General features: G+C 39.0%; 3 protein-coding genes and 2 long non-coding RNA genes across 7 annotated transcripts in view; 2 read left to right on the top strand and 3 right to left on the bottom strand.

Moving 5' to 3' along the window:
- Window positions 1-25846: 25846 nt before the first annotated feature.
- On the top strand, window positions 25847-58389 carry Rsph3 (Radial spoke head protein 3). 2 transcript variants are annotated; one of them, XM_028170658.2, is made up of 9 exons: window positions 25847-25984; window positions 40347-40437; window positions 43430-43585; window positions 43952-44080; window positions 44953-45156; window positions 45587-45749; window positions 46373-46459; window positions 46948-47088; window positions 56825-58389. In XM_028170658.2, exons 1-9 carry the CDS (start codon window positions 25863-25865, stop codon window positions 56836-56838), a joined length of 1107 nt encoding a protein of 368 aa, XP_028026459.2. In that variant the 5' UTR covers window positions 25847-25862; the 3' UTR covers window positions 56839-58389. The 2 variants fall into 2 exon arrangements, with proteins under 2 accessions (XP_028026459.2, XP_028026458.2); XM_028170657.2 differs by lacking the exon at window positions 25847-25984 and adding an exon at window positions 37420-38446.
- Window positions 30642-37458, bottom strand: LOC149500404 (uncharacterized). The gene is made up of 2 exons (XR_016324981.1): window positions 37317-37458; window positions 30642-30755 (listed from the first exon to the last, which is right to left on the bottom strand). It is a non-coding gene; the product is annotated as an uncharacterized LOC149500404 (long non-coding RNA).
- LOC149500403 (uncharacterized) lies at window positions 45002-52437 on the bottom strand. The gene is made up of 3 exons (XR_016324980.1): window positions 52297-52437; window positions 45567-45727; window positions 45002-45141 (listed from the first exon to the last, which is right to left on the bottom strand). It is a non-coding gene; the product is annotated as an uncharacterized LOC149500403 (long non-coding RNA).
- A 487-nt stretch (window positions 58390-58876) lies between the features above and the next one.
- On the top strand, window positions 58877-61637 carry Prdm13 (PR/SET domain 13). The gene is made up of 3 exons (XM_028170525.2): window positions 58877-59391; window positions 60496-60754; window positions 61060-61637. The coding sequence occupies exons 1-3, from the start codon at window positions 59287-59289 to the stop codon at window positions 61575-61577; spliced, it is 882 nt and encodes a 293-aa protein (XP_028026326.2). The 5' UTR covers window positions 58877-59286; the 3' UTR covers window positions 61578-61637.
- Window positions 61638-69164: 7527 nt separating this feature from the next.
- The window catches only part of RpS4 (ribosomal protein S4), a 5272-nt gene continuing 2347 nt past the window's right edge, over window positions 69165-72089 (bottom strand). Inside the window, exons 4-6 of one of the 2 annotated variants that reach the window (XM_028170644.2) lie at window positions 71140-71311; window positions 70801-70930; window positions 69165-69324 (exon numbers count right to left, since the gene is read on the bottom strand). In XM_028170644.2, the coding sequence (XP_028026445.1) occupies window positions 69195-69324; window positions 70801-70930; window positions 71140-71311 (432 nt within the window). In that variant the 3' untranslated portion in view covers window positions 69165-69194. Of the gene's footprint in view, window positions 69325-70571; window positions 70931-71139; window positions 71312-72089 lie in introns of those variants that run through there. The other variant, XM_089736685.1, reaches the window with a different exon arrangement.

The following is a 72089-nucleotide window of genomic DNA, read 5'->3' as shown; positions in this document are numbered from 1 at the left end:
CAGACCCTGGTATAACAATGCCAGCAGGGATGCTGCACACCTCAAGCGGTCCGCATACGTGGCATGGGATAATGCCAGGAGACGTCGGGATCCTAACATCTCAGGGGAAAGGCGGAAATATAACGCCGCTTCCAGGTCCTACAAGAAGATAATTGCCAAGGCGAAGTCGGAGCACGTTGCTAGAGTTGGCGAGCGATTGAAGAGCTATCCCTCCGGGAGCCGTGCTTTTTGGTCGCTCGCCAAAGCTGCAGAAGGAAACTTTTGCAGGTCTAGTCTCCCACCACTGCGCAAGTCCGATGACAGTCTGGCCCACAGCGCGAAAGAGAAGGCTGACCTTCTGGTCAAACTCTTCGCCTCGAACTCGACTGTGGACGACGGGGGTGCCACACCACCGAACATCCCCCGGTGTGATAGCTCCCTGCCGGATATCTGCTTCACACAGTGTGCAGTCAGGCGGGAGCTCCGACTCCTGGACGTCCATAAGTCGAGTGGGCCAGACGGCATCCCCGCAGTGGTTTTGAAAACGTGCGCCCCTGAGCTGACACCTGCGCTAACGCGTTTGTATCGCCTCTCTTATTGCACTAACAGGGTTCCGTCTTCATGGAAGACCGCCCATGTCCACCCTATCCCCAAGAAGGGTGACCGGTCGGACCCATCGAGCTACAGGCCTATCGCGATAACTTCCTTGCTTTCCAAGGTGATGGAGCGAATTATAAATACACAACTCCTGAAGTATCTTGAAGAGCGCCAGCTGATCAGTGACCGACAGTACGGTTTCCGTCACGGTCGCTCAGCTGGCGATCTTCTTGTATACCTTACTCACAGGTGGGCTGAAGCCTTGGAGAGCAAGGGCGAGGCTCTTGCCGTGAGCCTTGATATCGCGAAGGCCTTCGACAGGGTCTGGCATAGGGCACTTTTGTCGAAGTTACCATCTTACGGAATCCCCGAGGGTCTCTGCAAGTGGATCGCTAGCTTTTTGGATGGGCGGAACATCACGGTCGTTGTGGACGGTGATTGTTCTGATACCATGACCATTAACGCTGGCGTTCCACAAGGTTCGGTGCTCTCCCCCACGCTTTTCATCCTGTATATCAATGACATGCTGTCTATTGATGGCATGCATTGCTATGCAGATGATAGCACGGGGGATGCGCGATATATCGGCCATCAGAGTCTCTCTCGGAGCGTGGTGCAAGAGAGACGATCAAAACTTGTGTCTGAAGTGGAGAACTCTCTGGGGCAAGTCTCCGAATGGGGTGAATTGAACTTGGTTCAATTCAACCCTATAAAGACACAAGTTTGCGCGTTCACTGCGAAGAAGGACCCCTTTGTCATGGCGCCGCAATTCCAAGGAGTATCCCTGCAACCTTCCGAGAGTATCGGGGTACTTGGGGTCGACATTTCGAGCGATGTCCAGTTTCGGAGTCATTTGGAAGGCAAAGCCAAGTTGGCGTCCAAAATGCTGGGAGTCCTCAACAGAGCGAAGCGGTACTTCACGCCTGGACAAAGACTTTTGCTTTATAAAGCACAAGTCCGGCCTCGCATGGAGTACTGCTCCCATCTCTGGGCCGGGGCTCCCAAATACCAGCTTCTTCCATTTGACTCCATACAGAGGAGGGCCGTTCGGATTGTCGATAATCCCATTCTCTCGGATCGTTTGGAGCCTCTGGGTTTGCGGAGGGACTTCGGTTCCCTCTGTATTTTATACCGTATGTTCCATGGGGAGTGCTCTGAGGAATTGTTCGAGATTATACCAGCATCTCGTTTTTACCATCGCACCGCCCGCCACCGGAGTAGAGTTCATCCATACTACCTGGAGCCACTGCGGTCATCCACAGTGCGTTTCCAGAGATCTTTTTTGCCACGTACCATCCGGCTATGGAATGAGCTCCCCTCCACGGTGTTTCCCGAGCGCTATGACATGTCCTTCTTCAAACGAGGCTTGTGGAGAGTATTAAGCGGTAGGCAGCGGCTTGGCTCTGCCCCTGGCATTGCTGAAGTCCATGGGCGACGGTAACCACTCACCATCAGGTGGGCCGTATGCCCGTCTGCCTACAAAGGCAATAAAAAAAAAAAAAAAAAAAACTAAATATGTCATAATGATAAAATACAATATTACGAAAAAATAATTTGTTTTCAAGTAAAACACAGGTTATGTGTACTGTAGTAAACAACACTGTATACACTACGGAGTATACACTATAGGTATCCGAGCTCAGTGTAGCGAGAGAGATGGCTTAACGCCGGATCGAGTGGGAGAGAATCGCACAGTCAATTGCGCATGGCGACGCGTCGCCACACCGTACACACCGCTGCATATAGGCTGTATATATATATCATCATACAGCGTGGCGACGTGTCACCACGGCATGCGTTGCCACGCCAGAAATCGGTTTTACGTGCGGCTATAGATGTTTCACATCAAAAATCATTCAAATCGGTCCAGCCGTTTGGGAGGAGTTCAGTGACAAACACACGCACAAATGAAATATATATATATATAAAGATTTAGAAAGCTGCAGTGTACCCATAGTCATACTTTCAAGCTCTCGCTAAAGGTATTCGCGTTACCTACTAGGCTACGAGCGAATTAATACTCATATGTAAACGTATTATTCCATTTTGAATGGATTTCAATTAATTTAGTGTCGGATACAGTAAATCAACGTAGTTTACTCGCTTCAATCTCTGATTACATTAACAAACGTAGATCTATAAAGAGCTGATGAAAATAATAATAATGTTTATTCAATCAGTCAGTCATGTCAGTTGGTATTCAGAGTATTTGCAGTTTCATCAGTTTTTGTATTGTCGTAAAAGTGCTCATCTAATGTTGCTAGAGCCCTTATGTTACATAAATACCCTGTGATACTGGTGACTAAGTAGCCTGAAGGGTTTTTTATGTGGATGCGGGCCACGTGAGGAAACACCACACTTGTATAAGTAATGTCCGTACGCGTCCTACAACACACAATACACAACCTACAGTTGAAACTTCAATCTCATAATATCTTAAGCTTCGAAGTAGTCTTCATATTGTGATGCCTAAGCTCAGGCAATAACCTAACAACCATAGGTTATTTTACTCCATTAACCGTAAAAAGAAATGCTATTAAGGGAATCCTCCTCTAACCATGGGGGGCAGGGCTTGTCTTAGATATTAGGGTTAATTGAATCATGTATGTCTATATAAAAAAAATTCATCAAAATTATTTATTAAAGATTGCTTCGCTTTTACGAGCGGTTATCTTGTTTACGGTAATGAATAATATATCTAGTGAAGATTTCTTTTGGCGTATTAACCTAAGCATTAATAATTATATGAAAATTGCTTGTAACAACTCTATTTATGTTTAAATATTGTTACATTGGCAGAGTTGGAACATCTGTCACGCTCGGTTCCGTAGGTTACTGCCTAACTATAAATCAGAAGGTCACCAATTAAGATAACGCTATACTACATCTTCCTGGATGTACCATCTCTATAGATATATGAAAAATAATACTCTACTGTGTCTTGCATGCGAATGATACATAACTAGTTGCAATTATTTTGTTGACGTACAATTATTTGCTATCGAGCGTCATTCTTTGTAATTATGAAACACAAAGAATTAATCCACGAAAACCGTAGTGTATTTGAAATATAGGAAATTATAATATTTTAAAAAATTCAAATCAAAATTGCGTGTAGAATCTTATTTCGTAGAACCTTAGTGATTTATTTGTAAATGACAGCATTTTTAAGAGCAGCTTTTTATTCGGAAGGTTTTGTTATCAGGAAACTGTAAAAACTTATTTGTGACGAGATTAATTAATTCATGTGCCAGAAAACTTTCTTGAAAATTTGACGGTGGGGATTGACATCAAAAAAAGGATGCACGACCCCACTTCTTCCCGTAGAAGCATGAAAGGCGACTAGGGGAATCACCAAAAAATGAATACCAAAATTATCTGAGTATTGACCAGAGTAGATACCAGAGGGCTGCGATTGGCAACCTAAATGTTTCTGAGGTATACTGTAAGCACGCCCGGATAGGTAACAAAGTTATGCCTAACAGTCCTGAATACCAGTTTTAAAAGTGGGAAAATTGTTAAACACCACTTTTAAAACTGGGACATTCCTCAAACTGGTTGAAGCATTGACGTTATGGTGTCTACGGACTCCTGTAACCACTTAACACCAGGTGGGCGGTGACTTCTTTGACCCATAAACAAGAAGGATTGTTAAAAAACAAAACAATTAAAAAAGACTATTCTAATCATACGTACCACACGTATTTACGGTAGGCAACGGCTTGGCTGTGCCCCTGGCATTGACGGTAACCATGTTGAGTATCAGGTGGACCGTATGCTCGTCTAGAAGGGTCATAAAAAAGTATCTATTCAGTAAAAATTGGTCCCTATCCTTTCATCACCTTATACAAGTGGAATCAGCATCTTACTCCTCGCTTCCCAAAGCGGTTACCAGTCGAAATCAATACTTTGATATGTAGGTGATCGCGCTCTATATGTATTTGTTATAATCTCCTATATGCATATATTTGTTTCCCGTGCCCATAACACAGACGAAAAAATAAATGTAGTCATTTAACAACACATTATATTGAAATCAAATTCACCTGGTGGTATATTATATACTTAGTCTGGCCATAAATACTGTTACAATTAAAAATAAACAAAATATTACATTTGAATTTGGTTATTTCTTAACTAATAATTTAAAAGAGAATAGGGTGGTAAAATCGAAACAACTACTGAAGCGGTACGCAAAGGGAGGTCATAGAAAAATTTTGTTTACGGATGAGAAATTTTTTACAATTGAGCAACATTTTAACAAACAAAATGACTGTATTTATGCAAAAAGCTCTAAGGAAGCTTCCCAATTAGTCGACAGAGTGCAACGTGGGCACTATCCGACTTCAGTGATGGTTTGGTGGGGTATTAGCTATGAAGTAGTGGCTGAGCCATACTTTTGTGAAAAAGGTATCAAAACATCGGCACAAGTGCATCAAGATACCATTCTTCGGAAGGTAGTGAAGCCCCTTAACAACACCATGTTCAATAATCAAGAATGGTCCTTCCAGCAAGACTCGGCGCCAGGTCATAAAGCTCGGTCTACGCAGTCTTGGTTGGAAACGAACGTTTCGGACTTCATCAGAGCTGAAGACTGGCCGTCGTCTAGTCCCGATCTTAATCCGCTGGATTATGATTTATGGTCAGTTTTAGAGAGTACTTCTTGCCTAAACGCCATGATAATTTGGAGTCCCTAAAACAATCCGTACGATTGGCAGTGAAAAATTTTCCCATGGAAAGAGTGCGTGCTTCTATTGATAACTGGCCTCAACGTTTAAAGGACTGTATTGCAGCCAATGGAGACCACTTCGAATAAGCTTTTTGTATTTTAAATTGTTTTATATTTATGTATTAAACTAACACACTGTAAAAGTAATAAATGTTATTAGCAATAGATTTTTTATTTATTTTTAATTGTAACAGTATTTATGGCAAGACTAGGTATATATATATATATATTGGTGGTAGGACCTCTTGTGAGTCCGCACGGGTAGGTACCACCACCCTGCCTGTTTCTGCCGTGAAGCAGTAATGCGTTTCGGTTTGAAGGGTGAGGCAGCCGTTGTAACTATACTGAGACCTTAGAACTTATATCTCAAGCTGTGTGGCGCATTTACGTTGTAGATGTCTATGGGTTCCAGTAATCACTTAACACCAGGTGGGCTGTGAGCTCGTCCACACATCTAGGCAATAAAAAAATACCTGTATCTATTCTTACTTCAGAATATTGTTCGCGTTTAATTTAAATAAATTTTCAAACAAAAACAAACACTATGAAGTATTCTTATCAAAACGCCATAATAAATATTGGCATTCGACAATAGGCGGCTTCTGTACAAAAACCTTGGGACATTGTTGGTAGTGGCGGCATTATTGTGATCCGCGGGCCCATAAGTTACACGCGTATGAAACCAGACGCTAAGGGATTTTTTTTAGGCTAAGTTAACGCTCTCATGAACGGGCCAAGGTTCCGTATTCATTAGGAATGCCGAAACCGTCGAGCGGTTACGGGGTGTCGTGGGTTAATTTCATTAATTTTGTTATTTAACGATTTGAGATTTCTTGCTTGTTAAAATGCTTAATTTTTTTTTAATTGCCCTTAAGTGGTTACCGTCGCCCATGGACTTCAGCAATGCCAGGGGCAGAGCCAAGACGCTGCCTACCGTAAGTTTAAGTTTTAATGGCGCTATTTGAGAGCCGTCCTAATGGGTAACAAGGTTACTTTTAGGCTGAAACAGATCATTTTTATTTCATTTTTCCATAATTGAAGTAATTTATAATAATAATATAATAGTAATATAAGATATACATCTTAATACCTGTTTTAACATTACATTTTATGCTGTACCTCATATTTAAATTAATTAAGCAAAACATCCATCTATGTTGATCTATGTCCATGCTCGGGAAAAGTAATAAGTCAAAGTGGTTGACATATTATAAGTGTATTATCTATGGTAGTTGGTGAGTGGTGGAATGCACAGATAATGTAAAATTTTTTATACACGTCAAACATCATTTTGCACGTTAAGTTTTAACCAGAAAATTTAACAACGTGCGGCCGTAGGTATGGGGAATGTAATTCCATAGAGAGTGTAGCTTTTAATTACGTACCAACTTTTGTAGGCTAAAAATCTCCAACAAAATTTCCAATGTCAAATGAATCCCAGATCTAATTTGTAACATTTGAGTCCCAAGCATGCTCGAAACACGAAACTAGCCTTTAATGATATTAGTATTGAAACTATTCCAGGCGTTTTTCCACACTTTGAAACACTCACGATCTCGTCGCTTGAACTCGTCATTAAAAACATTGAGGTTACAATTTCAGGTGTTTGTAATAATCCACAGTTTTCGTAGCGTTCCTTGCGACAACATCATACTTTTTTTGCTTATAAAATCTAATCTATTCATGTTTAAAATTTGTCTTTTTATTTAAAATTGGAATAGGGGTTTAATTCCTAAACTTTTTGCACAAGGGATCCCAGACAAAAGGAAGGACCGGGGGAACAATGGCGCGGTCAATACGGTAGCCGGAATTTGCATATCGGGGATCGACTCCCGCGCACCGCCCGCCCTCTCCACGAGACCTCAGGGCTGTCACTGCAAAATATTAACACGGTTTATTTGGATATAATTTAGCTGGAACCATTTTAAAATTAACTCTTAAGTCTCGTACTTAAATATAAACCGATACATATAACATCTACAAAGGAGACTGAAACGATTACATACATTTTTGGGCCCGAATGTAACGTGATGAAACTAATATGAATTAATAGATTCAGATTTATCAGTACCTTGCTGAAAATTATAAAAGTTTTCTCAATCTGAGAGCCGAGTTAATAAAGATTTAGTAAAAGTTAGGTTATGTTACAATCTCTTTAAAAGAGCTGAATAATAACTTATTTAAGCATAAGTAAATGTTTATTATATCCATTAGATAATCTTTTAAATGTCATATTATGAATGAATATCAATGATATATATCAGGTATGAAATATGGAATTGCTATCCCACAATTCACACAGCGATCCATAATTTCAACAGTAGGTATCCAATGCAACAATTTCAAGTCAAACGTGTGAGCGATCTTCGGTGTCCAGTGTAGAAGCAATTGTCGTACAAGGCTGGCAGAGTTGGAATCCGTAATAATAAAGCAGTGATAGTTAAAAATATAAAAACAGCCCAAAAGATACACACTCAAAATGCGTCGAAGATACAAAATGAGTAGAGCAGAAAAAACCAACAAGCGCCAAAAATAATTCGATAATCTATGAACAAACGTCATGTCAGCTTACTGTCAAAGCTGTCATCAAAAATACAATCGATTTTAATCGATTTGAAATCGATAATCATATTACTTTGCTAAGTAATAATAGACTTTTTCTTCATTTATGTATATAATCGCAATTAAATCCGGCGCATACCGCACTTGTATACAACAAGTATAAATCGCTCATTTAATTACTTTGCATTAATTACCTAGTGCAATGTTTTTCTTTTTATAATCCTGTAATCGATTAATTAAATCGATCACACCGTTATACCGACAAAAACTAACTTTCTCATTTTTCTCCGGTCCCAGAAAGAGGATCGAGGTGATTTTTTATATTCTTATATAAAAAAATATGACAAATTTTTTAGACTACATTCCAAGTTATTACATTTTTGGCCCACGATTTTCCGTCTCCTTTCGTACTAGCATTAGTTATTATTATCATACGGCCGTCTGATTGTGATGGTCAAAGTTGGACGTCGTTTGTTGATACCAACAAATTAAGGCTAAAATCAATCAATTAGTCAACCCTAAAGATTCTTTTCAAGCCTTGTAGAAGGAATAGCCCTAACGCCGACGGGGATTCGTTCCAAAATCTTTCACTCTTAACATTATGGTCTGGAAAACGACAACTGGAATTTCAAAAATCTTACGAAACTTTTAGTGATGAAAAAAAACTCAAATTATATCTTGACTATAACATGTAGGTCCCTGTTTAAATCTGAAAAGCTCTGTTGTTTTTTTTATAATTATCTACGTAAAGTCCATCACTTGTCTTGAGACTTGAATAGGTCTATTCAGGTCTTTTGTGGAACTTATTTTAATACTAGATATTATTCCTTCATCGTAGGAGATATTCGTGAATATGAGTTAGGTAAATATTTCATTTCGCAGAGTTAGTAAGCTAAAGTGGCAGTGGGCTGGTCACATATGTCGCAGAACCGATAACCGTTGGGGTAGACGTGTTCTGGAGTTGAGACCGCGAACCGGCAAACGTAGTGTAGAACGCCTTTCTGCTAGATGGAGCGACGACTTGCGCAAGGCAGCTGGCAGTAACTGGATGCGTAGAACCGAAGATCGGGTTCAGTGGCGAGCTTTGGGGGAGGCCTATGTCCAGCAGTGGATGATGAAATATTTCATTAGAAAACTTGATGCGTGCCTGCAGGATTTGAACACCAACACGATACGAGTAGGTACACGAGGCTACGCCGCGACGACAACACATGAAACTTGTACTATTGACATGACACTTGAAATTTTCACTCCACTTCTCCACTCTACGCAACACTTGAAAGCTACTAAACCCGTAAGCCACCTCAAATTTACACACAAAACAAATAAATGCTTGTGGCAGCCCTATGTCCGCGGCACGAGATCCAACTGTTGTTTATCGCTGCGCAAACGATATTCTCACTAGCTTTTGTTCTTTAACAAGAAATGTAAATGCAAAAATTAGCCATTTTTCCGTTTATAAAACACCATCTGGTTGGACTAGAAAAGTAAAGAATAATTTTGTTTAAATTAAATAGTTTAGCAATAAATAAAAAGCCGTAACGTTAAAATTGAATACAGAGATTCTTGAAAAGTCACTCGCCTTGTGTTTGTGGCTAAGTATATTCCATAATCAGCGATGTATTGTGATTCTGTGCCGGTTTTATATGCTTATTGCATTATGAACATTATGGCTTCATAATTGATAACATAGATTAATGTAATTGAGACAAAATGCGTGCAACTTAACCTAAACATCACTACGCTGAGTTTCTCGTCGGATCTTCTCATTGGGTCGCGATTCCAATCCGGCAGCAGATTCATTCGCGAAGCAGCTGCTCTTGAGTTGTTAGGTCTCCTTCGGAGGCACTCGGGTAGCTGTTAGCAAATCCCACCCACCTGGCTGAGCCCTTGCTCGCCCACCTGTCCTGGTGAAACTGGAAAGGCACCCGGGCCACCAGTAATCGTTGTTTCCCAAAAAAAATACACTGCACAATGTTGTTTGATATTAAATTTCTAACCCTTATATATGCATATTTTATGCATATTTTAGGCAAAATGGTTTTTATTAATAAATTATTCTACTGTTGAATAATTATTGATTTATTTGCACATAATTCATGAATCTGTCATGTCTCCAGCTAAAAGGCGGGAATCTTAATTTTTTTTAATTCTGTAGCTGTGGTCATATCGATATTACGAGTATTTATACCCGTCAGCATAGCTGATAGACTTTTTAGCGAAAAAAAATAAAATTTTACAATGGTAAATTATATACAATTAACCTCCTATATAATTACAGTTTCAAACGTATAAAACAGGAATCCAGTATGAGGTCACACTTAGTGAAACAAACAAGCGATTACAAAACGTATGAATATTTAACGGTTATTTTATAATCATGTATATACGATGAAACATTGATTACTGGTGGTAGGACCTCTTGTGAGTCCGCGCGGGTGGATACCACCGCCCTGCCTATTTCTGCCGTGAAGCAGTAATGCGTTTCGGTTTGAAGGGTGGGGCAGCCGTTGTAAATATACTTCAGACCTTAGAACTTATATCTCAAGGTGGGTGGCGCATTTACGTTGTAGATGTCCATGGGCTCCAGTAACCACTTTACACCAGGTGAGCTGTGTGCTCGTCCAACCATCTAAGCAATAAAAAATAAAATAAAAAAACGCTCTTGTTACATGGACACGAAAACAGTAATACTTCTTAAGTGTTTAACTCCCGTTAAACACTTCAAATAAATATTTCCTTGTGCTATCTCCTATGCTTCCTTAGCCATGTGATACTTTGAAAATAGTTTCTGATCATCATCATACTCGGCTACTCTTGGCAGAGCTGTCGTGGTGATGTGGAATTCCTGTTTATCAAACAAGTTATTAATTATCAAACAAATTTCTGATACAGTACCATCAATTATACTCATGTATTTTCAACAAATGTGTTTATATATGTCGTACAATTAAAATTAGTCACAATGGATCGTAATAATGTTTCGCTAAACTTTAATAAACAAAGATTTGCCAAGAAGCAGCCACATATTTCATTTTAAAGGATAGAATACCTATTACAATGCAAGTGAGGCTTAAAACTCATGTTTCAAAGTGCTATTTATAATTCGTGTACGGCCTATTCTATACCGAAGCAGTTAGATGTTTCAGTTTGAAGAGTGGAAGAGTGACACAGCCGTTATATAGGTATTACAGTTGAGTCCTCAACCTTATGATGGGTGGCTTTTTTCGTTTGGGCTAGGGTCGAACCTTTTTTTTTTATTGCTTTTATGGGTGGACGAGCTCACAGCTCACCTGATGTTAAGTGGTTACTGGAGCCCATAGACATCTACAACGTAAAATGCGTCACCCACCTCGAGATATAAGTTCTAAGGTCTCAAGTATAGTTACAACGGCTGCCCTACCCTTCAAACCGAAACGCATTATTGCTTCACGGCAGAAATAGGCAGACCTCCTAAGAGGTCCTCGCGTCTAAGCGGGGTATGTGGGACTTGACGATCTGCAGATGTTAGGATGATGGGTGGCTGCATTAACATTATAATGTGTATGGACCTATGGAGAACAGCTGTCAAGGCTTTAATAAATAAGGATTCCACATGACCACGACTGCTCTTCCGACTGACCTTCGTAACTACTTCACTGCTGCACGCAATAACCTCGACTATTATTCTTTGAGTTTGTCCAACTTGTTTTACTGGTGGTGGGACCACCACCCCGCCTATTTCTGCCGTGAAGCAGTAATGCGTTTCGGTTTGAAGGGTGGGGCAGCCGTTGTAACTATACTGAGACCTTAGAACTTATATCTCAAGATGGGTGGCGCATTTACGTTGTAGATGCCTATTGGCTTCAGTAACCACTTCAATCAGGTGGGCTGTGAGCTCGTCCACCCATCTAAGGAATAAAAAAAAAGAACTTAACATCGCACCTTAATAAAATTCATCAGTAATCGATATCCCCAAATAAATAAGAATGATATTTAAATAAATAACGTGATGTAAATCGACGTGGTTCGGTCACGTTGCGCCACGTGAACGATTAACATCGATTTGAATTGATCGACATCTGTGAGGTTGTGGTTATTTTCCAGAATAATCATCGAGTCCTTCGGTGACCTGGCGCTCGTCCTATTTGCAGGACGGTCGTTTAGTACAAACGAGTCGCGGTAAGCGTACGAGTTGCATAATAATAATGCATTTCATCAAGACACAGCCCACTGAGTTTCTCGCTGGATCTTCTCAGTGGGTCGCTTTCCGATCCGGTGGTAGATTCACCGAAGCACTGCAGTGCTCTTGCTAGGGCCAGTGTTAGCAACACTCCGGGTTTGTGCCCCGTGAGCTCACCTACACGTTAGGGCGAAGCTGAAATAGCCTCTCAAGGCCATGCAGCATAGGTAGGGAGCGGCTTGGCTCTGCCCTTGGCATTGCTGAAGTCCATGGGCGACGGTAACCACTCACCATCAGATGGGCCGTATGCTCGTCTGCCTACAAAGGCAATAAAAAAAAGAAAATAAAAATCAATGCGATGCTAGACTTCGCATTTCTATGAGGTTGAGCCCGTGAGCTCACCTACCGGTCCGCGCGAAGTTGGAATAGCCACTTAGGCTACCAACGATTAGGTAGGGAAAAAAATCAAAGCGATGCCGTAGCTTTTAGGAATCAGCAAACATCAAACAAGAGCCCAGTCTCGTCGTGACTTTTAGCCACTTAGTCTATGACGTCACGATTGAAATTTACAGCAGCGTTTACATTGCGGCGTCTTTTTGTTTTATTTCCATTGCTGTATAGAAGCGAACGAGCCGACGGCTATCAGGTTTTCCGTTCCGCTGATGTCACAACGTAAATGACTTCATGGGGGTTAAGGTGGATATGATAAACAGGTCTATGGGACTGGTCTTCTTAAGCCGGATGTACCTTGAACTCCATCTAATTTACGTACCTATACGAATTAAATCTGACCACATCATTCCTTCGTGGCAAGAATATCTTTATTATTAAACAAAGAGGAGATACCAGAAGCATGCCCTCCCAACAGTGACCTATTTAAGGTCCTAATTCTCCTAATCTCCAGGTGGTGGTAGGACCTCTTGTGAGTCCGCACGGGTAGGTACCACTGCCCTGCCTATTTCAGCCGTGAAGCAGTAATGCGTTTCAGTTTGAAGGACAGGGCAGACGTTGTAACTATACTGAGACCTTAGACCTTATATCTCCAGGTGGGTAGCGCATTTACATTGTAGAGTCTATGAGCTCCAGTAACCACTTAATACCAGGTGAGCTGTAAGATCGTCCACCCATCTAAGCAATAAAAAAAACTAAGTATATTCAAGATTCGTGGACAAAAACTGAGTACGGAAAAATTTACTTCGGTATAACTACTGGTAATACTTTGCACTGTGGATTCTCTTGGTTAATATTTCATGTGCAATTGAAAAGATGTTAACATTGAATAATGATGTGCCATTTTAAGATCGAGATCTTGCATCAAAGCGTTTTGAATTTGGATCACAGGCGACTCAGTCGAGTTTAAACCAAAATTTACTATACTGCTTGAGATTAAGAATATACCCCTACTTTTGTAACGCTGTAGATAAGCAAGCAAGCTCACAGCTGATGCTAAGCGAATACCGGCCATATGCAGTAATACCGCCACCCACCTCAAAACAAAGGTTGGCAGGTCTTGTGAGTACGCACGGCTAAGTACCACTACCCTGCCTATTTCTGCCGTGAAACAGTATTGCGTTTCACCTGATCTTAAGTGATTACCGGAGCCCTATAGACATCCACATCGCAAATCCACCCATCTTGATACTCCATATACCTAATTCATGAGAGAGAGAGAGAGAGAGAGAGTATTCTTGATTGTACACCAACTAAAGAAACAATGCGAAACATTAAATACTAAAAATATAAAAAAGTACAATAATTGTCGGTCTTATCGCTAAAAGCGCTCTCTTCCAGAAACCATCAGGTGGAAAAGAATCGTTTGGAAATTACACGCGGTGTACCAATCAATTGAAATATATATATACACACACATACATTTATAAATTTCTTACAGATATACATTTATAAATATACATACAAATACACAATGTAACGCAATAATGATTAATAATAAAATAATGAGTAACTTTATTAATAAAATAAGCTCATAAAAACAAACAACTAACACTCTTTATTGCATTAAAACTCACAATAACATATCAGTACGCTCGTACAAGATCAAATAATGAACTTATCTCTTATAAGTTTTACAGTCTCCGAGCGACGATATCCCCTTGTGTTTTTGCCTTGTTCCCGGTCAATTCCCGAAATGGATCCGGCTCCTAATGTATAATTCAATTGATTTCATTAAACGCACAGTTTTTCAGCGACGGGTCACCCCATACATATGTATGCGTCTAATAAATTGGACTTTGTGTTTTTGAGGGGACCAACGTACCTCGCAAGATTTTTATTTGTCCTGAATTAGAATTTTGTATAACTAATAGGTTGTTTATGATCATTCTGATTTCTGAGCACCGTGCTCGATAAGCTGTGCCTATACATACTTATAGTGGCATCTAGAATCTGTTATTTTATATTATCGGCCTTATTATTGTTTTTAACAATTTATTATGTTATTTTTACATTGATTTGATGTCTGTCTGTTTTATTCTATTGATACATTGATGTAATTATTGACGTTTGTCACCATTCTCCGGCCCTTCTCCCAGTTACCTGGGGTCGGCGCAACATGCTTTCTCTTTCCATACTCTTCTATCATATACCATTTCTTCACTCACTCCCCTCTTACCACTTACTCTTACTCTTACCCCTCTTACTCAAAACCATTATCCAAAAAAAAGTTGTTCGCCACTGGTGGCGTTGTCTACGATATAAGCTACCAGTGGCCAAGGCTCCAGAGTGAGAAACCTCCTCACAATACGCGTAGTATCATGATTAACTGATTTCTGTACCAGGCCTCTAACCCAGTTGGATAACGAAAGTTTCTTAAGGTGTTATTAGAAACTTTTCGCTATCAAGCCGTGCACCAACACAAATATCAAAACAATGATAGTTGAATCCGTATGCCACATGATGGTAGCCTCGTGTGCCAGGTCTAAACAGTTTATTAATTTGTCCTTTTCCGCCTTTACGAGGTTCTTCATGAGGATCGGTGACATCAACTAACACTACTCGACGCGCAGACCGATCTATTATCACAACATCAGACTTATTGTCAACAATAGACCTATCGGCTATTATTACTATCCTACTATATTTAGTTTACTATAGTTTTTGAAAAGTCATCGTAGCCTAAAGTATAGGACGTCCGGTGCATTCGTATGTAGCGATGCACCGGTGTTCGAATCCCGCAGGCGGCTACCAATTTTTCTAATGTAATACGTACTTAACAAATGTTCACGATTGTCTTCCACGATGAAGGAATAACGCCGCACAGGTAAGTACCACCGCCCTGCCTATTTCTGCCGTGAAGCAGTTATGCGTTTCGGTTTGAGGGTGGGGCAGACGTTGTAACTTTTATTGAGACCTTAGAACTTATATCTCAAGGTGGGTGGCGCATTTACGTTGTAGATGTCTATGGGCTTCAGTAACCACTTAATACCAGGTAGGCTGTGAGCTCGTCCACCTATCTAAGTAATAAAAAAATAAAAATTTTAAACCTTATTAAAAGATACAATTTAAAAAAACACTGTATTAAAATAGATTGTCGTTGATGACACAAGCCACCAGTCGTTTGGACTCCAGAATGAGAAACCTCGTCACAATGCGCGCAGTATCGAGGATAACCGCTTTCTGTATTAGGCATCTAACCCAACTGGTTATTACTTTTATTATTATAACTAACAACAACAATATAAATTTATACATTTTTTAGATTTTATTTACAACACGGTGTCATTATGTTACTTCGCTGTGGAAGTCGGTTGTGCAAACTACACGACAAAACATCATTTTTAGAAGCGACTTTTTCTATTACCGTGTCTAGTTTTAGTTACCAGCCTCCACCGTCTGTCTGCACTATTGCTGACCGCCAACTTCAGTTAGCTTCGGGAAATACATTTTTTGCTGTCGTCTCTAACATATTTCACTGTCTACACACACGTCAAACTCATCGATTGTATGAAGACGTGATTGACGATATAATCGTAATGAATAGACGTTGCTATTTCAGACGATTGCTTCCCGATGGGCACGCGGCAGCGCTCCTTAGGGTTCCTTGTGCTGCAGATACGCATTATGGGATGGTTCCCGAGGCTTATACGGTCGATTCCGCGTCCAACTTTGGGACATGGCCCACTAGAATAACTGTTTTTTTATTTCCTTCCTAAGCAGACCAGAACACGGCCCATCAATGGTGAATGGTGAACGTCGCATAGACGTCAGCAAAGTCAGTGGCACAGCCAAGTCGGTGCACACGGCTGAGTTTGCAGAAAGACATGTCATAGCGCTTGGGAAACACCATGAAGGGTAGTTCATTTCAAAGCCGTGTCACCGCGTGGCATGTAACAGATAAGATCTCTAAAAGCGTACTGTCAATGGATGTAGTGGGTCTACGTAGTATAACTAGAGGCTGCATGTACCAAATTTTGTAATTTGGTTTACAGAAAAACAGTTTGCAGTAAAATGTAATCCGAAAATTTTATAATTGGTGTAGCCCTGATGGTGAATTTTTAGTATGCTCGACTTAAGTTTGCGACGGCACAAGTTCACACACACTGGATTTACGAACTCCGCTGACTACTTAACATCGGTCGTACTGCTGGGTCGTCTTATATTAAATTGACATACAGAACCCATAGCACAGTTTTCCCTCCCACCGCTTAACGTTACTCCAAAAAACATAAAAAAATCAACAATAAACATTAGTAACCCCGAGCGGAACTCCACGATCTCAGCCACGCGACCCGCCCGGATGACTTTTTTATGTGGAGCCCGGAAGCTATGTTTCAGAGGCATTAACTACAGATCATTAAGCCTCATTCTCAAAGAGAGAAAATATTTATGATGGCACGCTTTGACAACCCTGTCCGGTTGTATTGTGTTTAACACCGCCCCCACTAGATGGCACTACAATGAATTTTGTACCTTATACGCATTTATTATATTTTCACTTCCATTATTACGAACTATCTTCTTAACTACATCCCTCTCATTTACGATAAAAATGCAAGATATTAGATTTATAATACACAGGTTGCACTGTAATACTCTTAAATAAGTCGGAATAAACGAAATATACAAAAAATATTCAATTAATATTTATTAGATAACTTACAATATGTTGAAGAATGCCTTACAGAAGAAAAACAATACTTTTAAATCATTTGATTTCTTATCGAGGAAAATTATTGGGGAAAAGAAAAAAAAAGGTCACCTAACGTATGCATATATTTTGAAATTGAAATATTTGATTGATTTCTAAATCACAGTAATATTCATTAGCTGATATGTGAAAGTATATTTTATAACATTATTACATGAATATCGGATAAGGAGCCGAACTAGAGATGTTATTGTAGTCTAAGAAATCGCGTGCAAACAATTATCAACCTTGCGGACCTATTCCGATAGTAGATATTATTTAATTCAATTATATACGATAACGAACGCAAAATAATTGCCATATTAACATGACGCACGTTCACTATTCTATAATACATGACATACATATATTATACAATATGTGAATACTATTTTTTTTATTGCTTAAATGGTGGACGAGCTCACAGCCTACCTGGTGTTAAGTGGTTACTGGAGCACATAGACATCTACAACGTAAATGCGCCACCCACCTTGAGATATGAGTTCTAAGGTCTCAGTATAGTTACAACGGCTGCTCCACCCTATTGCTGCTTCACGGCAGAAATAGGCAGGGCGGTGGTACCTATCCGCGCGGACTCACATTAGGTCCTACCACCAGTAAAAAGTTTACTTAGATCGACTATAATTTAAGGTTTTAAAATAACGTTACGATACTAGCGTCTACATTTCATCGCTAAGCTCATACTAACTCGTGATTAACATTTTTAATAAAACTTTGGTTGTTTCTGTAAATATTTTCAATGATTTTTGAGTTGAAATTCCCTCAACGCCGTTCCAGTTCGTAGCCGTAGTAGTCGGAACTCGGAGGGTAGTATCCATTGAAGCGTCTAGCGGAAGGTCATTATGTTATGACGTCTTCATCGCGAGGGCGCATTGGACACGCCGCGGAGCTCAGCGATACGAAACGTGTAAATTTGTTGATAAATTGTTTCATAGAGGGGGTACAATTGCAACGAACGATCGACTTAATCAGTGAATTATTTTTAATTTAATTAGTTTTAAAAGTGAAATAAATGATAATAATAATAGTAACTCATAGTGCTTTCTAGCACTGGATTCATACCAAAGTAACTTCACCACTCCATCAAGCTATTAGATTTACTCAAAAATATACTTTTTATTAGCTTCAGATATTAGTATGTAACGGAATCTTTGAACATGATTTTGACCCCCTTCAAAACGTCGGATTAAATCGACATTTGGTATACTTATTAAAGACCGATGACAATTCAATATTTAAAAAAAATATGTAAAACATGAATTAACTAAAAAATGAATAATAGTTTAAAAAAACTAACAAAATACGCTTTTATACTTTTTATACGCCCACGCTTTTTTTTACAGTAAAATCATTTTTTCTGACACTGTTTTTAATTCAAATTTATTTTCTATTTTTTAGTTGGATTTTCTATAAAAGCGTATGTTGTTCGTTTTTTTTAACTACATATTATTTATTTACCATCCAAAAAGCCCCAATTCTTCATGACAAGAATCTCGTGAAGACAGAAAAGGACAAATTAATAAAATATTTAGACCTGGCCTACGAGATTACCGCCATGTGGCATGTTGACTCAACCTTCATTGTTTCGATAGTTGTGTCGGTAAACGGTTTGATAACGAAAAGCTTCGATCAACACCTTAAGGAACTTTCGTTACACAGCTGGGTTAGACGCCTGATACAAAAGGCAGTTATCCTCGATACTGCGCGTATTTTGAGAAGGTTTCTCACTCAGGAATCCTAACCACTGATGGCTTGTGTCGTAGACACCGCCATCAGCGGCAATCTATTTTTATATAGTGTTTTTTAAAAAAAATATCTTAAAATCTTTTTAAAAATATATAACAAAGTAAATTAAATTAAAAAGTAAATAATAATATTATATTTATTGTTAGAGTACAGAAGTAGAAACACATTCATAACTTTGCATCTGTGCTTGAACTAGGTGATAAAACCTGTATCTCAAGCAGACTCAACTACTTCAGATCTTACACAAAAATAAATATTTCATTTCTGATTACATAAGGCTTGTCCTTTAATTGCAGTAAGGCGTTGTTACGATTTATTTTATTGTTACTAATTAATAATTAAATTTAGCAAATAAACATACGGAGCGTTGATCCAATCAATTGGGGGCCTTGAAACCATTTTTATAGCGGTCTAACAGACATAGATATCGTATATTTTAGATTTTTTTAACTGCAAGCCATTGTAGCCTGTCTTTATCTAGGAACTTCTTTGCTCAAGACAAAAGACGCAGAGTGATGAGACCACGAAAATAAGACAAAATGTTAATTTAGGAAATCTTAGTGCTTATTGAATAAATATTTATATTTAACTATAAACAGTTTTCTGACGTTCTTTTGCATTAGGTCAAGAATACAATACAATAATGGTGTAATGAAGTAAGGGACAAAAACCTATGCAGATCTTTATGTAGGTAAAAAATAATTGTACAAAATAATATGTTGCATATCAGGTAGACTGTCCAGTCTTCTTAACAAAAGCAGCATGCACTATTTATGACATTAATATTTGTAACAGCGCCATCAATGTACAAAATAATATCCATTAATATGTTAAGGAATAAATAGATTAAAAGAAATTCTAAAGTTTTCGATTTCAGAATATTCTTGAAGCATGCTGTTTCGTTAAAATGGCATTAGAAAATTTTCAAATAGTGACATCTATGATGTAAATACAAAACTGTTTGACAATATAACCCATTGCCCTCTGTTGACTACTTAAAGAACTATTTGACTATTATAAAACTCAAAACAAAAGAAAGACAAACTACAACTAAGCTGCAGTACTTACCAAACAGATGGCGCTGCCTTAAATTATTTAGAAAATAAAACAATATATTGTTGTAAAAGTGAAATACCATTTATTACTTTAGAAAAATTTTAATTAACGTATAATGAGTTATGTTTTTAGCGCTATTATCGTTCATTATACCTTCTCTCTTTTAGTTGCTTCATTCTATACCGACAAAAAGAAAACGAATGTCATCGTAAAAAAATCAACTAGATTATTGGAAAACTACAGGATTTAAATTTGAGGTCCACATCTGCCTGCTAATTTTTCAATTGATTCACAGATGGCACTCACTGTCTACAATTTCACAAATATGCTATTAAATTTGTTTATTTCCTCAAAAAACCATTGAATATTAGATGAAAGCATCGATAATTCCATCACGGAGGCTTAGGTTCCAATTAATGAATTACCCAGCGATCTAGTTAATACTGTTCTGGATAATCCAATGTTAGGCCACATTAGTAGTCTCCAAAGTAGTTTGATTTCTAATTTCCTTGTGAAATAGGCGCTCGATTGTCATAGCACTTATTATTATTAAATTCTAATCTAAATCCGAATTAGAAAACGAAATACATTAGCTATACTTAGCTCTCACAAAGTTTAATCATAGATAATACATTTAATTGAAGGGTAATGGGGGAATTATCTCCATGCGCAAATTATGATATTATTAATTGTCATGGCAACCATTTTTGTTTTTTCCTTAATGTTTACAAGAATACTGTGACCTTCTTGTTAGATATGTTAGTTAGGTTTATAGCACATTTAATAATATTGCCTAGTACAATTGTAATAATAATTGTTGTGTAACACTGTGAATTTTGCAATAACATTGTGAAACCGTCAGGAAGCTCTTAGACTAAAAGTTAAACTATTTCATTATTTATTATCTCTTTCTTAATTAAAACAAAAATATTGTGGTAATAATGAATAATAGTATTAATAATACGTATAATTTCTAGTGTTTTTTCACCTATTGTTTAACTTTTATACCTAGATCGAATTTATAAATAATGTGTTTCTATAATTCAAAGATTGAAGTCAGAACAAAGAATACATTGTAAACTTTTAGATTTTTTCTGTGAATAATGTTGTACAAGAGCTTCAAAAGCATAGATATTTACGGTAAGTGATTTTGACTAGAAAATATAACTTTTTGATATCATAGGTGGACCGTTTAGATTTCTAAAATCCGTATAATTTCAGAGCCAAACTAATTTTATTCTAACTAACCTAAACATCAGCCCGTTGAGTTTCTCGCCGGATCTTCTTCGACCGGCTGGTCGCGATTCCAATCCGGTAGTAGATTCATTCGCGAAGTAGCTGCTCTTGAGTTGTTAGGTTTCCTTCGGAGGCGTTCGGGCGGCTGTTAGCAAATCCCACCCCTTCTGGTTGAGCCTTTGCTCGCCCATCTGTCCTGGTGAAACTGGAAATGCCTCTGGGACATCAGTATTCTTGCTTCACAAAAAAAAAAACACTGCACTGTAGCATTATCACCACACAAATGCGATTCCGAAGCTAGTTGCAAATAAGTGTGAGTCCCCCCGGGAGGCAATCTATACGTTACTACAATACTTTGAAATTTCGATCTCATGTTACAAAAATAAACTTAGAAAAGAAACTAAGTTTGATGGTCGTCTGAGATCGTCTTGTGAGTACGTACGGGTAGGTACCACCACCCTGCCTATTTCTGCCGTAAAGTAGTAATGCGTTTCTGTTTGAAGTTTTTTTTTTTTTTTTTTATGATTGAACCTTTACTGGTGGCCCGAAGGCCTTTCCAGTTTCACCAGGACAGGTGGGCGAGCAAAGGCTCAGCCAAGAGGGGTGGGATTTGCTAACAACTGCCCGAGTGCCTCCGAAGGAGACCTAACAACTCAAGAGCAATTGTTTCGCGAATGAATCTACTGCCGGATCGGAATCGCGACCCGCTGAGAAGATCCGGCGAGAAACTCAGCGGGCTGATGCATGGGTTAGGTTGCACGTCGACCTCTTTGTCGAGTTCGACGAGTACGGTTACCGGGGTCCCTAAGCCTGCCCCTAGTATTAGAGCTGAAGGCATCTAATGCAAAGGTTATTGGATCTGATGGATCCGTAAGGACGTGTCTAGGGCGTCGACGGTGACTGGCTCCTGCATGATCAGGATTCGGGGAGTAGTCAGCGGCGGCAACGATAAGGCGTTTATCATGACGCATAGCCTTATCGAAGTATCGTTCCGACGCTGACTTCATGTATTTCCGAATTGATTCGAGGCCCAGGTCGTCGTGTAGGTCAACGTTCCTCACGAACCACGGAGCCCCGACAGCTAACCTGCAAAAGCGGGATTGTAGGGATTGGAGGGTGTCTATGTGTGTGCGGGCCGCGTGAGCGAACACCACACTCGCGTAAGTCATGACGGGCCTTATGCAAGTTTTGTAAAGTGTCACCTTGTTCCGAAGGGACATTTTACTCCGCTTACAGATCATGGGGTAGAGTCTACCGAGAATAAACGCGGCTTTTTTTTTTTTTTTTCCTACCTAAGCTGAGAGCCTTGAGAGGCTATATCAGCGTAACCCTAACTTTTGTAGGTGAGCTCACGGGGCTCAAACCTGATGACGTTGGCACAAACGCGGCACGGTCACGGACTGATTTTATATGCGGGCGGAATGTCATCGATGCATCCAGGGTAACGCCCAGGTACTTGACCTTCCTGGCCCAGGGTATGGGTTGTCTAAAGAGAGTAATCGGGGGTGTGAGATTCCTCCTCCTAATCCGGGAGGAAATCCGTGTGGAGCTTCCCCTCTGAAATAGCACCGCAGTACTTTTCGCTGGATTGATGTCTATGCGCCATTTTCGGAACCACTGTCCTAGGGCTAGGGCTGCGCTCTGAAGCTTCTTCGCGATTATGGACTTATTTCTACTAGAATAGTAAACAGTCGTGTCGTCGGCGAATAAAGCTAAATGGGTCGGCGGCGACCGGGCAATATCGTTGACGAATAAGCTAAATAGGAGGGGTGAGAGGACAGAGCCTTGCGGGACTCCAGCTGTGAGAGGTCGTGGGGAGGAGCGGGTTCCCTCGACTCGGTATCGAAAAGAGCGGTTCGACAAGAAGTCCCGTATGATGAGCACGAGACTATCCGGCACGCCCATGTTGAATAGTTTGAAAATCAAACCATTGTGCCAGACTTTGTCGAACGCTTTTGCGACGTCGAAGAAGAGAGCTCCCGTGTATAACGGTTTTGGTCGATTAAGCCCCACAAGAATGTGCTCCGTGAGGCGGTGCACCTGTTGAACGCATGAGTGATTTGTACGGAATCCAAATTGTTCATCGATGAGAATGCCCTTGGATGAGACGAAGTCTCTGAGTCGTTTGTAGAGCAGACGCTCATACAGTTTGCCTAGAGACATGAGGAGGCTAATCGGGCGGTAGCTCGTCGGATGATTTTTTGGTTTACCGGGTTTATGTATGCCGATAACGTCCGCTTCTTTCCACACCGCGGGAAAGATACAGTTCGCCATAGCGGCATTGAAAATAGATGCCAACATCACGATGAGTTGGACGGGTAGAAGTTTAATAACGCGGTTAGATATACCGTCGGAACCGGGAGCCTTGCGAGGACGTAGGTCTTTGATCAAGTCTTTAACTTCTATCGGGGTGACGGGTGGTAACGCATCCGATGGTGGCAAGGAGGCTCTGCGTTCTACCTCACTGTCTACTAATTCTACATGAACAGGGTCCACGGATTGAGTGCTGGGCGTGCACTGGGTTTGCAATGTATCGGCCAGCAGCTCTGCTTTTTCGTCATCATCGAACGCCGCGAGTCGGCCTGAGGGGCCTACGAGGGGGGGCATAGTTACTACCGTATCCGATTTGAGAGTACGAGCTAAGCGGTAGTAAGACCTTTGGGAGGGCCCGAGTCCTTCTAAGAAATCAGACCATCTGGCATCTCGGACTTCGGCGATGCGAGACTTTACGTCGCGTTGTAGGGCACGCATTCGAATACGATTTTCCGCGGTAGGATACCTGTCGTAGGCGCGTATCGAGGCGTTCTTAGCTCTAAGGAGTTCCCTAATATCGTCGGACAATTTGAAGCGGTGAAGGAAGTCCTCCGCTACAACTTGTTTCGATGACCTATCTAATGTCGAGGTGATGTGTGACGTTAAGATGTCTATGGCTTCAGCGGTATCCTGAGGAGACGGGATAGAGTCCGGGTTAAACGGGAGCGATGGTGGATCAGATTCAGCCAGGCTGATGCCCAGCGTGTGCCAATCCACCACAGTCCTCGTGACGGGAACGGAATCGGGAGCGCGACCGAGCTTCATAACGACGGGACGGTGGTCTGAATCTAACTCTGAAACTACTTCGATCGAGTGTAAGCGCAGAGTTACGTTTTTTAATAACGCTATGTCGAGTATATCCGGGCGATGCGCGATATTTAGCGGGTAGTGAGTCGGGGTTTCTGTTTGAAGGCTGGGGCAGCCGTTGTACTGTAAAAACTGAGACCTTAGAACTCATATCTCAAGGTAGATGTCTATGGGCTCCGGTAACCACTTAACATCAGGTGGGTCGTGAGCTCGTCCACCCACCTAAGTAATAATAAAAAATAAAAAGACAACATTTCAACTTCAATCCTCCTCCCACAAAACTCATTACTAGCTAATGTCACAGGCAATAATAGCTTTACAATAATTTGACATCAAATGTCAGTCGAATCGATTTGTGAACGTGCTCTCACAACAAATCCAACCAAAGCGAAGCCGGTCACACAGTGTCACACACGTAATGTCCACGACAGACAACAACTGAAGACACCGCACTAGTTTGTTTAGCAAAAATATATAAATCACTTAATTAAAGAGGTAAGATGTTAATTTATCGAGGCTTTTTTTTATATTTGGCCGGGGCAGAGTAACGCCCCCGGTTGGACTCGCGTTTATCTTGTGAGATGTTTCAATGAATAATACAAAATTCATTGTCGTCTGATTATTAATGATTTAAGAGCCCGATTGCCTTCTTGAAGGTGTGTGACCAAAGTGAACCAAACACTTAATTTTATACCATTAGGTGAGAGGTTACACTACATGATCCAAGAATGTATCTTGATACACTTTGGCTGAAGTTTTCACTCCTTTTTAACAAAAATGTAGTTTTGTGACTCCTTGATAAGACACGCCCCACCAAACCATCACTGACGCAAGATGACGACCACGTTGTATCTTTTCGACCACTTGATCAGCTTTTTTAGAATCGTGTGAGCGTACACTTTATCATTCTGCTTATTGTAGTGTTCTTCAATCGTAAAATTTTTTTAATCGGTAAAGAGGATATTTCTGTGCCTTTCGCGTTTATCGCGTTTTGATCGATCCACTCTCTTTAATTGTTAAGATTGATTTAGGGCATGTCCTGTATATCGACGATAACCACCGAGCTTCAGGTCTTGTCACTACATAGTAACAAAGTCACTTTTTCTGTCCCTATATCTGTCCCCATGTATGCTTAAATCTTTAAAGCTACGCAACGGATTTTGATGCGTTTTTTTTTAATAGATAGAGTAATTGAAGTGGAGGGTTTATATGTAAAATAACATACATTAAATAGTGGAAAAATCAATAATAAATTACAGTTTCCGAAGCGAAGCGAGGGCGGGTCGCTAATTTTATAATACGCGACAGAGTCCTAGCGGGGAATCTTCATTTCTCGCCATAAGATCTTTTGCTTCCTAATAGGGTTTCGACGAATTCTGTCTTTAACAGCATTAACAACTTTTGTAGTTATAACTAACAAATGTTGCTTTTCATCGAGGTGCGGAAGTGTCTGATGTGCTGCGTGCTCCTGGCTCTCATCGAGGAGTGTTACTGGCTAGTCTTCGCAAGAAATGAGCGTATCAGTTCGCTCGGTCCTGGTGGAAGGGCCTCAGAGAAGCAAGGGCCCGTTCACGTATGCTAGCGCTCCCAGGGCCCTCTACAACAACACCAAGCTGAAGAGGAACCCGTCATGGTGAGCTTTGCGTCGCTAAAGTTTATTCGGTGCGTTCCAGTAGACTAGGGAGTACAGTATTGGGGCATCATGTATCATTCAAGTTGTAGATTAATTCAAATAGCAGACCATATGTCGTTAGTATAAGAATGTGAATAGAAGGTTATGCTTCGAAAGAAATGAATGAATTTCCTGTTACGGTGCCTTCTAGGTAGACTTAGAACGTGATCGAACAATTAAGCTTAACTTAACTTAAAGCTTAACTTAATTAATAAAGGGTCAACAATAAGAGCGTAGTGAGCGAAAATCACAAAAAGTGCAAATACCACGAAATACTATGAATGCGCGGCAAATCAAAACGACCAATTAAACTAAAAATACAGTGACCGAGAACGCCGTAGGCTGGATAGGATAAGATCAGAACTTTATAGGATTCTCTTGGCGAGTACACGCCAAAAGACCTTACAAGGTACATATAATTCGCCAAGATTGTTATTAAATACAATAAATAACTATACAATTGAGATATAATTTTTCAAACTCGAGAAATCTGATGCAATATCAAACTAATTAAAAAATTTACAAAACACATTTTGAACTTAGTACCAAAAGTCTACTTTTAATTTCCGTGACTTTAGGTATTTACACACACAATGTTGGAGAAGGAGCTTTTTGACTAAACTTACTTCAGTTGTATTGAGCCATACGCCTACCATCGCATACCATCACCTGTTTTCGGTGACAACAAAGATATCTCACTGTTCCTTATGTGTAAAACTGGTGCTTTGGGTTGTTTTGATTCCGCAGAGGTAGGTCCCTATTTCTGCCGTCTTCTTTCTGCCATGCGCTGACCCAAGGTTCAATTCTAGATCCGTTTGAGAATTTCGAATAAAAACTGGCAAGTACCCTCCGGTCCAGTCAAAGAACTCTACAAGGTCAAAGCTAAACTATTAACATGTTAAATGTAATAGTAATTTTGAGCATGAAACGCTGACGTCATATTATAATCACCAAGTCATTATTTTACAGAATACATTATACAAATATACGATATATTTCATATGCTATACTAGAAATTCAATTGAGGATTGTGTGTTGCTTAATGGAAATGAGTGGCGTTTGGGTTCATTGAATGCGGATCACCTTTTTTTTCTAACGCTGTAATCTGACTACGTAGTCGGTAATCCGAAGATCCTTACGGGAGCTGAACGGGAGCTTCGCGCCTGCGCCACCCACCCCGCTATCTGCTCTGAGGAGCCGAAGAGAGACCCCGCTCCCTTCCGCGCTCCTCAGCCTCACGGAGCACCATAACCAGCTCGCATAACATAGCCGCCATAGTCTCCCACGAATTGTGGTCCTCTACCATGCGAGCGACGACAGCCCACAAGGAGAGTTTCACCTCAGTACCGCGATGAGATCTCGCCGCTAGTTTTCTCAACGTGGGTACTCCTCGAGCGCATATTTAGCGTCATCCGTGCCCAGGCTAGTGGCAATCTGGATGTGGCTCTCTCTCGCAGAGCTAGGAGGTATCAGTACCTCCCGAGGCAGCCATGCCTCAGAGGACCTCTTTGAAGCGGGAGGAGAGCACACCGTGAGAATGTGAATGTGTCGGAGGATTAACCTTAGAGGAACTTAATTTTTGGTTAGCATTTTTCTCGCGAAAATTTCATCGACAATGGGTAGTACTAATGACTGCGTGGGAATGCTACCAATTCTCATTGGAAGATTTCACTCGTTGAAAAAGATTCGAAATTCGGTCGATTCGAAATACGAACGATTCGAAATTTTGATATCGATTTCGATATTCGGACTTATATTACATCACATCGTGAATAATATATCTTTAAAAGCTGTAGTCGACGAGGGGAAAAAATGTAGCTGGGAAAACACCGAGCATCGCCAATCGATTTCGACTCATCAAGCAATCAGATGTAGACAGTGAAATGGCTGCGATAACCAAGTTAATGCTTTGATCCAGTGCAATGCAACGCTTCGCAAGCTATGTGCGTTAAAATACTTAGTTACGAAAAATATATTATTTTACGTGGTAGGGTTACATGTGAACCGAGTGAGGAATCCTTTATAATATAAAATTGAGACTTAGAGGTCATGTCTGACGATGATAGCAGCCTTCGGTGAAGGAATAATATCGTGTAATAAAAATCAAAACCCGCAAAATTATAATTTGCGTAACTCTTTGTGAGTCCGTACGGGTAGGTACCAACACCCTGCCTATTTCTGCCGTGAAGCAGTAATGCGTTTCGGTTTGAGGGGTGGGGCAGTCATTGTAATTATACTGAGACCTTAGAACTGATATCTCAAGGTGGGCGGCGCATTTACGTTGTAGATGTCTATGAGCTCCAGTTACCACTTAACATCAGGTGGGCTGTGAGCTCGTCCACCCATCTCAGCAATAATAAAAAAAAGGCTTGGCTATGGTAGGCAGAGGCTTGGTTATGGTAAGCAGCGTTTTGGCTCTGCCCCTGGCATTGCTGACGTCCATGAGCGACGGTAACTACTTACCATCAAGTGGGCCGTATGCTCGTCTTTTTACAAAGGCAATAAAAAAAAATACCTGTAGGTACGGCGGTGGGTTCTGTAAGCCAGGCCCAAACATAGACATTCATTAGTCCTAGTTATAAATGTACGTCCTACATATGTACGTGTGCCGAAATGTACGTCCATACAGTGGCGACTTTCACGTTGTTGTCCCGTGACCAGCGCTTGTAGTGTGTGTGTGTGTGAGTGTCTGTGTGTGCACCACAACAACACCATCAAAGAAAATCTCGTTTTTATCATCGCACCGCCCGCCACCGGAGTATAGTTCATTCATACTGCCTGGAGCCACTACGTTCATCCACAGTACGTTTCCCGAGAACTTTTTTGCTACGTACCATCCGGCTTTGTAATGAGCTCCCCTCCACGGTGTTTCCCGAGCGCTATGACTTGTCCTTCTTCAAACGAGGCTTGTGGAGAGTACTTAACGGTAGGCGGCAGCTTGGCTCTGCCGTTGCCATTGCTGAAGTCCATGGGCGACGGTAGCCACTCACCATCAGGTGGGCCGTATCCTCTGCCAACAAGGGCAATAAAAAAAAAGTTATTAAACCCTCAAAATACAATAGAATTTTATTTAATTTGAGTAAAATAACAGCACCTTCGTGAGCTGTTATCGCATCCGATCGTAAGCGAGACGTTAGCGTGGCGAGGACGCACAGCCTTCACCTTGGTTGACCGGGCGGTGGGGTCAGCGCGCCCGAAGGCGGTTGTCATGGCTACAGAACACCTCAACTTCCGCACGAAATCCACAATTGGATGTAATAAAAAATGTGTTACGTAGCGTTGTTACTGGAATTGATTCTGTTGATTAGGAATACGGGTGGTTAGATTTTAGTGGAGACCTTGGTTCTGTAACTAAAAAATGCGTGTTAGCTCCGTCGCGCTACTGGAATATACTCTTTAGTGCGACTGTCATTGAGCATATAACATACAAAGGGAGTCAATAAATGCAATTCGAATCATACTGACAGTATGTATAAAGTTTCATTCATGTTATGTACGATTAAATTTTTTAGAAACGAAGTTCCTTATGGAACGATGCGAAGGGGTATCCTAACCGGCAAAAAACGTCCGTAACGTAAGACTTTTATTTGTAATGCACACAGTGTACGACTTAACTTTGTAATAACGTATGGAAAATAACATATTTTTTATCATTCATTGACCACGATATCAGAGCGTTCGTTTGCGCAATACACTAACTCTTATGCAAGCAACCGTGAATGAAGTGTACCACAATAAGTTTGCACGTTACCGAATGACCGTGGGTTGTTGCGAAAGCTCCAGTTTTATTTTCTTTACACCTCGAATAGAACTTAAAATTAATATTTTTATAATAAGGAACTTCGTTCCTATCCGATGTCCCACGACACCGCACATCTTTTATTTTATGAAATAAAGTTTTGTAATGAAATACGAACATTACACCTTTTCACCTTTACAACTTTAGTAAAAATTACTTCTACGACGAAGGAACAACAGAATGTCATGCAAGTTAAGCTCACATTTTTTTATGAATATTGTTTATTCGGAGTGGTGGTATTCTTCAATACAACCGATAAATACTTTTCACTTACTACGCGACATTTATCTTTATAATTAAAGGTGCGTTTTATTTTCTATTAACATCAACAGTTCGATGTTTTTAATTGAACTTCGATCAAGTTTACTACTCCATTCAAATATCTGAAATAGTTTTTTTGTTATGATACTTTTTGAGTTTATATGGCTCTACTGTAAAGCTGCAAAAATGTCGCTTCAACCATATAGCTTTTCACCCCTCGATAAATTTGGTAAAATAAAACCAAACTTATATTTTATTGAATATTTTTTATTGATATCCTTTCAATGGTATTCTGGTAAAAAGTGGCTAATGTTATAGTCGTGGATGGACCTACTCCATAGACAGGTATCCGCTTCCTGTAAGAGCCCCAATAGATTCGTATAGTCAAGCGTCATTTTTTTTATCCGATATTTAGTTGGCTATCTGTTCGATAGCTCAGTAAAATAAAGGTTTAATCATTTTTGAAGTTTTATTATAAAGTGGACTGTATTATAAAAGGTAATTAAAATATCAGCCACCAGTCGCGCGTGAGATTCTATATCGTTCCATTCGTGTTGGGTCGCGCTGTATGTGTTCGGCCCTCGCCGCTCGAGTCGTCGATGCCGTGGTGGTGGTTGGACGCCCCCGCAGACCTCGTAGTCCCCGCTTGTGCGTGAAGTACTGGCGTGGACACTATCAGTTTTAATGATATACATTAAACTTGATCTATATTTTCTTCCATTTGTTTCTACTTTTTTTAAACTTTTTTTTTGTTGCTTAACTGGGTGGACGAGCTCACAGCCCACCTGGGGTTAAGTGTTACTGGAGCCCATAGACATCTACGACGTAAATGTGCCACCCACCTTCAAATATAAGTTCTAAGGTCTCAAGTATAGTTACTACGGCTGCCCCACCCTTCAAACCGTAGCGTATTACTGCTTCACGTTAGAAATAGACAGGGTGGTGGAAATTCGAGTTAATTCGAATAAAACTTGTGTAAAAGTACTTAAGCCTTGTTATTAAAACCAACGTGAAATAAGTAATTTATTCGTCTTATCAGCGCAGCGATTATCGTGTTAATGACATTTTTCAACCATTCTGTTAATACACGCAAAGAAATTAAGTCCGCTAATTAAGCTTAAGCAAAATAAGTCCGCTAAGAACTTAAGCTGACAGCTTTCTAAGGCTTAGACGCGGCCTGGCCATGATTAAAAACATGTTGTTGTGCAGAATTCATCCATACTATCCACGCGTTCATCCACAATGCGTTTCTAGAGATCTGTTCTGCCACGTACCATCCAGCTTTGGAATGAACTTCTCCACGATACTTACTGAGCGCTATGACAGGTCCTTGCTCAAATTGAGGTGAGTCCTCAACGTTAGGCGGCAACTTAGCTATGGCATAGTATTCCTGATATCATGAGTTATAACAACCACGTGATAACATATTCTGGTGTGCGTATTAAAGACTAGCTTTTGCTCACGACTCCGTCCGCGTAGAATAATTACTTTGGCATAACGCAAAATTTTACCTCCCACTTCATTTACGTAGAAAGTGAAAATATTTTTGAATTATAGAATGTTAAGGAGCTATTTAAACCCCTATTTTGAAACATTATTTATTGGTGCTCCACTTGTATTGGTCTTACCGTGATGTTACATAGCCTATAGCTTTCCTCAATAAATGGGCTATCTAACACTGAAACAATTTTTCAAATCGGACCAGTACTTCCTGAGATTAGCGCGTTCAAACAAACAAACTCTTCAGCTTTATAATATTACTATTAGAAACTCTTACAAGTTCTATTAACACTTACATACAAATCGGTGCAAATAGTTTTAGGCTCTTTAGTCATTCTAAAAAGTAACTTGCGAAGAATACTTATACGAATAATATGTAATTTAAGGACTATTTATAGAGAGCCGCATTTTGTTATCGCGACTAACTGTAGCCAATTTGTTATGCGTAAGTTTTCGTAGACCCCTCTACGATCGTAGCTGTTAAAGGCAGTTCAAACTCGCTGTTTGGATTTTTACCGTAAAGCACTCGTATTTGTGACATGTAATTACTAAAACGATTCTTTTTTTTATTGCTTAGATGGGTGGACGACACAGCTCACAGCCCACCTGATGTTAAGTGGTTACTGGAGCCCATAGACATCTACAACGTAAATGCGCCACCCACCTTGAGATATAAATTCTAAGGCCTCAAGTATAGTTACAACGGCTGCCCTACCCTTCAAACCGAAACGCATTACTGCTTCACGGCTGAAATAGGCAGGGTGGTGGTACCTACCCGTGTGGACCCGAGGTCCTACCACCATTGTACATACCTATTATACAATTTCTACGAGCTATGTCAGTTCTTGCTAAATAAAACAACGATCTTTATTGTGTGAGCCCCTAAATCTAATCACGTCATGAACAATGACGCACTTCCTGCTATTTTTAACTGCAAATTAACTTCAAGGAAAGTTCTTTCTAAGTAATAATTTACATGAATTTTATGTTAAATGCTTGGAAAAAAAAATGTCTTATATAAAACCTCGCCAATTTATTAGTGTAATTAAAATTTGTGAAAACAAGACTATCACTGACCTCTCCAAATTGTTTTCTTTAGTGGACAGGTTAGGTCTATTGTTGTATAAATATTCTTCTACTGGTGGTGAGATGTATTGTGAGCAGTTACATGCAGTTACCAATAATCCTGCCTGTATCTGCCGCGAACTCATTTATCTTATCACGCTAAATATAAATAGACAAAAACAGTTGTGCGTCATTTTCTCTTCTTTTTTTTTAATTAACTATTGACAAGCCATATTTATTAACAATAAAAAGAATATAAAATTTCATTAACGTAACAAAAGAGAAAATGTAAGTACATCTAAACGAATGTGTCTCTTGCGTTATCCATGATTATGGTCGTATTTCGATTATTAAGCGAATACTAGTTGAAACAAGATTTGGAATTCGATCAGATTCAGTCAATATTGGAGACAAAGCGAGCGTGTTTATATACATGATGTGACCACGTCCTTACGGATCCATCAGATCCAATAACCCTTGCATTAGACGCCTTCCGCTCTAGCACTAGGAGTAGAGACCCCGGTAACCGTGCACGTCGAACTCGACAAAGAGTTCGACGTGAACCTAACCTAAGCATCAGCCCGTTGAGTTTCTCTCCGGATCTTCTCAGCTGGTCGGTATTATGATCCGGTAGTAGATTCATTCGCGAAGCAGCTACTCTTGACTTGTTGGATCTCCTTTGAAGCCGTTCGAGTAGCTGTTAGCAAATCCCGCCTCTTCTGGCTGAGCCCTTGCTCGCCCACCTGTCCTTGTGAAACTGGAAAGGCCTCCGGGCCACCAGTAAACACTCAATAAAAAAAAGACATTACGTGACAAGTGGAGCTGCGTTTGTTTTGTCCAGGTTTAAGTATGAGCTATATATGCTAGTGCACGCAATGCCTCAACAACTTAGTAAAGATAACGTAAAACTAATGGTAAGACCACGTCATTTCGAATCCTCCTGATCCACTAACGGTGCTTTTAGGTACCTCAAGCACCGTTCATCGTTCTCGTCGAACCCGTCGCTCGCGACGAAGGTTTCGGTCACTAAATTAACCCACAGACACAGACCACTGAGTTTCTCGCCGGATCTTTTCAATGGGTAGCATTTCCGATCCGGTGGTAGATTCTGCCATGCACTGTTCTTGCTAGAACTAGTATTAACGCCGGCATAGCTTTTCTGCCAGGATAGGGAGAAAAAAAGAGTTGTAGGACGTTTTTGCTGCCACGTTTTTAAGCGTTTCACGTTCCATTACATGGTACATAGTACAGGATCCCTGGTACACTTTTCATCATTTATTACTAATAAGCTGATTTTTCGTGAGTAGCTTCCTTTTGACTAGACGCCCAACTTTTTTCTTTACAGTAACGTTGGTAAATGGTTCCTTACTAGGGGTAGAAGAATAAAATATGTTGATTTCACGAATTTTAAAAACTTATTACCAACCGAATTTTTCTTTGTTAATTATCGAGATAATTATCTAAATAATGTGAAAAATTATTTGTCCTATAAAATATAAGGTTTTGTTAGGAAGCCCCCCCTCTCCAACATGTATCATAAACAAGGTTATGAAAAATAATTACTAACTAGCTGATTTATTTTTATTGGTTAGCTAACATTTGCATAGTTTACCACCCACATTCTCCTACAAATTGCCTGGTATGTCATCTTGGTCCTACGCTCAAAAGTTGTAGTACTAATACTTAATGTAAAAATAATTACTATCAAGCTGAATGTTCGAGAATAGCTTCGTTTCAATGAGACGCCCCACTAATTCTTGTACGAAAATTCTCGATTGTGGTTTATAACTAAGATAATAGGGATGAAATATGTTGTTTTGACGAATTTTTTTTTTTTATTACTAATCGAATTTTTTTTCTGTTCATTATCGAGATAATTATCTAAATAACGTGAAAAAATATATATCCTACAAAATATAAGGTTTTGTTAGGAAGCCCCCCCTCTCCAACATGTATCATAAATAAGGTCATGAAAAATAATTACTAACTAGCTGATTTATTTTTATTGGTTAGCTAACATTTGCATAGTTTACCACCCACATTGTCCTACAAATTGCCTGGTATGTCATCTTGGTCCTACGCTCAAAAGTTTTAGTACTAATACTTAATGTAAAAATAATTACTATCAAGCTGAATGTTCGAGAATAGCTTCGTTTCAATGAGACGCCCCACTAATTCTTGTACGAAAATTCTCGATTGTGGTTTATAACTAAGATAATAGGGATGAAATATGTTGTTTTGACGAATAATTTTTTTTATTACTAATCGATTTTTTTTTCTGTTCATTATCGAGATAATTATCTAAATAACGTGAAAAAATATTTATCCTACAAAATATAAGGTTTTGTTAGGAAGCCCCCCCTCTCCAACATGTATCATAAATAAGGTCATGAAAAATAATTACTAACTAGCTGATTTATTTTTATTGGTTAGCTAACATTTGCATAGTTTACCACCCACATTGTCCTACAAATTGCCTGGTATGTCATCTTGGTCCTACGCTCAAAAGTTTTAGTACTAATACTTAATGTAAAAATAATTACTATCAAGCTGAATGTTCGAGAATAGCTTCGTTTCAATGAGACGCCCCACTAATTCTTGTACGAAAATTCTCGATTGTGGTTTATAACTAAGATAATAGGGATGAAATATGTTGTTTTGACGAATAATTTTTTTTATTACTAATCGATTTTTTTTTCTGTTCATTATCGAGATAATTATCTAAATAACGTGAAAAAATATTTATCCTACAAAATATAAGGTTTTGTTAGGAAGCCCCCCCTCTCCAACATGTATCATAAATAAGGTCATGAAAAATAATTACTAACTAGCTGATTTATTTTTATTGGTTAGCTAACATTTGCATAGTTTACCACCCACATTGTCCTACAAATTGCCTGGTATGTCATCTTGGTCCTACGCTCAAAAGTTTTAGTACTAATACTTAATGTAAAAATAATTACTATCAAGCTGAATGTTCGAGAATAGCTTCGTTTCAATGAGACGCCCCACTAATTCTTGTACGAAAATTCTCGATTGTGGTTTATAACTAAGATAATAGGGATGAAATATGTTGTTTTGACGAATAATTTTTTTTATTACTAATCGATTTTTTTTTCTGTTCATTATCGAGATAATTATCTAAATAACGTGAAAAAATATTTATCCTACAAAATATAAGGTTTTGTTAGGAAGCCCCCCCTCTCCAACATGTATCATAAATAAGGTCATGAAAAATAATTACTAACTAGCTGATTTATTTTTATTGGTTAGCTAACATTTGCATAGTTTACCACCCACATTGTCCTACAAATTGCCTGGTATGTCATCTTGGTCCTACGCTCAAAAGTTTTAGTACTAATACTTAATGTAAAAATAATTACTATCAAGCTGAATGTTCGAGAATAGCTTCGTTTCAATGAGACGCCCCACTAATTCTTGTACGAAAATTCTCGATTGTGGTTTATAACTAAGATAATAGGGATGAAATATGTTGTTTTGACGAATAATTTTTTTTATTACTAATCGATTTTTTTTTCTGTTCATTATCGAGATAATTATCTAAATAACGTGAAAAAATATTTATCCTACAAAATATAAGGTTTTGTTAGGAAGCCCCCCCTCTCCAACATGTATCATAAATAAGGTCATGAAAAATAATTACTAACTAGCTGATTTATTTTTATTGGTTAGCTAACATTTGCATAGTTTACCACCCACATTGTCCTACAAATTGCCTGGTATGTCATCTTGGTCCTACGCTCAAAAGTTTTAGTACTAATACTTAATGTAAAAATAATTACTATCAAGCTGAATGTTCGAGAATAGCTTCGTTTCAATGAGACGCCCCACTAATTCTTGTACGAAAATTCTCGATTGTGGTTTATAACTAAGATAATAGGGATGAAATATGTTGTTTTGACGAATAATTTTTTTTATTACTAATCAATTTTTTTTTCTGTTCATTATCGAGATAATTATCTAAATAACGTGAAAAAATATTTATCCTACAAAATATAAGGTTTTGTTAGGAAGCCCCCCCTCTCCAACATGTATCATAAATAAGGTCATGAAAAATAATTACTAACTAGCTGATTTATTTTTATTGGTTAGCTAACATTTGCATAGTTTACCACCCACATTGTCCTACAAATTGCCTGGTATGTCATCTTGGTCCTACGCTCAAAAGTTGTCAATACCGCAGGACTTTTTTTTTATTATTAACTGTAGGACAAAGGTATCATGTGATAGGTTAATATATTTTTCGTCCAAATAAAACAATGTCCTACAACCTGCCGTGCCTATGCCGTGTCCTGCCTATTTCTGGTCTATGGGCTCCTGTAACCACTTAACACCAGGTGGGCTGTGAACTCGTCCACCCATCTAAGCAATAAAAAATAAAAAAAAGAATTAGACGAATCGGAAAAACTCAGCTTTTATGGCTGATGCCGTCGTACTACAAACGAGATAACAAAAAGATTTCAAATAACTCTTCTCAGCACTCCAATGGAAATACTCACAGGCCAGTACTAAAGGCCTTATCGACTTATACGAAGGAAATCACTGTTAAGAAATAGCACTTCAAAGATTTATTATGATCACCTCGTCAAATATTATTTAAACCATCAATCAAACGAAAAGTTGACGTTTCACAACAAATCTGTTTACCATTTCGAAGTCCACGTGGGCGCCTGCGCGCTCATACACTCCGCATTACTCGCAGTTACTTAACTAAAAGTCGTACGAGTAATGTGGCGTGGCGGCGGTTATGACCTGTTGGCGGTGGTAGGTGGTGGACGGCGGACGGCCATCGGTCGTGGTTCAGTAATCGTTAGCGAGCCCCGCGACCAGCCGCCCCACGCGGCCCCGCGCGCCACGCTAATCAAATAAACCCGCCACATCGGAACGCGCACACGTATACGCGTAAGCCGATAACGATGTGACGCAAGGATGCCGCCCGGCCAACTCACCGATGAGGCAACGGACGCGTTCACGATCATCAACCACGACGATGTCGAGCGATCCGACGGTGACGTCACGATCGTCGAGAATCTGTTGTTGCCGAAGAACGTAAACATTGTGAAGCCGCTGCAGCGCGATGAGGATTGCTCGCCTCTCGACGGCACTACGGGGGAGCGAGTGATGGGGAGCATGGCCGCACCGGTCGCGCCGCAGACCATTCTCGATCCGAAGTTCACGAGAGCGCTCGACTTCAAACTTCGGAGGCTGAAAGATAAAGAAATACTCCAAGCGAACCTACGCCGCCCGACGCGTTACAAGCCACGAAACGGCATGCTAACTTCATCTAACCAGTCCAATCCGAACATCAGCACGAAAGAACAGCTGCCAAACGGCAAACTGAGCCATTCACACCCAAGAATCGACATTATCCCCCCCGAAAATGGAAAGAAGCTATTTCCTAAGATCGACAAGAGTCCTTCACCAGGGCAGAAGAGCAGATCAAAAAATGGTTCCGAGAGCGATAAGCCTCGTTTCATCACGACCGTCAAGACTGGAACGTTTCTACTGCCGCCACCAGAAGTTGCAACTTTACTCGGATTGGAAACCCTATATCCGAAACAAGAGCGAGAGAAGATAGTGTATTCTTACGCAAGCAAACCGAAGGCCTTGACATTTCGCGCAAAACGAGCTGTGCCTGAAAAAAGAGAAGAAATTCTGCCCAACGGTGGTCCTAATGTTCCAATAAAACGACCGAACGCCGGTGAAATGTTCAGTGGCGTCAGAGCCCTAATCGCTGGCGTTGTCGGAATAAGTAATCTCGCTGGGAAGCCGCAAAAGTACGTGATCTCTTTTAAACTATCCTTGTCATTCATAATATTGATTGTTTGTGCATTTATGTGCATAAACAATGGTTCTATTATCGGTGCTATCGATTCGTAGCCAGTGTCACCGCGCCTTCTAAACAACGCTATCGGTAGCAATTTCCTTATCGTTGCGCTTTATTGACTGACGAACTAGTGTCGTACTCATTACATGTGGGTCGAATAGATAGTTATGAAAATAGAAACATTTTTAGGACGCGGCAATCGTTTCGTTGCGTCTAAATATAAACATTAGTTTTAATTTCTCCTTTACAATCTACAACAAATTAAAATCTTATTATTTAAAGTACCAAGTTTCGAATAGCAAGTTGTCTTTACCTGTTTTTCTTAACATGATTAAAAAACGCTGCACTATAATTTCAAAGTATCCTTTTATAAGCTTTTGTATTGAACAAAGATGCTGTTTCAGTATTCAATCGCACCATAACACATTCTACGTAACTATCAATAGAGAGATGTGTTAAAATTTCATTTTTAGATTAAATTACTTTGATATGCTGATTAATTATTATTTATAGAATTTAAGAATAGGAGTTCCTATGTTTTCCACTTTTAACATTAAATATGAATAGAGTAATGTATTCATCTATTTTAAATCTTAAATTCTATTCATCGGAATTGAAATTTACTAGGTCTAGATGAACACAGTGAACTATTGTTAAAATTTTTGTGATACAACTAGTAATTAATTAGTCTTATGAAGTCGGAAGCAAACATTTTTTTAACATTAAACTAATCAATTGAATATCTTAAAAAAAACGAATATATAACTACATATATCTAATAGCACCATTGTGTAGCCTAGTGTGGAATTTAAATTAAGTTATATATATACAGTGGTGTATAGAAAGCCTCGCCTCTAAGATTTAATTTGTAATTGGCCCAATTATACGTTTGTTACTGTTTTCAATGAACGAGGTCGCATAGCCAAAGGGCCAACGTCCCAATTCCTCTATACGTTTGTCGGCTACAGGTCAACAAATCAATTGAATTCGTAAATGTAATAACATAATGTTACATTACAATTATTTGGAGTTTTGTTTTTTTGAGAAACTTACCCAAAAAAATGTAAGGAAAATGTAATGTGATGGCGGTATCGGCCCACGCCCAGGGGTACCCCTGTCTGAATAATTTGTTAAATCCCACATCGGAGAAGACAATCCACAAAAAATCGAATAACAATTATTGCAAGATTTCTATCGGCTCCAGATATGCTCAGTTGAGCCTTTAAAAGGCTCTTATGGATCTTAAATTAAAATTGCTTTCAAGAATATCATACCTCTTCAATGAAACATCACAAGTAAGTAATAATAATATAGACGTGTAACAATGAACAATATAAATAAACATTGAAAATACGAGTCTGACACAAACAGAAATGGAATGGTATTAAACATGAATAGAAATATTTCATTATTCATTCATATATTTCTTATTTACTAAAACTAAGACTAAAAAAATACATTTGTTGAATAACCATAAAATATTGTGAGAGGCTTAAACGACAAAGGGAAGATCTTTCACCGAGTGGGTGATATTGCTCTGTGGACCGACGGTCCGAATGTTGTTGTTCGGAACTTGTATATAAGCAAGCTTATCTTGAAAATGTCGTAAGCGAGATTCAGGCATCTCTCAAATATCTTGCGTTGTATGATGTATGTATATATATGTACCCACCACAATATAAATGAACAAAAATTTATTATTTAGTAAAACTAAAAGAAAAAGACGTTTGTTGAATAACCATGCGATATAATTGTACAAAATTAAAATAATAGTAAAATGGTATAAACAAAATTCGGACAAAATTAAGTCATTGATTGAGAAACATACAGAATCTCTCATTTTGTTACAGTGGCAGCATTACCGCGAACCAGAACACGAACCTGATGCACGACAAGAGGGTAGTACGTGGTAGCACTTATGCTTCACATCCTCAAGCTGCCGTAAGTAACTGATAAGCTGAAACCTTTGGCGTAGACGGGCAGAACACCGCGCGATAAATACAGCTGGCTTGACGCCGATACCAGAGACCTGTTCTGAATGGAAGAGGCCACAAACTTGAATCATATCGAACATTTTTTTTTATTGCTTAGATGGGTGGACGAGCTCACAGCCCACCTGATGTTAAGTGATCACTGGAGCCCATAGACATCTACAACGTAAATGCGCCACCCAACTTGAGATACAAGTTCTAAGGTCTCAAGTATAGTTACAACGGCTGCTCCACCCTTCAAACCGAAATGCATTACTGTTTCACGGCAGAAATACGCAGGGTGATGGTACCTACCCGCGCGGACTCACAAGAGGTCCTACCACCAGTAATTACGCAAATTATAATTTTGAGGGTTTGATTTTTATTACACGATGTTATTCCTTCACCGTGGAAGTCAATCGTGAACATTTGTTGAGTACGGTGAGTGGTGAGTGGCGGCATTTACGTTGTAGATGTCTATGGACTTCGGTGACCACTTGACGTGAGCTTGTCCACCCATCTTAGAAATAAAAATATTTAATTGTTATTGCGATTTGCTATATAGGCGTATTTCTTTAGTTTGTTAACTACCTACACAATGACATATTTATTTTGTTCTTGTTATTTAAAAGTTTTTAGGTGTTTCGGCAACCCCGCCGGTCATTCACCCTCATTAGCCTCGCCGTATTTTTGATTTTATCTTGAACTAGTTTCACCTTTGGGTTCTTTAAAATCAGGCTTGAGTTGAGGGTGTGTCCACGAAATGCAGTATAAAATGTAAAAGTAAATTTAAAAAATAAATCGGTCAAGCTTATTTTAACATACAAAGTCACGCAGTGAGAAGTGGTTACTGAAGAGCCAGTCAGACCCATTTTGAGACAAGACTAAAGACTGCCAGTCTACCAGTCATATTAGAATATCGGCTGTCTTCTTAGATTGTACCTACTCGTCCACTAATGAATTTTGCGATGGTGGTAGGACTTCTTGTGAGTCCGCGCGGGTAGGTACCACCACTCTGCCTATTTCTGCCGTGAAGCAGTAATGCGTTTCGGTCTAAAGGGTAGGGCAGCCGTTGTAACTATACTGAGATCTTAGAACTTATATCTCAATGTGGGTGGCGCATTTACGTAGTAGATGTCTATGGGCTTCAGTAACCACTTAACACCAGGTGGGCCGTGAGCTCGTCCAACCATCTAAGCAATAAAAAAAAAGATTAAAATGCGATTGCGATCTGTTATGATACCCTTTGGTTCCTAGCTTTGCTTCCATCATCGCCTTACCCGAATGGCATCAGCACTTATGATCCTTTATTAGAGCACAATCCCCTCCCTATTCAGTCAGTCCTATTCCTAATTCCATACGGCACGGTTGCCGTCATTGTTGTCTTAAGCCTTGGTATATCTATTTCATTATTAAAATCTTTTTTAAAAAGATCTTTCCTCAATTCCGTCTAACAGATCCATTATCATAAGACGATATTCTTTCATTGTAAAACCTATTCGTGAAAATGTATTTAAGATGTATCTGCTTGAAACATACCTAGTTTGAACCACGTCACATGTGCATCAGTCAATGCAGGTATCAAACATTAGGCTGAACTGACTCTAAAATGTTTATTACATAGCGGTCGGTTAAAAATACGATGTATCGATTTTACTTTCAATGACCACGTATCGGGATCAATCAATGAAACAACACGCGTTGCACAACCGCATTACCGCAAATTGAATGAAATACAAAACTTAATGAATTCTTTTTAAATTACCTAATGTAATGTAAAGATTTTTACAATCAAATAGTATTAATATATTTTATAACGTATTAAACAATTGAACTTCTATCTAGACTTAGAGGTCGCTTATCCGCATATGCAATTTTATAATAATAACTAGCTGACTCGGCAGACTTCGTAGTGCCTCAATCGATAAATAAAAGACCTGAGCTTTTGTATAAAATAAGCTTAAACAAAGAAAAGGAATCCATAAGACGAAAATTGTTATTTTTATTTAATTCCGAGCATTTTCATATTTATCTACCTTTTAAACCTTCTCTGGACTTCCACAAATAATACAAAACCAAAATTAACCAAATCGGTCCAGCCGTTCTCGAGTTTCAGCGAGAGTAACGAACAGTAATTCATTTTTATATATATATAGATAAATATAATATAATAAAAACTACAGTTTGTGTCTTCCGGGATGTCTCTTGCATTCAACATTGTACATGTCTTGTAAAAGCTATGAACACAAATTAATACTGAACAAAATTTGTAAATTATTGAATCGAAACATTAAAATTCATTCACAAATTAGCTTTATGAATTTATTTCTTTTTATTTTATTTATTTATTTTATCTAAACAAGCCAAACTCACCTTTAAGACGTACAACTTAGGACTAAAATAGCAAGAAGTCGACATCATGCAAAAACTTAATGACGTCAAAATTTTTCCGCTGTCAATTAAACGCGTTTTGTTTATATTGAGTAGTTTTACATGTAGCTTATTTTAGTTTATAGATGTCTGACTGAAGTGCAGTCTTGAAAAGAATATTAAACATTAATGCACTATTTAATACCAAACTAAACAAATCATAACACACTTTAAATAGTCAAGACCAAGGCGATGATAATATATGTAATGTTTTGTACTGGTGGTAGGACCTCTTGTGAGTCCGCACGGCTAGGTACCACCACTCCGCTTATTTCTGCCGTGAAGCAGTAATGCGTTTCGGTTTGAAGGATGGGGCAGCCGTTGTAACTATACTGAGACCTTAGAACTCATATCTCGAAGTGGGTGGCGCTTTTACGTTGTAGATGACTATGGGCTCCAGTAACCACTTAACAACAGGTGGTCTGTGAGTTCTTCCACCCATCTAAGCAATAAAAAAAGTATAATTGATTACAAAAAAGCAGTATGAATAGTGAATAAATTATTGACAATATGAATGATGGATTTGTTTCCAGGGTGATGGAGTGGAGAGCGCGGCAGCCAGGGCGGCCCGGACCCGGCGCCGAGCGCTGGCGAAACGCGCCGCGGCCGCCCGCCTCAGACCAGGGACTCCGCCCCCGGCCCCCGGTCGGAGACATCACCCCATACAAACTGAATATTACCTGGAAGAGGTCAGTGTTTCGTACGTTGTCCTAAACAATTACATGTATTCTACTAAGGACGTTTTTTTCTTTCTTTATTGCCCTTGTAGGCAGATGAGCATACGACCCACCTGATGGTGAGTGGTTACCGTCGCCCATGAACTTCAACAATGCCAGGGGCAGAACCAAGCCGCTGCCTACCGTAAAGTAACCCATTTTCCACGATTATAACAAAATTAAAGACTCACCTCTTCTTACATTTTCTATACATTGAGAATGTCTCTTCTTTTATAAAGTAGGTTGAACAATAATTACAAGAGATTGTACAGCTTTAGCGAAATCGAAATATTACCTACTCATTGTGAACATAGTGATTGAAAAGTTTATCAATTGCAGTTATTCGACAAAGGCGTTGAAATGGAAGTCGGTGTACAGACCGATCTGTTTCTCGATCGTCCCGCCACTCCAATATATGTTCCCGCCAAAACTGGGGCTGATGCTAGCACGCAGATCTACCCCGGAGAGGTAAGTCCAATAGAGCAACCCACTCGAGATAGAGAGCATTTTTTCTAAGATTTAAAAGCGCATGCAACGCTTTAGTATGATTAAAGAACACCATGAAAGTTTGTGAATTTTGTTGGTGTACCTCACTAATGATGCGATGTATAAAGGCTTACCGGAATTCATAGGTAACGTAAATAATACCGTCAACCTAAACAAATAAGGTTAGTTGTACTACACAAACATTGTCCCTCCATTCAAACCAAACGGATGACGCCTTTGCAGAAAATATACATACATACATACATACATATGTATGTATGAGAAGTGTGATAACCACCCGTACTTCAATACATACACGTTACTACTAGATTCAAGGATCGGCAACACGCGGCCTAAATTAAATTTTTAAATTTTAATATATTTTATCGACTTTCTCCCATCAATTCGTTTTTCTGTTCTTTTCTTGTTTGTTTTTAATAAAGAAATAAAGTTTTGTAAATTATTAATAAGAGTTAATCAATGTGCGGACCTCCAAAAAAAATTAAAAATCAAATTGGCACATTGATTAAAAAGGTTGCTCACTCTTATTTAGGTAATTGTATTATTTAATAAATAGGCAAATGAGAATACCAATGCGTCACATTTGAGTTTTATTGCACTACGAATTACAATTATTATAAAAAACCGAATCTGATATAGGATCTAGACACGTCATAATACAACCAAAAGCACATTGAGAATCTTATTCATTCGACTATGGGAGCTTTTTGAATCGAGTCATTGTTCTGCAATCAAAGGCATTACCTTAATACCTGTTCTCTTCCTTTGTAAGTATAACATCACGCCTTATTCACTCTGTTCCAATGTAAGTAACATCACATCGTATTCCTCAGCTTTTCGATTTTGACTTGGAAGTGCAGCCGATACTTGAAGTGCTGATCGGCAAAACGACAGAGCAGGCCTTGGCTGAAGTGGCCCAGGAGGAGGAGCTGGCGACACTGCGCGAGCAGCAGCGCCGGTACTGCGAGCTGCGGGACGCCGAGCGCGCCGAGAGACAGAGGCTCGCCGCCCAACACCTGAGGCTGCACGAAGAGAAGGTGGGTCTTCGAATTTGTACTGGTGGTAGGACCTCTTGTGAGTCCACGCGGGTAGGTACCACCACCCTGCCCATTTCTGCCGTGAAGCAGGGTGGGGCAGCCGTTGTAACTATACTGCGTGAGATCTTAGAACTTATATCTCAAGGTGGGTGGCGCATTTACGTTGTAGATGTGTATGGGCTCCAGTAACCACTTAACACCAGGTGGGCTGTGAGCTCGTCCACTCATGTAAGCAATAAAAAAAACAATAAAAAAGAAGAAAAAAAACTCAACTTTTGTTATTCATATTCAGACTATTTATTTGTATGAATAAGGACATCGTCCGCCTGATGTGTAATAGTTACTAGAGGTTACAAATACTTTAGTTCCAAATTGTGATAAATGCCCAAAATATGGTCATCTGTTATTACCGGTTATTGTTATTATCCAGGAAAGACGGGTCACCGAGGCGGAAGCCGCCCAAATAGCGGCCATTGAAGCGAGAGAACGTACCGCCGCGGCTGTACTCGTGCAAGGATACATAGCTGAACTCCTGCCTTCAGTGCTGGCTGGTTTGAGAGACCAAGGATATCTGGTGGAGAGAATAGAGAGAGGTATTAGAGCACACACTTGAAAGTGATATTATAAGTAGACTAGCCGCACTCGCCCGCATCGCTGGGCATTTAAAATTAACATTATTATTTATAGTCATTATTATTAGGGACACCAACACTCATATAAATATTAGCCTATCCATTAAGTACATGTATTTTCTACATGGATACCAAGTTTCAAGTCAATCGGATGCATGGGTCAGTAGTTATAACGGAACATCCGTAATAATTACTGTAGATTTATATATTAGTATAGATGAAGACGGTGTACATGAAGGCTAATGCTTTTTCATTTGAAACTTTTTACTCCTGAAGCGTTCCTTAAACCTGGATCCATAGAATTTAAATCAACAAAGTCCAGTACTCCGTAATCTGGTATTCTCACGCTGGACAAGTATTGTGACCAGTAAACCCTAACTATAATAACTCCGGGGATTTAAGTTCAATTCTCGATCGGAGCAAATATTTGTGAAAATCGCTGGGATTTTTTTTTCGGCATTCTCGACACGTAAGTGAAGTAAGCCCGATGATCGCGGATGCTTATAAATAACGAGACTGGTCCTCGTTTAGACGAATCTAGGTTTGAGATTCGTTTGTTACATCAATAACGCCTTTGCTTTAAGGAGTCGATGAAGAATTCATGCCTTGGTTGGTGAAGGAAGTGTCACTGGAGATCGAGTCAATCATCACGAGTCGTGACGTCATCACGGGTAAGCAGTTCGCACTTTAATCACTCACGTTGGGTCATATGTGATGAACGCCCCAAAGATATTCAGTGTGGTCTGGTTTAATATGTGTGAAATATAATAATATTTATAAAAGCCGCATTTATGATTAGACGGCCAGCAAAAGGGTAAATAATGGTGTAAAAATATTCCCGATAATTCCAATACAAAAAATATTTGCTGTTGAATCTATTTTTTCATGTGTAATATCACAAACGTTGCCAAGAGTTTGGCGTTCAAGGCAGTTTATTTTTGCAGCCTTTGAAATCTAAGGCTTTTTGCTATCTCGTAGGTATATTCATCCACTAAATTATGTTCACGTAATATCAACGTATATGTTATACCTGTAATGTTCTGTGCTGATGTATAACATGTTGGTACCCAATAAATAAAATAAATTCACATTCGACGAGTAACAGAAAATTACATAGAAAACGAATATTAAAAGTATACAAAAACATTCACTCTACTAGAAATAGTACGTGACGTGGTGGAAGCCAGAGGAGAACTGTACAGAAACGTTGCTGAGAGAGAGGAGAATGAACAGGGGAAGAACGAGCCCGAGGACAGCATCACTCCCCCCTCCGCCGTGTCTGAGGAGGGGGAGGAAGAGCGTGAGTATACTTGTTTATAACGAAGTGGTTTGCTATCTTCAAGTGTCGGTAACTATGAAGTTTCCTTACACACATGATCGCAAGCTCATTTATTTTGTGGCATAAATAAGTACGCCTTGAATTCATACACCATACATGTAGATATTATTCTTGATATTGTATTCTCTAGGTACTGATGCTGCGAAAAAGTTTGGTAATGTTTTGTCGCGACGATATCACGACTCCTTTCTAAGGCTTACTACTATAGTAGTAGCGGAGACTGTAGATAGCCAGTAGGGGATGTTATAAGCATGCACCCGAACTCTGACAAGGGGACAATGCACAGCAGCTGTCCCCTCCACACACGCCGTTACAAATCCACTGGTTCCACTAACGCTGTTATTAGACTCTTACATCTCTAGCACTAGGAGCAAGTGTAAGGACCCTTATAGCCATATTTGTCGAAGCACTATTCTTGCTGGGCAGATGTTAGCAAAGTCCTTAAGCTAAGCCCTACTGGCGAGTGGGTAAGAAAAAGATTAATGCTGGTAGTGCAACTACTCAATGTGCTTGTGTGAGTCCATAGACAAAACCACAAGTTGGTCGCAGGATCTTCTAAGTGGGTCGCGTTTCCGATCCGGTGCTAAATTCTGCGAAGCACTGCTCTTGCTAGGGCCAGTGTTAGTAACACCTCCAGTTTGAACGCTGATATAGCCTCTCAATGGCATGCGGTAGGCAGCGGCTTGGCTCTGCCCCTGGCATTGCTGAAGTCCATGAGCGACGGTAACCACTCACCATCAGGTGGGCCGTATGGCTCGTCTGCCTACAAGGGCAATAAAAAAAAAAAAAAAAAAATCAAGGCTATCAGCATAGGTAGGAAAAAAAAGTGTGAGTTCAAAATGACGACCATCGATACGATTTGCATTACCTGCTGACTTTAACTAGAATAGCATTTTACTTATTAGTGATACTATTGTTTTCCATTTGACTTCGATTGATGGTCATGATCAATGTCAAAAAATGTTTGTGGTGAAAATTTAATGTTTCCATGTCAGGTGCTTATAAAATGGCGTCGATTGACTTTATGGTCTCTTTTTCGTAACACACAGCATTAGAAAATAATAATAATAATCAACAACAATACGAAATTAATAACATCATATATTTGTAGGAAGCGAACTGTCATTTGCACGTGATGGCAACCTGTCCGCCATTTTACACAAGGCAATACTTCAAAACTAACGTTCTTCTGACTACGAAATAAGATTTAAATTCGCTTAACATGAACTACAAGTGCCACTAATGTTTACCGGCACTTTATTAGGTTCTTTTTGTGGTGCAATAGGGACTAGTTTGGAATGGCTGAGTAATTTTAGTGGTGTTGTTTTCATGGACGGTGGATTCGCAACACCGCACCACGTGCGTGCGGGCTCCGATAATTCGTAACGCTTTGACTGAATGGTGTCATTATAATACGACGCACATTAAATCCCTACGAAGGGAATATTAAATTTTATTATTTACGTACAAAAGGTTACATAAGGAGCATTTATTGTTTAAATATAAAGGTCTAGTAGAAAATATCATTAATTTTAAAGAAAGTGAATACTTTTAATCTGTGGTGGAAGTATTATATAAACGTTTTTCAGTATTCATGGTTCCGAATGAAAATTTCAGCGTAAGCAGTGTCGAGAAAAAGTGATGAAAAATTTTTTATGTGTAATTTTTAATGCATTATTGTGAAATTTTTTTTTTCGATCTTTGTATTCTATACGGGATATAATGTATAGATCAAAACTAAATGTAATTGTACAATCCATCAATACAACTTAACCAATCGATTTACAACTTAAATTATAAGAAGTTAAGGGTGCTTTTTGTTTAATCGTTTCCTTTTGGACAGTCGTGTAGCTAATCTAAAAAGGGGATACAAATAATTGGTTTAGATTCGCGGTCGCACACAATACTGATTGATACGGTGTGATGACATTATAATAACGTTTTGATTCGGGGTGAGGTAACCGTTGGTTGACAGTAGGGTGTCCATCTTACACATATAACTATGTACATAATATTGCACCGATTTTCTTATATTATGTACAATGCACAAAGAGAATCTTATAGAACATGGTTGCCGCTCACTACGGACCTAATTTCTATCACTCGATCGGGTTCTGTTTGTAAGATAATATAAGTTTATCTTGTTACGATTATTAGTTGGGCGAATCTCGATTTTTGTAATTGCTTTTGTAGGTAGACGGCCCACCTGATGGTGAGTAGTTACCGTCGCTTATGGACGTCAGCAATATCAAGGGCACAGTCAAGCCGCTTCCTACCGCTAATTTCGTTGTTACCTGGTTAAAATGTAAAGCCCATTAATCTGATTTTAGGACACGAAACTATATTACCAATTAATGCAACGTTTCTTGTGAATAAGGACCTCGTAAAAGTCAAGGGAACCCTTTGAATGGGGACAACGAAGGATCGATTGTTATGGAGAACCTTGGAGGAAACCTGTATTAAACAGAGAACATTACGAAACTTTAGAATTGAAGAGGCTTAACATTTTTTTTTAAGAAAATGAGTTTTGTTATTGGCCCGACTTATAAACATGTATTCTATCAGTTTATAAAATGAGGAAAAATCACTCTTACCGTCTCTTTTAAATCAAGCGCATACATTAAACTATTAAAATTGAAAAACTAAAAAAATATTTCAATAATATTTTTTTAGTGTTTACCAAAGAAAAAAAGTTTAATGTTTTAGTGTTTACCAAAAAACAAGAAATTTAGATTAAGCCACTTCAATTCTAAAGGTGCCGATGTATAATCAACATCTCTAAAAAGAGTCGAGAAAATCTCTAAAAATCGCATACGTTATGGTTACCCCACGTTAATAGCTGTTTTGTTATGTACAATAATATGATATTTTTTAAAAGCCGTCTCGCACTTGTCGCGTCGAGTGTACGCACGTGCGCCTTTCGCCGGAATACACAGTAACGTTTAGCCGACGACATAATCCAGTTCTCTTGTAATAATTTACATTGATATTATTTCGAGTGGTACAGTTTATGACAGGCTACACAGTTCACCGGTGTCGGGAGTAGACTTATTTATAAATGTCCAAAATTTAGAGGAAAAGCTTTTAGTACTATTTTCAACGTTTCAAACACTACAGTTCTCGTGGTCACGGAGTACTAGTGTTTATTCATGGATAGCGTCAAGAACGATCTAATTTTCAATTTTAAAATGCATTTTAAAAATGAAATTAAACGATACTTAGCACAATATTCAAATGCCGACGAATAATATAATAAAATAAAGAAAACATGTAATATTTTGTTTAAAAACTTAATTTTAACTGACGACATCGCCACTGTTAGTGCCAACTGCAATTGTAGACCAAGCCGTAATATTTTAAAGTTTCGCCTAAGTTTAAAACTTTAGTGACGACTTTTGCCTATACTTATTGCTAATAACCTCGGGGGGTTATACTAACTTCACCGATAGTGTAGGCTAGTTCATGGGATTCAACTTGGGAGACTTTTCTAACATCCGCCCAAGCAAGAACAGCTGCTTCCCTAAATCTAGCACCGGAACGGAATCGCGACTCACCGAGAAACTTCGTGAACTGTGTCTATAGGTTAGTTGGTTTGTCTGTGGGTTAATATTCACGACGAGCCCTTCATCGCATTCGACGGGTTCGAAGGAAACGATAACCAGTGCTTGTAATACCTAAAAGCACTGAGAGTGGATCGGGAGGATCCGTAAATGGCGTATTTATAGTGACGGCAACTGTTTTTCGTCATAGTTTGTGGCGGCCACGATAAGAGGGTTATCGTGCCGCGCCGCTTTTTCGAAGAATACCTACTGCTCCGTGTTTTGATGTTGGTTCAAGTCTAGTCCGCGAGAATCTGGAATAGCTCCTTAGGCTACCTGTAAATATGTAGATAGGAAAAAAAAAGGTTCAAGTACCCAAGTTATATATTTATCGCGTTCGGCTGTTATACGGATATGGTTCGTATTGATTATAAACTTAATGCATACACTATGATAGAAATCTTCAATGGAAACAAAACTGATAATTAAATATGAACACTTCTGGATTCTATAGACTGCAGGATTAATATCATCACATAACAATTTAATGGCCAATAAATGTCCATTAATAAGAGGTACAATATTGCAATGATCGCGACATATTGTCGTGCGGTGACACGTGTCGGCGAGCGCCCCGCACGTGTCTGGTGCACTTGCCGCGACACCTTGCAACGGCGCCATGTTGAAGTAAGAAAAAATGCATTAGCTCTGGATACGGTACTAACAAATTTAAAGTGTTCGTTTGGATATCTTTTGATGTTCGTATTGATTGTGATTAGGTTTTAGTGGGAGAAAATTTTGCAAATTTTCCGATTTCAAATTTGAACAGCACAATGCCAGTCAGCTATAGAGAAGACGAAGGAGCAGCAGCTATAAATAAAAACGGTGTTTCTTACGACTTAAATTGTCATTTAAGTCTACCTATTCTAGTAACTTCACGAGGATAACTCTAGTATAAGCTGGGTTCGTTGAATGCGCAGGCGAGCTCACGGAGCTCAGCCTGACGAATTTTCTAACACTAGCTCTAGCAAGAGCTGGGCTTCACTGAATCGACCACCGGATCGGAATCGCGACCCACAGAGAAGATCCAGCGAGAAACTCAGTGGGTTTTGTCTGTGGGCGTATTAAATACGAACTAGAGGTCCCGCAGTCGAAATTCGATTATAATTAATTGGAATTGTATAATAAGTTTGTACACTATTATGATTGTATAATATTTTATACTTCTATAATCACAAATTTCGCCAAGGCTACACTATAAAAAATATTAATAAAGACAAACAATATTTAATCTATGCTCAATTTGACCACAGACGTCAAGAACAAAAGTTTGACAATAAATAAATAGTATGCATGCGTGTGTGGGTCAAATACATGGTATGTAGTATGTGTATTGTTTTCTTTATTGATTTAATGTATCTTTTATGCATTATTTTAAAAAGATATTACCATTGTGCAATTTTCGTAAAAAGGGATACAAAGTTTTTCGTTCACGTATTAATATATAGATACAATCTTAATATGAAAATATACGGTAATTTACAAGTAAGGTATACAAAAAATAAACGATTAACAAATTTTGATGAAACCCAAAACATTTCCTCGCAATCGAATGAGCTTAATGGCTTACCATTCAAGTAAATGCAACGAGATGAATTATCGAAAAGCGCACGTGCTCTGATCTCAGCGCGCGATACCGCTCGGCGGCGCGGCGGCTAGGCCCGGGTCGAGATTTTAATTCAATAAATCCGGACGATAGCGGCAAGCTGCGCGCTATCGGACCATCGGATTAACTGTGAGCCGCCGTTTTCATCGGTGTGCGATATTAGCATCATACACGAATAGCCAATTGGTATATTGAGTACTTGTTTGGAAGAACATAGTCGATCGTGGCTTGTTTGTTTAGTTGTCGGCATTTTCCGCCTCATTTTTTTTATTTATTACTTAGTTGGGTGGACGAGCTCACAGCCCACCTGGTGTTAAGTGGTTACCGGAGCCAATATACATCTACAACGTAAATGCCGCCACTCACCTTGAGATATAAGTTCTAAGGTCTCAGTATAGTTACAACAGCTGCCCCACCCTTCAAACCGAAACGCATTGAAATAGGTAGGGCGGTGGTACCTACCCGTGCGGACTTACAAGAAGTCCTACCACCAGTAATTACACAAATTATAATTTTGCGGGTTTGATTTCTATTAGACGATGTTATTCCTTCACCGTGGAAGTCAATCACGAACATTTACGTATTTCATTAGAAATATTGGTAGCCGCCTGCGGGATCCGAACACCGTTGCATCGCTAGATACGAATTAACCATACGTCTTATCTTTTAGGCCACGACGACTTCATACTCATATTTCGACGACTATTTTAACAGCTAATACTGTTTTGTTAACCGAAGAAGGTATAGTCATTACGGTGTGTCTAATACTACTTATTATTCGTATTATTTATATAAGGAAGATCTTCTACGAAGCAAGTATTCCGTAGAGTCTACGGCGTAGACGTAGTTGCGGGCGTATCTTGTAAATGTCATTAGCGCGATTCAGGTTTTTGTCGGATTTTTTGAATAATTACCCTCGCAAGTGATATAGCGGTTAATTAATATAACTGAGACTTTGATCTCCTGATTCAAGATCGATTTCGAATACACGCTGTGGTGATTTGGGCTCCGCTAACCACTTAAAAGCAGATTGACCGCTAACTCGTTTAACACGTATAGCCATGTGTCCGTGCTTTTTAGTTCTTCATTACCCCGAAATTAATGTACTGAAAGTGTACCTAATTTGATTCGAATTTGGTACGGTTGCGCTGTCGGAAAAGGAGTTCGTAGCTAATATAAAATCTATATATTAATACGTGAAGCAAAAACTTTGTACCCCTTTTTACGAAAATTGCGCGGACGGAGGAGTATGAAATATAGAGAAAGAGTGCAGAATGCTAATAATTTTTTTAAATTATGCATTAAAAAAACATAAAATAAATAATGAAAACATTACACACACTACCATGTATTTGATATGCGCATATATACTCTTTTGTTTATTGTTAAAGTCTGTAGTCAAATCAAGAATAAATTATTATTATAATTAATTATAGATATAATTAATTAATTGTATTGTTTGTCTTTAATATTGTTTGTCTATACTGTAGTTTTGGCGAAATATGTGATTATAGAAGTATAATAGTTTTCAAACTTATAATTTCAATTAATTATAGTCGAATTTCGACTAGTTTTTTAGCTGAGCCTTGAGAGGCTATTTCAGCTTCTCCTTGACGTGTAGGTGAGCTCACAAGACTCAAGCCGGAGTGTTACTATCACTGACCCTAGCAAGAGCAGTACTTCGCGGAATCTACCACCGGATCGGAAACGCGACCCACTGAGAAGATATTTAGAGTTGTTACATCTCTCCTAAGTGCAATCAGCTTAATATTAAGCGTAATTTTATCTTCATAATAAAATTATGTAGTAACCAATCATAAATGATAAACGAAATAAAATAAAAATAAAATTGGCAGACGAAGTGAAACTTTAGTACGGTAAGAAACAGATCAATTCTATTGTGGAAATCGTAAATAACTTTCAGATAACAGATGAAGCACAAGTAATATATTATTGAAGGACATTGAATTTAGGAAAAATAAATATTTTCACATCACTCGATACACATTAGCGTTACGAAAACAATTTGTTAACAGTGTCCGTACACAGTGTAATATAGACGCAGACAAGACAATTACGGTTGCATACTTTTTTTGCAGCGCGCAGCTGATGTTATGTGATTACCGGAGCCCATAGACATCTACAACGTAAATGCCGCCACCTACCTAGAGATAATAGTTCTAAAGTCTCCGTTTTTACAGTAGGTACAACTGCCCCGCCCTTCAAACCGAAACGCATTACTGCTTCACAGCAAAAATAGGCAGGGTAGTGGGCACCTTGCAGTAGGTACGGATACTATAAATTTGAGATCATAATCATTCAAATATTGTCATAGGTATGGCATGAACTGAGCAACACGTCTAAAATTGAGTACCTTTACAGCCAAGCATTACGACCGAATCTGGTGATGATTTTTTTTTCTCCCAACCCACGTTTGCACGCCATTGCTACCTGTATATTTTCTGAAATACAATAAATGTAATGAAGAAATGTAGTACTGAATATTTATGCCTCCTGTATACTTACACAAACTTATACAAAACCACAATACCCCTTTCAAAATCAGTTTTGGTCGAAAGTGTACTGACTGGATTAATTACTCTGCCACACGACAACTGGTGATCTCTTCCTGCAACATTATGTACCAACAAATCACCGAAAATACATTGCATTTTCGCTTTTAGCTCCGTTTGTTAAGGATAAAATTTCATTAAATCGTATTCCGAGTCGCGAAAAGTGCACTAGTATTGGAACAGTATTCAACCGAGCGACCAAATTGATTTTCAAACCTATACTGGTGAAATTAAGTATTGTTTTGGCACGTATTTCGAAACAAATGTTTGTACAGCTGCAGCCCGTGCTCAGAGGGCTCGGCTTGGTTTGGACAAACTTTTTGTACTCTTTATCTCGCCTCCATACAATACAATAATTATGTAAGGAGCTTAATGTTACAATTTGGTTCAGTCAATGAAAGAGCTATTACGGGTTTTGAAGGGACGACGTTTAAAATACATTTCAAACTGATATCATTGTTGAAATACTTTTAGTAATATGAGACATAGATTTTTTATTATATATTTTTTTCGTTTCGACTCCAATGCGGTCAACTATGAAGAAGGCAATTTTATGTTTTAGTTCTGTAAAAGATGTATAAAAGATTTGTGACCAGACCAAATCGTTCTCACAAATCACGGCAATATAGAATTTTTCCAAGTTTCCCTTCACGTCACAAGGAGGTATTTATTATTTACGTTGATGGAGAGACAAGCTTATCTCTCACCAGCGACATACAGACATAACAGAGATCATAAATTGATTGCTCCGGTATATTGGACGTGTTATCGAAATCCTAATCATGCTGTACCTACTATTGGTGCAGGTATCGAGTACAAGTAAAATTCATTACTTGGCGGCAGATTTAGACACATGAATGGTACCTACCCCTTGTATGTATGGTGTATTATGGTACCTATCCATACGAGCTTATATACCCCAAACACCTATGCCAACTGTATCTAGTATATATATAGAGCACGAGATCAAATGAGAATGTAACTATTGTAATACGTACATAATATATGTATAAAAATCACTTTTCTCTACTTACAAAATCGTATTCACAATTACTCGCCACACAATCTGCATAAAGCTCACAAACAAATCGCTTTCGCGGGCTTTTAAACGGAAAGTTCATTAAAAGTCAAAAGCCACGCTGCCGGTTGCTCACCAGCGGGCCGCAAGCAGATTATAAATGTTTTTTTTTTCATCTGTGTACGATATGCTTAAAATTGTTTTTCGTATTGCTTTTTGACATAGAGACTAGATTATATAGGCTATGACATTTTACAGAGCCAGATGATCACGGCCATCAGATGGTAAATTGGTGACCATTTACCATTTACTAGATACATAGAAGCCACGACCACGATAACACTATATCGTGGGAACGGTCGTGGATGTATTCTTCTCTACATTTATGGTTTTTTTCCCCTTAATAGTTATCGGAGATACTAACTCGTTATATGAAGAGTGACAAGTGTTATTTATTAACTTAGCTATATTTAAAATTCAATGCCTTTATATCCTTTATGCATTCCATTTTTTTTTCTACCTAAGCTGGTAACCTAGGAGGCTATGCCAGCGTAACCGAGCCAGTAGGTGAGCTCACGGGGCTCTAACCTGAGGACGTGGCTAACACTGGCCCTAGCATGAGCAGTGTTCACTTTTTTTTTTCTACCCATGCTGATAGCCTTGAGAGGCTATATAAATATATCAGCGTCGCCCTAGCGTGTAGGTGAGCTCTTGGGGCTCAAACCCCGAGGTGTTGCTAACACTGGCCCTAGCAAGAGCAGTGCTTCGCAGAGTTTACCACCGGATCGGAAACGCGACCCACTGAGAAGATCCGGCGAGAAACTCAGTGGGCTGTGTGTGAGGGTATGTGAGACCATTAATACGAAGTTATTGAAATATCATATAAGTTTTTTCGTTTCAGATCTCGAAGAATGACAAGACGTCGCGAAACAAATAATTACCTAAATTAAACTAATTAGGTTCTTTAGAGAAGATGTAGTTTTATTTAAAACTATTTAAAATAAATTGTCAATTTTTTTATAAGACGAATAGAAAATTTGGCTCGTATTATTAAATTCAATGAGGTTTATATATAATCATGTTTATAATGTTTATTTGTGTTGTTGTGCCTTTTTAAATATGCACTAGTTTAAATATACATGCATTAAATTGGCATCAAATCTCTATACTTTGTTTGCAAAACAGTATGGGTTAAGTAATTGATTTGTCAACCGCAGAGAGGAAGGAAGTGAGCAAAGAGGATGCGTTAATGTCGCTTATTTATTAATATTATGCATATATTTTGAGATCCAGAATTTGTCACAAAATACATAATTGTTTGCTGATAAGTTTCTCACTTTGATAAAAACTCAAGAACAAACGTTTTATCACATTTCATTTCGCTGCTTTTGAATAAAAACATTTTTCAATACATACAATTTTAATGCTCCAAAAGACATGATTAGAGTTTTAACAATTAACTTCTTTTAATCAATAAATAGGTGTTTTACTAAAAGCGGCTTTATTTTACTGATTCTTTTACTTTTTAATAATAATTTAAAAACAAACCCTGCTATTGCTAGTTACTGTCTTTAAAACCTTTTTCTAGTGTCCGTGATGTAAGCAATAAACTTTTTATTCAATCGGTACCTAAAGATGATCAATGGTTTATAATTTTTTAAATATCTTCAACAAATTATACAAGTAAATAGAATCTATTATAATTCAAGTCGTACCTGAACGAATACAAACACAACGAGTCAAAGGTCAACTTTCATAATCATGCAAAACCACGTTCTGTCATTTCTTCCAAAAAACCAATCCTCTAACCTCTGCCTTTGTGGTAATTGAACGCCAATTTGGAATAAACTAATGGGCATTAACAAAAATACATTAGTACTTCGCGAATCTATAGTTCATTTGAGTATAACGCGATGTCAGGAGATATTTGTTGTGTTAAAGCTTGACCATACACATGCACTTCATTTCTATTTACTTGTGTTCGCCCTTACCTTAATCATTCAATCATGTCCATTATATTTAGAAACACTTTTTTTTTATTGATTTTAAAGGTGTAAAAAAATTGTTTATTTAATAATAATTTTCTTATTTTGATTGGTAACACAAAAGCTCCTAAAAAAAGGAAATTCGTTGAGAAACCGGGGAGGACATGGTATTTAATTGGTTTGTGTATTTTTAAAGAAAAACAAATAAATACTTCCAAATTAACTGATAAGTGGAATTTGGTTGACAAACACAAAGAAAAATAACTTTCTTTTCATATTTCAATAAATAGATTAAGTCGTTGTCAACATGCAAAATTCTTAGAAAATTCTAGTAGGTACTTACCAGTCAGTATTAGTGACTTATTTCGTTAATAATTAGAGCATATTATCAAAGTTTAGAATTTTATAAACTGGATTATACACTTACGTAGATGTTAACTGTCTTGTTGATTTTAAAATAAAGATTATTAGAGAAAAAAAATGTTTTTTTTTAGCCTATTTCATTGTAGTATTCTATTCTTTCATAATAAGTGCTACTTTTATGGTTTGATCTCGGAATTTTTACTGCATTATATTATTTCCGAATTAACGTTGACGTTGCGAATACTTTATACGTCTGTAATGTATTCGAAAGTTCCGTGACCACGAAAAGTGAGACCGCTAACTGAAAATCTCAGATCGTAATGTAGTGTATAAAATTTTCCGCGTAGATTACGCAGTGTGTTATGAACTGTAGGATCACGAAATATGAGCTGCAAAACGTCATTTATCATTAGCCCACTACAATTTTCCATTTAACTTTTTCTTTACGATTTACCTTTGGAAGCGGCTCATTACAACACAGAAACTTTGTACCAGGTCAAAGCATCAGCACAGCCTCCAACACTGAGCCGCGTTGAGCTGTTTACACTTTAGCTCTTGATGAGTACTACTTAGCAAGAACTATTTACATCTCAACTAAGAATATCATCTGGAATTAATATTCCTACCACCTCAAGAGTTCTCCCAAAATTTAAGAGTATTTACCACAATATTGTACTTTAGTAAAAAAATATCCCCAGCCAGCATCCGATAACAATAGTTTAATCACTGACCGATTTGCGGAGGGTGTCACGCTGATTTTCGGAGTGATCCTACCGCACTCCGCCCTCTGCCCTCTCGACTATAAAACTAGAAAACACCCCTAAATTAATCACAGTTAGATCTGCACTTGCGCCTACGCAACAGGTGCGGAAAATTTAACTGAAAAACTAAACTCCAAAATTAATTCGTCCAAAAAACGAGTGCAACTAACAGTTTTAATCTTTTTACATCTAAAAATTGATGTTTTTTTTATTATCAATTTAATTAAATTGTTAATTAATAAACGTTACGGGAAATGTCTCGCGTCGTGTCGCGAGTGGGTTTGTCGCGGTGTCGGGTTTCCCGAGCGTTTCCGCCAACGGAACTAGAGAAAGAGCTCGACGAAGACGTAAAGAGATGTGTGAGTTTCAATTTTGATATTTCACATTATTTTATTTGTATTTTTTTTATTGATTCGATGGGTGGACGAGCTCACAGCCCACCTGGTGTTAAGTGGTTACTGGAGCCTATAGACATCTACAACGTAAATGCGCCACCCACCTTGAAATATAAGTTCAAAGGTCTCAAGAATAGTTACAACCGCTGCCCCACCCTTCAAACCGAAACGCATTACTGCTTCACGGCTGAAATAGGCAGGGTGGTGGTACCTACCCGTGCGGACTCACAAGAGGTCCTACCACCAGTAAATAATATTTATAATATCTAGGTTTATTTAGAGTTTTATATCTGTTGGAGAGGCTATGTTCAGCAGTGGACAGCGCACAGGTTGAGATGATGATGATGGATGCTTAATATGGCTACGTTTTGCTGTGAGAAATATTAAATACGTCCATTACTTGAAATGTCTTGCTCGTCATATGTCAATGCGTACTCTGGCAGAACCCCTAAAGTATCAATAACTGTACAACGCTACAACTAAGTTGGATCAACGAATGTGTGGCGGTATCCATTATACAACGTAAGATATTAGACAGATGCCTGAATCTCGCTTACGACATTTTCAAGATAAATTTGCATATATACAAGTTCCGAACAACAACGTTTGGACCGTCGGTCTACCGAGCAATATCACCCGCTCGGTGAAAGATCTTCCCTTCGTCGTTATGCCCACAAATGTATGCTATCTACTTGTACTTATAGTTTTCGTTACATCAAAATTGACGCCGAATATGGTACTATAGGTTTGAGACTTGGAGTTTCGCTGCTCTGAATCGACGGATTTTAAGTTTATATTTCATTTATTACCTTTGTATGTAGATGAGCATACATACCTGATGTTAAGTAGGCACGATTGTTCATGGACATCAACAATGACAGGGGCACAGACAAGCCGCTGCCTACTGCAATTGTTTCGTAATTAAAATTATGAAACCAGCAGCTAAAACTTTGAGCTGTTTTCCGAATGGATATATCGAAACTTATGTGAATTTGAATTTAATTGAAAAACATTGGAGTATATTTTATAAGGTAGTGTTTCTATTTGTATTTTTTTTTATAATTGCAGGTTTACATGGAAACTGACGCAGAAGGATTCATATTACCGGTCGGAGGTTTAAGTGCCGCGAGATTAGTAGTAGGCGCTCGATTAGCCCCAGACGTCCACGCGCGGAATGCAGTCCTGTCTGTAGTCAGTCGGGAGAACCTCTCGCTGCAAATACGCATCGAAGCCGATATTCCACCGCATCACGAACTTTTGCTGTGGCCCGACGAGCAGCTGTCGGCGATCACTGCCGTCCCGTTCTTGACACCCAAGAATATATTTGGTAATTGTTTTTTTTTTAACTTATGTACAATGATTACATTGTTGCTTCACGGCAGAAATGGGCAGGGTGATGGTACCTACCCGTGCGGACTCACAAGACGTCCTACTACTAGTAGGTAGGTTATATTTATGGGCTAGGATGACCGGTGTACGCCAATGAAAAAGTGACTTCCGTATTAAAAAGTAGTACGAAACTTTAATGACATGAAGTGCATTTTAATCTTCTCAAATTTAAATATAAGATATATTAAAATTAACAGTAACGACATTATAAAATATCCTGTAACGATTGTTGTTTGATTGCAGGAAAGAATGAATACGTATGTCACGAGTGCAACTCACAATACGAACACCCCAACCTACTGAAAGTTCATCTGTTCTTGGGTTGTTCATCGCCAGACACAGCGCGTTTCTGGCGAACAATAACTAAGCGGCTCGGCGCTCCTAGTCAATCAGCTTTCACTGTTTACTCGCGGCTGCCATCGCCCACCATCATACCGGCTATAGGCCCGGCGGAGCTAGAAGCCATCGCAGCTGAGTGGGGCAGGTCGCGGGGGGCTCACGTATGCGTGTACTGCGGGAAGGCCTATTCAAGGAAATACGGTCTAAAGATCCACATTCGGACGCACACCGGTTACAGGCCGCTACGGTGTAGGTACTGCGCCAGAGCTTTTGGGGATCCGAGCAACTTAAACAAGCACGTGAGGTTGCACACGGGCGGCAGCGCGGGCGGCGCCCACGTGTGCCCCGCGTGCGGCCGCGCGCTGGCCAGGCGCCGCGACCTCGAGCGACACCTGCGCGCGCACGCCGCGGCAGACAGGTGAAGCCGCCGCGGACCGCGTGCAAACGCCCTTATGAAGCTCCGTCTAAGCTGCAGTATTGCAGTGGCACTTTTCTATACTGGTCTATACTTCTATACTAATATTATAAAGAGGGGTTGGCTTACAGGTCTAGTCTATAACAGGCCATTAACTCAAAAAAAATATATATAAAGAGGAAAGATTTGTTTGTTTGTATTGAATAGACTCCGAAACTACTGAACTGATTTGAAAAATTCTTTCACCTTTTGGAAGCTACACTATTCCCGAGTGACAGGTTAGTCTTTTTTGAAAAAAATTAGGGATCCTTACTAATAATGTAACCAAAGGTGTAAAAAAATTACCTAAACTATTATTTACATCGCGTGCCCTGCGAAAACTATTGACGATAGAATAAAATAATGTACTACGACTTTGTAGAACACATTATTATTTACAAAAAGTGTCGCGACAGCATAATGATATGTCTAACTATTATAGTTATGCCGCAATAAGTCTTTTATTTAAAAAAATAAAATAACGTCAAATATCGTTGAAATTTTTGTTAGACCCGAGCGGAGCCGGAGCGGGCCGCTTGGAGGTAGTCTATAAATTGATCGTGCTATATCGACCACATCCGTAATCGCTATTGGTGAATAGAAGCTCACTTATGTACTTAGTGCTAGTTTACGTTCTCGATAACGTAAAAGTTAACTCAAATTTGTATGCAGTTGGAACAGCGCCCCTGGCGGCAAACAGGCAAACGTTCATTCAAATGTGAGTTAACTTTTACGCTATTGACAACGTTAAAAGCTCACTATAAGCACTGTTACAAACACACAAAAATCGATTCTTTTAATATATTCGGTTTTCAGGAGCAAAACCTTATCTAACTGTTGCTGTGGTTCACACACTAATGTACATGTAGGACAGTTTAGGCGTGTTAATAATAATTTATTCGAATATAAAATAGTTCAATGTCCTTTGCGCAAATTTGTTTTATTGGTTGTACAACAACTAAATTAGCGTAATTTATTTTTTATTAAATAGACACGTGTACAAGGATTTTGATATCAAATCAAGTTTCAATTGAATTGTATAACGGCTGTTTCACTCTAAAACACATGGTTGCTTCACAACAAAATTGAGCAGCATGATATTACGTTTTTTTTATTTTTTATTGCTTAGACGTGTGGACGAGCTCACAGCCCACCTGGTGTTAAGTGGTTACTGGAGCCCATAGACATCTACAACGTAAATGCGCCACACACCTTGAGATATAGTTTTAAGGTCTCAGTATAGTCACAACGGCTGCCCCACCCTTCAAACCGAAACGCATTACTGCTTCACGGCAGAAATAGGCGGGGCGGTGGTACCTACCCGTGCGGACTCACAAGAGGTCCTACTACTAGTAATTACGCAAATTATAATTTTGCGGGTTTGATTTTTATTGCACGATGTTATTCCTTCACCGTGGAAGTCAATCGTGAACATTTGTTGAGTACGTATTTCATTAGAAAAATTGGTACCCGCCAGCGAGACTCGAACACCGGTGCATCGCTCGATACGCATGCACCGGACGTCTTATCCTTTAGGCCACGACGACTTTTTTGTGTTTTAGGCCCTTCGTACACAAGGCTACGCAAATCTTCGATACTCAACGGTTTTAGTCTGCAAGCGACTACCGACATAGAAATCCATTGAGGTTCGTACACGAGTCGCGTCGGCGACATTCGTCCCGCGACTCGCGTCGTGCCAATCGCGCGCTACCTGCCTGTCGAGATCTTCGCTACATAAGTCTCGGCGATTTCCAAGATGGCGGAGCAATTTTTTAATATTAAATTTGTTTCTGAGGTGGAAAAATATCCTTGTTTATATAATTATAAATTAAAGGTATACTCAAAAAAGGAAATAACAGAAAAAGCTTTTCGTAGCCGTAGGAAAGGCCATTAATATAACAGATTCATCATCATCATCATCTTAGGCCTTACAGCCCAGGGTGGGCCTTAGCCTGGTCCAGTATGTCTCTCCAGACTGCTCTGTTCAGGGCTTTCTCCTTCCAGTTGTTGACGCCGATATTTTTGAGGTCGCGCTCCACGCCATCCAACCATCGGAGTTTGGGTCTGCCACGACTTCTGCGGCCCTCTGGTTTGCCATAGAGCAATTGTCTCGGCATTCTGGTACTCTCCATTCGAACCACATGTCCTGCCCATCGTAGGCGTCCAATCTTTATAGTTGTTATGATGTTGATCTTTGTAAACATCATACAACTCGTGGTTATAGCGCGTCCTCCATATCTCGTTTTCCTGCACAGCACCGAATATCCGTCTTAGAATCTTACGCTCGAACACAAGTAGACGGTTCTCATCTTTTTTGCTGAGTACCCATGTCTCTGAGCCATAAATAAGAATGGGTCTCAGTAGGGTTTTGTATAAAAGAATTTTGATATTTCGTGACAGAATTTTGGAACAGAAATATTTAAGCAGGCCGAAGTAGCATTTATTCGCCGACAGTATTCTCTTAACTATTTCTGCTGTTATATTATTATTATTCGTTATCAGAGAACCAAGATATACAAATTCATTCACAGATTCAAAAGTATTCGGGCCAATATTTTTAGGCGCTGTGTCCTCACGTAAGTCCCTCGACACCCTCAGGAATTTAGTTTTGTCTGCGTTTACTTGGAGACCGGCTTCGAGAGACGAAGCCTCGAGAGCAAGGTACGCACTTTCTACTGCGAGAGCTGATCTGCCAATGACGTCAATATCATCCGCATATCCCAGTACTTGAGCGGATTTGTAATATATATTGCCCGTCGTCTCTATTGCTGAGTCACGGATACACTTATCGAGTGCAACATTGAAAAGAAGGCAGGAGAGGGCATCACCCTGCCTTAGTCCATCATGGGTTCTAAAAGGATCCGATAGGTCTGTTTGGATCTTAACAATGCTTTGCGATGCAACCAGTGTCATCTTTGTTAAAGATATAAGCTTCGGTGGTACGCCAATCTCATGCATAGCCTGGTATAGGAAATCACGGCTTATGTTGTCGTAGGCAGCTTTAAAATCAATAAAAAGGTGATACGTGTCAGCATTAAACTCAAGAGTTTTTTCAAGTATTTGTCGTAGGGAGATAATTTGGTCGATGGTTGATCTGCCAGGTCGGAAACCACACTGATATTCTCCTAGTCTAGGCTCCACGAAAGGTTTTAATTTGCCAAAGAGAACGTTCGCAAATATCTTATATGCTGTATTGAGGAGTGAAATGCCTCGATAGTTCTGACAGTCGAGAACATCGCCCTTCTTGTGGAGAGGACAAATAACCGCTGTGTTCCATTCCTCAGGCATAACTTCAGAATTCCATATCTGCAGTACTAGTTTATGGAATTCCTCTTCAAACTGGGACCCAGCGTATTTCAGCAGTTCACCCTGGATGTTGTCGTTCCCTGGAGCTTTATTGTTTTTGAGTTTTTGGCTGGCAGCTCTGGTGTCTTCCAGAGACGGTTGGGACACTTCTAGCCACTGATGATTAAGTGGAGCTTCGACTTCATCGATATGAGTAGCAACTGATGGTTTGTTTAGTAGCTCTTGGAAGTGTTCTGCCCACCTTTTAATGACTTCTGTTCCGTCATTAAGCAGTTGGCCACCTTTATTTCTACAGGCTGAGGTTCTTGGTTTAAATTCCTTCTTTCCGCTATTCACTTGCTTGTAGAAAATCCTGGATTCCTGCTTTGAGTAACTATTTGCAATTTCCTTAAGTTGTTGCTCTTCAAACATTCGTTTCTTCCTTTTGTGTAGCTGTTTTTCTTTAATCCTAAGGTTTCTGTAATCCTCTCTACGACACCGAGTGAGTTTTTGCTGCAATAATTTATGAGCCTTATTCTTCGCATCTGTGACTTTTTGGCATTCATCGTCGAACCACCCATTCCGTTTTCGCTTTTCTTCGTGTCCAAGAACTTTCGTAGCTGCTGTTGTAACTGCAGATTTCAGGCGTTGCCATATTTCATCAGAATCTACATTACTATTTCTATTATCTGTTATCTTATCCAGTTCTTGGCCCACACACTCAATGTACTCAGAGTTCACCCCTGGCCGTCGCTTTAACTTTGAGGTATCAAACTTTCTTGTCCTAACAGTCTTGGTGTACTTGTATTGCGATATTCTTGCCCTCATTTTGCAAACGACTAAATAGTGGTCCGAATCTATGTTGGCACCTCTGTGGCTCCTAACGTCCAGGAGGTTTGAGTAATGTCTACGGTCAATCAAAATATGGTCAATTTGGTTACGGGTAACCCCGTCAGCGGAAAACCAGGTAACTTTGTGTATGTTCTTGTGCGGAAAACATGTGCTTACAATAGCCATATTCAAAGATGAAGCAAGGTCAATAAGTCGGGTGCCGTTATCATTGGAGGTTTCGTGGAGACTATGTAGTCCAATTGTTGGACGGTATACCTCTTCTCGGCCAATTTTCGCATTTAGATCTCCTATTATTATTTTAACGTCACCTTTGGGCGCTTTAGAGTATACACTTTCCACATCATAGTACCACGTCTCTTTCTCTTCTGGGGCGCTTTCCTCCGTTGGGGCATGTACGTTAATAATTGTGTAGTTTTGAAATTTACCTTTTATTCTAATTGAACACATACGCTCGTTAATTGGCTGGAAGTCAGTGATAAGGGGTTGAAGCCGCTTGCCGACGACGAACCCTGTTCCAAACAAGTGATGCTTTGGGTGACAACTATAGTACGCTGTATAATCTGCCCTTTTAACTACGCCTTGTCCCACCCATCTAATCTCCTGTAAGGCTGTTACATCAGCTCTGTGTTGTGTCAGTTGCTGGCATAAGACCTGGAAGGCTGCCGGTCTATAAAGAGTTCTAACATTCCATGTGCATAAGCTAAATTCGTTTGCCGTTTTAACATCGCCAGTTCGTTTTGAAAAAATCCGGTCCGGTAACATTACTTTTCCTTTCATAATCATATAATGTTTGGATGAGTGGGTGATTAACCCTCTGCATCCTAGGTTTCTAGTGGGGCTGCCACTTTTGAGTGCGAAACCTCACTCCGTTATGTATCGGGTACCGTCCCTACCGAGTTCGGACCGGTTTTAAGGCGCCGGCCACTCGCCTTTCGCCCTTTGTCCTTAGCATCTGTGATCAGAACTTGGATGGTGTACGTGCACATGGCCCGGTCACAGAAGGTCCCAGGGGGTACGACGGGGACGTGGACACATCGGACTGGCTGCTCCCTGCATTCTTGAATACTTCACCACCAAAGTTATGCAGGGAGGTTTTTGGGCCTTTTATAGAGGCCATACAGGCTCGGCTCCCGCATGTTCCCACCCATACCTATAACCAGCTTCACCCCCCAGACAACAGATTGGTATATTTTTATAGTTTTAAAAATAGTCAGTACATAGTTTTGTAAAGAAAAAACACTATTAGGCAGTAAATTCTTTTTATTAAGCTTTTGTTTTAGGTATTTACACGAATTTTGTGTACATTTCATTATGATAGCCGATGTTGTAAGCCGGATTGCCGACGCTGTTATTGTGATCTAGGATCATTATCTAGCGTACCAGATATCCGTTTCCACTAAACCATAAACAATACAACAAGTAATATCTTATGTTAAATTAATGGTATATTAATGGTACAGTGACTAAATAGGCTACTCGCGTCTTGAGATTCATTGTCGTGTGTACGGACCGTGCGCTACTCGCGACTTTATACTAATGTCTTTAACAACATTAGTATCGAAGACTTGCGTAGCCTTGTGTACGAAGGACCTTACTGGTATGTGATTTTTACTGGTAGTAGGACGTCTTGTGAGTCCGCACGGGTCCGTACCACCGCCCTGCCTATTTCTGCCGTGAAGGAGTAATGCGTTTTGAAGGGTGGGGCAGCCATTCTAACTATACTGAGACTTTAGAACTTATATCTCAAGGTAAGTGGCAGCATTTACGTTGTAGATGTCTATGGGCTCCAGTGACTACTTAACACCAGGTGGGCTGTGAGCTCGTCCACCCATCTAAGCAATAAAAACTAAAAAAAGTACGTATATTATAGTACGTGTACAATTATTAGTACGTACCTTACCGTGCGGCGTTAGAACGCGCCGTGCCACCAGGTGTAGCTATTACACGGAACATTGCCTGACAAATCGAAGGTCGGACTAAAGCAAGTTAGCATTAGTTGGCTCGGCCACTCGTCAAACCTAGAGCCGCTGGTACAATGCCGGTGCAATGGCGACCGCACAACAGCTTTTAGTACGAGATCCGACTGCAGGATTAGTGCGCTCATCGGTTATTTGCTAAAAACCAAATTTTTATGTATATTTATAATTAGGAGAATATATATCTACCTCGTTGCCTATCAAAATTTGGCCGCTAGTATTTTTAATTAAATTATTGTTAATTGCTTTTTGGGAAAAAATTTCGTTCACTTGTTTTTTAAATAAAATATCGTCTACATCACGGCAATTTACATAAGGATTTAAAAAAATCACGGTTGCCATTGCGCACCTCGCCGCACCTCTTCGCAGCCAGGTGTAAACAGGTATGATTTCGATACTTTTTTACGTTCATAACGTATATTTATTAAATATATATAAAATTGAAACTATTTTTTTTCTATTAATTATCATATATGGTTACCTAATTAAATCTGGCCGCAAATAAGGGTTGCTGGCTGTTAAAGATGATAAATATTTAAGGTAGAGTGAGAGTTAACGCGTAACATCATTTGTCAGACGAGGATAGCGATTGCCGGCCGTGCGACGGTTTTAAGCCATTGCGCATGCGTCGAATGTTAGTGTTCTCAACCACCGGGTAGTAACAGAGAGTTAATAAATACTCATTGCTTTTTACGTTACACAAAAAACACGACTTCATCTTTATCAATTTTATTTTACGTTAATTAATTTAATAATTTTTAGATGCACAAATAAAACAACAATGTAAATATAAAACGTTTATTACGAACTCCAAAACAGCGTGGTTTTTATGTTAGAATAAAAATGCCGCATCTGTTCAGTTGAGAACACTAACATTCGACGCATGCGCAATGGCTTAAAACCGTCGCACGGCCGGCAATCGCTATCCTCGTCTGACAAATGATGTTACGCGTTAAATCTTTCACTCTACTTTAAATGTTTATCATCTTTAACAGCCAGCAACCCTTATTTGCGCCCAGATTTAATTAGGTAACCATATATGATAATTAATAGAAAAAAAATAGCTTCAATTTGATATATAATTAATAAATATACGTTATGAACGTATAAATGTAACGAAATCATACCTGTTTACACCTGGCTGCGAAGAGGTGCGGCGAGGTGCGCAATGGCAACCGTGATTTTTTAAAATCATTATGTAAATTGCCGTGATGTAGACGATATTTTATTTAAAAAACAAGTGAACGAAATTTTTTCCCAAAAAGCAATTAAAAATAATTTAATTAAAAATACTAGCGGCCAAATTTTGATAGGCAACTTGGTAGATATATATTCTCCTAATTATAAATATACATAAAAATTTGGTTTTTAGCAAATAACCGATGAGCGCACTAATCCCGCAGTCGGATCTTAGACTATTTGTATAAATAAAAGTCAATGTATATAGTTTTAAAAGTTTATTGTCCTTAACCCTACTGCGCGGCGACCTTGGCTGCGATGCGCTTGTCCCGCTCCTCGGCGATGGTGAGGCGGATGCCCTTGCCGCGCGGCAGCGAGATGTACGCCTTCGTGCCCTTGCCGATTATGAACACGTTGTTCAACCTGCACACACACATGCACTTGTGTGAGCCCGGGGACAAACATAACTGGGACAGTCTGTCCACCCACCAATGCAATATAAAAAAGGTTTCTATATTGTATGATCGTAACCTAGAACTGTAATATTATGGGTGATTGAATATAAGCAGTAGACCTCGGATATCATTATATCTTTGATATTGATTGATGACTGCTGATTATAATACATTGCTCCTGTAGCACTACTCTACTTAACTGCACAGGTACCCTCAGATATTTCAATGACTTAATTTAATTAATCCTATATCTATACTAATATATAAATCTACAGTGGTTTTTACGTATGTTCCATTATAACTACTGAACCGTGCATCTGATTGACTGGAAACTTGGTATTCATGTAGAAAATACATGTACTTAATGGATAGGCTAATATTTATATCAGTGTTGGACTTCCTAACAATAATGACAATAAATAACTATGTTAATTTTAAATGCCCAGCAAAGCGGACGAGTTTACTAATAAAACTATGATATTTCCTAATTTAATTTGTGTTAGAGGTCAATATGTCTATTATAAGTGAGTAACGTCAGAACAAACACCGATAAATCACATTTGTGTTTTTTGTGGAAAAATGTAAAAAGATGGCCAAGTTCATAATTTTCTAATTGAGAGTTAAACCTATCAATTTATTGCTGTTAGTATCACTGTTTGGAAACCTAAATTCTGCATTCATGACTGTGGTACCTGTTGAGTTGTAAAAAAAAAGAAAATGGATTTATCCGTCATTGACCAAACCAACTTGATATAGATTGTTTTTAATAAAACACTATAAGATATATGAGTATTTGATAAAATGCTGGCATGGAATATGAGGGCTTTATAAAATGCGGCTGAACATGCTACAGTGATTCTAATGCCAGATCAGGTAGTTTCCAATCAAACAACTATTTTAAATCACATCATACGTTAATTAATTAAAAGCTCAATTTAGGTTAAATGAAAAACTTAAACTATTATGACTATTTCTGGTTCCAGACCAAATTGTTTTACCATGAGAGACTTTACATCTGCTTTCTTCAAAGCACTTAGGCATTTATTTACATTAAGTGGTGCTATTGACTGGGGATGTGTCTTTCTTGATTTTAAGATGCTAAACCGTTTTCCGTGTTTATGGTTTTGTCGTGAGAAACTTGAAATTAGATATATCGGTTTTTGACACAAAAGAGTCAATAATGAAAAATGTTAAGGATTTATCGGTATCTGTTCCGATCGCCATCGTTGTTTAGTACGATTTACGTAAATATCGGTTTATGTTCAGATCCGGGCATTTCGCGGACGGATTTAGAGCAGATTTATCAGTTTTCGACCAGGTTACATTAACCACAGAGCAAAAGCAAGATGTACGAGAACAACCAATTGGCATTATAAAAAAGAAAATGTCAAAATGTGATTTATCGGTTTTTGTTCTGACGCTCCTCAAGTAATTATCAAGGTACCTCGTGGCGAAGGTGTGTCCCGTGGAGTCCTTGATGTGCACAATGTCGAAGGAGCCGGGATGTCTCTCGCGGGACACGATGGTGCCCACACGCCCCAAGTTACGGCCTCCCGTGATCATACACAAGTTCCCTGTGGTACAATTCAAATATCTCATGTTTGTAAGGTTACTTGTGAAGACTAGTACACTCAGTATATTTATAAAAGAAGTGGTACTAGACCTTACATTTACTGTTTAAAAATTTAAATGCTCTTTAACCTTTTAAAATCAACTTTCAATTCTTAGTTTGATATTATATATTAATTCTGTTAATTTATTTTTGTGTAAAACATTTACTAACCAGACTCAAACTTGATGAAGTCCATAATCTTCGTAGTTGCAATGTCTAACTGGATGGAATCGTTGACTTTGATAAGTGGGTCTGGATAGCGGATGGTGCGGCCATCATGCGTTACCAAGTACGGAACATTCTTAGGTCCGGTCGCCACACGCTTGACTTTACACAACTTGTACTGCAAAAAACATATTTAATTTTGCTGTCATTTAAATTCATGATATATGTGACAAATGTAAAATTTACAAGGCTTATATCCTATTTTAGGTTATAATCGTTATGATCATGAGGGAAGAAATAGTTTTCTAATTTTTATGCTACTTGTGGTTTTATTAAAATTTTTTTTTTTTCAATGCGTATATGTATTGTATGCATACATATAATAAAAAATTTAATTACTCCTACAAAAACTTAATCTATTAAATTTAAAAACAAATTAAACGTAGGCAGCCTGCCATCAAAACAAAAAATAGGAGTCTTTGCCATTTTGGATATTAAAATACATACACAAATATAAGTGGTTATTTCAAATATGAATTTACATGTGGGTGGAAGAAAGGAGGGGAGAAAAGCAACATGGAATAGATTGTTTATAAACATGAATATCGACGCTTGAAAGGCAAACATGACTAAACGACAATGCATGAACTTTACAGTAGACTAATTTAAAGTTGAAATACCCGGAAAAAAATCTATTTTAACGAATCTAGCTGTAGGATTGCAATTATTTTAATAGATCTAAAAATAAATTTTTTTTGCGCATCGAATATGGTTTTTGCCTATCATTTATGTACAGAGCAGTTATTGTCACTTAGTCACGTTTACCTTTCAAGCGTCGATATGACAAAATAGAATGAATGAAATAAAGACATATTGCACATACCCCTGATAAAAGAAGAACCAAAAAGGTAGTGTAGTATATTTCTAATTTAAATACTTAGTGATTAATTAGGTTA

The sequence above is a fragment of the Bombyx mandarina genome, chromosome 22, assembly GCF_030267445.1.
Source record: "Bombyx mandarina strain Sakado chromosome 22, ASM3026744v2".
NCBI classification, from domain to species: domain Eukaryota; kingdom Metazoa; phylum Arthropoda; class Insecta; order Lepidoptera; family Bombycidae; genus Bombyx; species Bombyx mandarina.
The sequence above is the reverse complement of the archived record's forward strand: the minus strand, read 5'-3'. Positions and strand labels throughout refer to the sequence as shown.

Excerpts from the sequence above, each read along its gene's own strand:
- Prdm13 (XM_028170525.2), top strand. The coding sequence starts at position 59,287 with ATGTCTCGCGTCGTGTCGCGAGTGGGTTTGTCGCGGTGTCGGGTTTCC. Across the intron at positions 59,392-60,495 it reads ACGAAGACGTAAAGAGATGT|GTTTACATGGAAACTGACGC; the intron begins GTGAGTTTCAAT and ends TTATAATTGCAG. Across the intron at positions 60,755-61,059 it reads GACACCCAAGAATATATTTG|GAAAGAATGAATACGTATGT; the intron begins GTAATTGTTTTT and ends GTTTGATTGCAG.
- Rsph3 (XM_028170657.2), top strand. The coding sequence starts at position 37,599 with ATGCCGCCCGGCCAACTCACCGATGAGGCAACGGACGCGTTCACGATC. Across the intron at positions 45,157-45,586 it reads TGAGGCTGCACGAAGAGAAG|GAAAGACGGGTCACCGAGGC; the intron begins GTGGGTCTTCGA and ends GTTATTATCCAG. Across the intron at positions 45,750-46,372 it reads GGTGGAGAGAATAGAGAGAG|GAGTCGATGAAGAATTCATG; the intron begins GTATTAGAGCAC and ends CTTTGCTTTAAG.